This window comes from Nyctereutes procyonoides, unplaced genomic scaffold, assembly GCF_905146905.1.
Source record: "Nyctereutes procyonoides isolate TBG_1078 unplaced genomic scaffold, NYPRO_anot_genome, whole genome shotgun sequence".
Classification (NCBI taxonomy): Eukaryota; Metazoa; Chordata; class Mammalia; order Carnivora; family Canidae; genus Nyctereutes; species Nyctereutes procyonoides.
Window position 1 is genome coordinate 57,943 of NW_026575132.1, and position 72,089 is coordinate 130,031.

The following is a 72,089-nucleotide window of genomic DNA, read 5'->3' on the forward strand; positions in this document are numbered from 1 at the left end:
CTCCTCAGTGCCCATCACCCAGTTACCCCATCCCCCACCTGCCTCCCCTTCTGCAACCCTTTGTTCATTTCCCAGAGTTAGGAGTCTCTCATGGCAAATTTATGAGTGTGAAGTAAAATCACATTTTGGTTTGATTTTCATTCCCCCAGTGACTTAATGGGGTTAAGTTTCTTTTCATGCATTTCCTGGTTGGCCACTTGTTCATCTTCTTGAGAGAAATGTAATTTCATCTTTTGTTCATTTTAAAATTCATTTATTTGTGTTTTTATTATTGGGTTTTTAAAATATATTTTTTAAAGATTTATTTATTTATATGAGAGAGAGAACGAGTGGGATAGAGAGAGAGGGAGAATCTTAAGCAGACACCCTGCAGAATGTGGAGGCAGATGAGGGGCTTGATCTCATAACCCTGAGACCATGACCTGAGCCAAAATCAAGATTGGGGTGCATAACCAACTGAGTCACCCAGTTTGATTCCCTTACTGAGTTTTAAGAGTTCTTTATTTTTAGATCTGTATTAGTTTTCTAGGGCTGCCATAACAAATTACCACAATCTTGATGATTTAAAACAAAAATTTAATCTCTTGCAATTTTGGAAGCTACAAATCTAAAATCAATATATTGATAGGGCTATGCTCCCTCCTAAGGCTCTAGGAAAGAATCCTTCCTTTCCACTTTCAGAATTTAGTGACTCCAGGTGTCCCTTGGCTTATGATTGCATAACTTCATCCTTAACTTCCATCTTCACATAGTCTTTTCCTCTATGTTCTTGTCTTTGCCTCTTTGTCTCTTATTAAGAAAAGTTGTTATTAGATTTAGAGACAACCCAGGTTCTCTAAAACATCATCTCAAAACCCTTATTACATTTGCAAAAATTTCCCAAGTAAGGTTAAATTAACAGTTTTAGGATTGTGATACAGTATATAGATGCATCTTTTTGAGGGCCACCATTTAATGGACTACAAGACCCTCATCACAGAAATAATTTACAACTACGTTTTTAAGAAAATATTTTATTTATTTATTTGACAGAGAGAGAGAGAGAGAGCACAAGCAGGGGGAGAAGGAGAAGCAGATGCCCCACTAAGCAGGAAGCCTGACATGTGACTCGATCCCAGGAACCTGGGATCATGACTCCAGCCAAAGGCAGATGCTTACCTGACTGAGCCACCCACGTGCCCCTACAACTACTTTTATTTTCACTCTCTTGAGTGTATCTTTTTAAAAAATATTTATTTATTCATTCATTCATTCATTCATTTGAGATGCAGAGAGAGAGGCAGAGACATAGGCAGAGGGAGAAGCAGGCTCCCTGCAGGGAGTCCGATGTGGGATTCAATCCGGGGAATGGGATCATGCCCTGAGCCGAAGGCAGATGCTCAACTGCTGAGCCACCCAGGCATCCCTTAAATGTATTTTTTGACACACAAATTACTTTTAGTTTGGATGAAGTCCAGTTTATTTTTTTCTTTTTTTGTGTGTGTGTTTTCAGTATCATTTTAAAGAAACCCTTGTCTACAACAAAGAAACAAATAGCAAATTATAAATACATATATTCTCTGGTAATATATATTTCTAGGATTGTATTATTTTTTTTCCATTCATGGCCTGTAGAAACTGAAATTATGAGGAAGAGAGTGGTTTAAGATGTGTTAGAAGACAGAAACTGCATTATGCAGGGCATCTAGGTCTTGAAAAACATCACATTTTGAATTTAACACTAACAATAATTGATAGCCTTTAGGAGCTTTTGTAGCATGTGCATTTACTGTGTGAAAGACATTGTTAAATGTTTTACAGAAGTTATGCATTTTATTCTTAACATGTTACGAGAATGAGGTGCTGTTTTACAGTAACTGATTTAGAGAAATAATGCTTCTTCTCAAAAATCCTAAAGCCAGTTAATGTGGGGAAACAAAGGCAGAAGAAAATTATTAGATTTCCTTACTACCTATAAAGCCTATTGACAAGTCCTTGAAACAGGCAGACTGACCTTCCTCTAAGGACTCAACTGCCTAGATGTTCATACTTTGCTAAGCCAGAAGCCAATCTTAGCCTGATCTCCAGGATTCTGTAAGTCTACTTTAACATATAAAAATTCCTTTAGAAATTCCCTTTATCTCTAAAACCTCCAAGATTCATACTGGCGATCATCCTCCAAGCATATGATCCACCAATACACATCTGCTGGGTCTCATGACTAAGGTTTTATTAGATGATAATAAATGATCTTTTCCCAACAATACCTAGCCCCTTAAGGTCCTGAAAACCTAGCTTCCAAAATTCCTTAGAGTCTTACACTATCCCTATCTCCCTCCCAACCTGAAAGAATACAATGGGCCACTCCTCAATACCCAGGGCAGCTCTTTCTGCACACAGTCTTTTCTGCACCCTGTGCTTTAATAAAATCACCGCTTTGCACCAAAGACATCTCAAGAATTCTTTCTTGGCCATTGGCTTTGAACCCTAACATATTTTCCTACATCACAGCCACTGACCTCTTTAATAGGTCTGAGTTTCAGGTCCTTCGGGTTCTTCTCTAAGCTTCTAAATTTTACAGTACCAAACTCTCCCCTTTCTTTATTCCTTCAGCCCTGAAGCTGATACTATTTTTCTTCAGTTGCTTTATAAATGATCCTTTAGTCTTTTAAAAAGTTTATTATTTTTAGTTCTTCAATACCTAGCTAACCATCTTTAAATTTTATTTAGAGAATAAGAATGTCTTTCTTTGTCTCCTAATTCATAAATTTGTAACAGAATTGTCCCAGAAAGCAGATCCTTACGGATGGGGTTTGGGTTGGGAATTGACTTGATATTGTTCTTGGGAATGACCGCAGCCTGAGAGTCTTGTCAATGTGAAATGGCATGCTAGTAACCCCATTACCAGCAGGTAGTGGCATCATGAATAATTGTGTTGACTGTATGGAAGTGCCAAGTGAAGCAAATGGCTATTGTAGTTGACCATTTTGTTACTAATGATGATTATAAGGAGTGTGGAGTATAATGGATTCTTCTGAATACTTGTAGAAAGAAATGACAAACTCAGATTTTCAAAAGTTCATTTGAAGTTATAGTCTGAGAGCTAGAAAAAACATTATGGCTTTTGTAGTTAGAGATGTAATCAAACATATTTCTTTTGTAATTACAAATGTAATCTTGCTGAAATCAGCCACAAAATTTAATTTTGTTGTTTGCAGAATTACAATTTAATTTGTGAAGTTAAGACTATTGCTTAGTAAGAAGTGGAAACATATTTAGAATTAAGCATGCATACAGTTGTACAAACTTCTTATTTCCCTTCTTTGTTCATTAAAGTGCAACTTAAAGCAGTAAAGTATTCAAAGCTTACTGGAGGCGATATCAAAGATCAGCCAACCACCTCCTGTAAGTAAAATACATGGTACTACCTTTAAAAAAAAAAAAAGCCTACCTCTTACATTTTTTTCTAAATAACAAGCATATTATTAGCAACCCTATAGGTTATACAGATGAAAAGAAGTTACAGATGGGCTGCTTGCTTTCCAGGAGTTTAGCAACTTTTTCACTTTTGCTTTTGTTCAAGAGGGATTATTCATATTTTAAGAAGCTCTACAGGAGGCAAGAATAACTCAGAGATTTTTCACAAAGGTAGGAATGATGGGATCCCTGGGTGGCGCAGCGGTTTGGCGCCTGCCTTTGGCCCAGGGCGCGATCCTGGAGACCTGGATCTAAATTCTGCAGTCATGAAGTCTCTTGAGTCCTTCATGCTTTTTTCTAGAGCCACCAGTAGCTGTATAATTGTGCTTCTGAATTGGCTTTCTGACACTGAATTGTAATCCAGATTTTATAACTCTGTGGGAGAGAGGACTGTTTCTGATTCTTTCTTTTGAGGTGAGGTTTTCCTTCTAGTCATTTTGCTCAGTGCAGAGTGGCCAAAAAAAAGTTGTATTGGAGGGATCCCTGGGTGGCACAGCGTTTTGGCGCCTGCCTTTGGCCCAGGGCGAGATCCTGGAGACCTGGGATCGAATCCCACGTCGGGCTCCCAGCGCATGGAGCCTGCTTCTCCCTCTGCCTATGTCTCTGCCTCTCTCTCTCTCTCTCTCTCTCTCTCTCTCTGACTATCATAAATAAATAAAGATTAAAAAAAATATTAAAAAAAAAGGTAGGAATGATAACCTTGAGATTAATAAAATTGAAAAATTAGGAAAAGGAGATAAATGAGTTACTGTTTTAGGAGCATTAAAATATACCAAAACATTTTTCATGCTCTTCTAAATTCAGTGTTGATCCACTAAGATTTTTTAAATAACAATTCTCTTAAAACTGTAAAAGTCTCAACATTTATGTTTTTATAGGAGAAACTTAGACTCACAGAAGTGAGTTCCAAGTTCCTTCTACTACCTTAAGAGGACTTCCTTTTCTCTCAAGTTGTAGTTTTATCTTATTTCCGTAGTAATTGAGTTTTAATAATTTCTCACTGGATATATAACCATTCTTTACTTCTATCTCTATGTTAAAAGTTATCTTAGTATATAATACTCAATCCAATATGACAAACTTTATCCTCTTCAATGGCAAGATCCACTTGAGCCAAGATAGCTGGAAGTTGCTACTATCCAGTAGCCATCAAAGAACAGAGATCTTCCAAAGCAGACATGGTGGCGGTATGTGCATCTTTGTTAAGAAGGCCATAGAAGCTCCTCTGGGAATAGGATGGGAGGAGGAAAACTGTATGGCCTTCTTTAAGATCAGAAGTTACACAAGCCAAACTCACCTCCAAGCAGGTGGACATAGGTGATACAGATACATTCAGATATTTTAAGAATTATTTTAAAGAAGACAGTCACAGAGAATGTGAGACAACTTACTAAACACAAATTTTCTCTAAGACCAGATTGCATTCTCCTCTTCTTTTCTGGTGTATGCTTGAGACGACATCCACAGTTGAGTGGAGACAATATCTAGGGAAGCCCTTTCCCTCAGCCTGACATATATTCACTACTAGAAGGAATCCCTTGGGTGAATATGTTTTATTCTGTATTCTGGGAAGAACAAGAATCATGAAAATAATTTCCATTGGACATCTCTTGGGGAAGCCCTAGTCAAGATTAACTTTTGCATATTCTATAAATCAGAACAAGGAGACAAGAAAAATCACATATAAAGCAGCTATGCATTAAACATTAGTGAAGTTTTACATTATTTTTCATTTAACATATAAGTACTGAGGAGAAACTTATGAGGAGCCATTACCTAGGTCCAGCTCATGGGTCAGCTGGTGGTCTTGTCCTCTCTAATGACCTCCCCTTCCAATACTCTGATTATATTTTTAAAAACTATTTCTCCTTCCAACTCTATCATTTTCTGCTTCATATGTTTTATAACTCTATTATCAGGGACATAAATAATTGTTACTATCTTCTGATTGATTTCTTTCTCAATATGAAATGACATACTTACCAGTGATAGTAATCTTTGCTCTGAAATATACTTTGATATTAAAATGACCACTGATGATTTATTTTGATTTATGTTCATAGGCATTTATTATTTCCATCCTTTTATTTTTAAATTTTTATTTAATAATAGATTATTTCTTTTTTTTTTTTCGCATGATTTCACTCATATGTAGAATTTATTTTTTTTTATTTTTTTTCTGCTTTTTTTTTTATAAATTAATTTTTATTGGTGTTCAATTTACCAACATACAGAATAACACCCAGTGCTCATCCCGTCAAGTGTACCCCTCAGTGCCCGCCACCCATTCACCCCCACCCCCCACCCTCCTCCCCCTCCACCACCCCTAGTTCATTTCCCAGAGTTAGAAGTCTTTATGTTTTGTCTCCCTTTCTGATATTTCTCACACATTTCTTCTCCCTTCCCTTATATTCCCTTTCGCTATTATTCATATTCCCCAAATGAATGAGAACATACACTGTTTGTCCTTCTCCGGTTACTGTGGCCAAGTTCAAAAAGGGTGTTGCCTGAGTTCTTCTCTGGGATTTTGATGGAATCTTGTCTCACATTTAGATCTTTCATCCATTTTGAGTTTATCTTTGTGTATGGTGCAAGAGAGTGGTCCAGTTTCATTCTTCTGCATGTGGATGTCCAATTTTCCCAGCACCATTTATTGAAGAGACTGTCTTTCTTCTAGTGGATCGTCTTTCCTCCTTTATCGTATATTAGTTGAGCATAAAGTTCAGGGTCCACTTCTGGGTTCTCTGTTCTGTTCCATTGATCTATAATGTCTGTTTTTGTGCCAGTACCACACCGTCTTGATGAACACAGCTTTGTAGTACAACCTGAAATCTGGCATTGTGATGCCCCCAGATATGGTTTTCTTTTTTTAAAATTCCCCTGGCTGTTTGGGGTCTTTTCTGATTCCACACAAATCTTAAAATAATTTGTTCTAAGTCTCTGAAGAAAGTCCATGGTATTTTGATAGGGATTGCATTATACGTGTAAATTGCCCTGGGTAACATTGACATTTTCACAATATTAATTCTGCCAATCCATGAGCATGGAATATTTTTCCATCTCTTTGTGTCTTCCTCAATTTCTTTCAGAAGTGTTCTGTAGTTTTTAGGGTATATTTTGAGAACCATTTGAATGGTAAATGGTTCTCCAATCTTTTATTTTCAGGTTGTAGGTGTCCTTCTGTCTAAAATGAGTCTCTTGTAGACAGCAAATAGATGGGTCCTGTTTTTTTATCCAGTCTGAAACTCTGCGCCTTTTGATGGGGTCATTAAGCCCATTCACGTTCAGAGTTACTTGAACTTCTTCTTAAAGGGGAGTTTTAAGAGTCCCCCTTAAAATTTCTTGCAGAGCTGGTTTGGAGGTCACATATTCTTTCAGTTCCTGCCTGTCTTGGAAGCTCTTTATCTCTCCTTCCATTTTGAATGAGAGCCTTGCTGGATAAAGTATTCTTGGTTGCATGTTCTTCTCATTTAGGACCCTGAATATATCCTGCCAGCCCTTTCTGGCCTGCCAGGTCTCTGTGGAGAGGTCTGCTGTTACCCTAATATTCCTCCCCATGAAAGTCAGGGACTTCTTGTCTCTTGCTGCTTTAAGGATCTTCTCTTTATCTTTGGAATTTGCAAGCTTCACTATTAGATGTCGAGGTGTTGAACGGTTTTTATTGATTTTAGGGGGGGATCTCTCTATTTCCTGGATCTGAATGCCTGTTTCCCTTCCCAGATTGGGAAAGTTTTCAGCTAGGATTTGTTCAAATACATATTCTGGCCCTCTGTCCCTTTCGGCGCCCTCGGGAACCCCAATTAAACGTAGGTTTTTCTTCCTTAGAGTGTCATTTATTTGCCTTAATCTGTCTTCATGGTTCTTTAATTGTTTATCTCTTTTTTCCTCAGTCTCCCTCTTTGCCATTAACTTGTCTTCTATGTCACTCACTCGTTCTTCCACCTCGTTAACCCTCGTCGTTAGGACTTCTAGTTTGGATTGCATCTCATTCAATTGATTTTTAATTTCTGCCTGATTGGATCTAAATTCTGCAGTCATGAAGTCTCGTGAGGCCTTAATGCTTTTTTCTAGAGCCACCAGTAGCTGTAGAATAGTGCTTCTGAATTGGCTTTCTGACATTGAAGTGTAATCCAGATTTTGTAACTCTGTGGGAGAGAGGGCTGTTTCTGATTCTTTCTTTTGAAGTGAGGTTTTCCTTCTAGTCATTTTGCTCAGTGCAGAGTGGCCAGAAACAAGTTGTATTGGAACACGGGGGAGTATCACTGGTCCGTCCAGCTGGTCTTCTGGGGGAGGGGCCTGCTGTGCTGATTTTCAGGTGTTAGCACTTGGGGGAGCTGCTCTGCCCCTGCCTGCTGCAGGGCTCAGCGGGGGTTGTTTACCCGGTGGGGCCCCAGGAGGAACAGTCGCAGTTGCTATGGCAACTCTGGAAGCCTGGATTCAGCCTCCGCAGGAACTACGGGGCTCGGGGCTCTCGGCTCTCCGTCTGCAGGGCCTGGATGCTCCGGGGCGGGGCCGCTGATCTGCTCAGCTCCGGGCAGGAGCGTCCTTGCTGTCCTGGGCCCTCCCGGCCTCTGCCTGTCCCGGGGGAGGCCGGGTCCTGGGCTGTGTCCCGGCGCCCTGTGCTCCGGGGCCTGCGCTGTGGGATTCGCGCTCCCGCCGCGCAGCTCCCTCCCTGGAGCCGCTCCCGAGCCCCTCCGAGCTGCTCCGGTCGGTCCCCGCCGTGCGCGCTGCAGCCCTTAGGGAGCTCGGAGCACTCTCCTGCGCTCGCAGGTGTCTGTTAGTGTCCCAGGGAGCCTGAGGGCATCCCCGCTCTCCTGGGTCCTGCTCCAACTCCCTGCGAGCCCCTTTCCGCCCGCCCGGGAAGGTTGGTGCAGCTCCTGCTCCTCCGGGACGGGGCTCTCCTGTCCTGGGGACACTCGCCCCGGCCTCAGCCCGGCTCCTCGCAGGGCCCCTCCCCCTTGGAGGCCTTTTGTTTCTTTATTTCTTTTTCCCCGTCTTCCTACCTTGATAGAAGCGCGAACTTTTCTCACTGTAGCATTCCAGCTGGTCTCTCTTTACATCTCAGGCCGAATTCGTAAATTTTCAGGATGGTTTGAAGGTTATCTAGGTAATTTGGTGGGGACAGGTGATTTGGGGACCCTGCTCTTCCGCCATCTTGCCCCTCCCCCCTAATAATAGATTATTTCTATAGAGTAGTTTTAGAGTAGTTTTAGATTTATGACAAAATTGAGTGGAATGTGCAAAGAATTTCCTTATACCTCCTGAGCCCCCACATGCACAAACTCCCTCATGGTCAACATTCGATACCACAGTGATACATTCCTTCCAATCAGTGAACCCACCCTGACACATCACTCTTACTCAAAGCCCATGGTTTACATTGGGGTTCACTTTTGGTGTTGAACATACTTTAGGTTTTGGCAACTGTATAATATATGTATTTACCATTGTAGAATAATACAGAATGGTTTCACTGGCCTGAAGTCATCGGTGCTCTGCCTAATTTACTTTTCCTTCTTTCCTAACCCCTGGCAACTACTAATTTTATGGATTTCACAGTTTTGCCTTTTCTAGAATGGCAGATGGAATCCTACAAAATCTACCCTTTTCACACTGACTTTTTCTTCACTCAGTAATGTGCATTTAAGTGTCTTCCTTTTTTTTTGTAGCTGGATAGTTTATTTCCTCTTAGCACTGAGCAATATATCATTGTCTGGATGTACCACAGTTTATTTACGCATTTACCTTCTGAAGAAGATCTTGGTTGATTCCAAGTTTGGGCAATTATGAGAAACACTGCTGTGAACCTGAGTATGGAGGATTTTGTTCCAATGTATTTGGGTAAATACTAAGCAGCCCAATTGCTGGATTGAATGGAATGAGTTTGTTTAGTTTTAATTTTTTTTAATTTTTTTTAATTTTTTTTAAGTTTTATTTATCTATGATAGTCACAGAGAGAGAGAGAGGCAGAGACACAGGCAGAGGGAGAAGCAGGCTCCATGCACCGGAAGCCCGACTTGGGACTCGATCCCGGGTCTCCAGGATCATGCCCTGGGCCAAAGGCAGACGCCAAACTGCTGCGCCACCCAGGGATCCCAGTTTGTTTAGTTTTGTAGGCAACTGCCGAATTGTCTTCCAAACTGGTTGTACCATTTTGCATTCCCATCAAGATTAGAGTACCTGTTGCTCCATATCCTTGCTAGTGTTTGGTGTCATCAGTGCTTTAGCTTTAATAACACCAATAAGTTTATAGTGGATCTTGTTTTAATTTTTAGCTCCTTGATTATACGTGATGCTGAACATCTTTTTACTTATTTGCCATCTGTATATATTCTTTAGTGAGACTTTTGATCAGATGTTTTGCTGTTATTTTTTATCAGGTTCTTTTCTTTGTTGTTGATTTTAAGGAGATATTTGAGTATACTGGATAGCAGCCCTTTATCAGATATGTCTTTTGCAAATATATTTCCCAGTGTAACTTGTTTTTTCATTCTCTTGGCATTGTCATTTGCAGAGAAAACATTCTCATTTTCCATGCAGCTCAGCTTGTCAGTTATTTCTTTCATGGATTGTGCCTTTGGTGCTGTATTTAAAAGTCATTGCCACACACAAGGTCATCTAGATTTTTTTCCTATGTTATTTTTTAGGAGATTCATATTTTTGTACTTTTCATCTGTGATCCATTTTGAGTTAAATTTTAAGAAAAGTATAAGGTCTATGTAGATTCCTCCCCCCCTCCCCATTTTTGACATGTGGATATCCAGTTGCTCAAGTACCACTTGTTGAAAAGACTTATCTTTGCTCCATTGCATTACCTCTGGTCCTTTCAAATATCAGTTGCCTAAATTTATGTCTTTTCTGGACCTTCTGTTTCATTCCATTGATATTTGTCTTGGTTACTGCAGCTTTATACTAAGTCTGAAGTTGAGTAGTGTCAGTCTTCTGACTTTGTTCTTCTCCTTCATCCTCACATATTTAACCTATTAGTGTCTCTATATTTAAAGTGTGTTTCTCAGTGTAGGGTCCCCAAATCACATGTCCCCACCAAATTACCTAGATCACCTTCAAATCATCCTGAAAAATCTATGAATTTGGCCTGAGATTTAAAGAGAGAACAGCTGGAATGCTACAGTGAGAAGAGTTCGCACTTCTATCAAGGTAGGAAGACCTGGGGTGGGGAGGGTGGTGGTGGTGAAGAATTAAAGAAACAAAAGGCGTCCAAGGGGGAGGGGCCCGCGAGGAGCCGGGCTGAGGCTGGGGCGAGTGTCCCCAGGACAGGAGAGCCCCGTCCCGGAGAAGCAGGAGCTGCACCAACCTTCCCGGGCGGAAAGGCCTCGCAGGGAGTTGGAGCAGGACCTCAGGAGGGCGGGGATGCCCTCGGGCTCCCTGGGACACTAACAGACACCTGTGCCCCGGGAGAGTGCGCCGAGCTCCCTAAGGGCTGCAGCGCGCACAGCAGGACCCGGAGCAGCTCGAGAGGCTCGGGCGGCGACTCCGCGGAGGGGGCTGCGGGGCAGGAGCGCGAATCCAACAGCGCAGGCCCCGGAGCACAGGGCGCCGGGACACAGTCCAGGATCCGGCCTCCTTCGGGACAGGCAGAGGCCGGGAGTTCCCAGGACAGCAAGGACGCTCCTGCCCCGAGCTGAGCAGATCAGCGGCCCCGCCCTGGAGCCTCCAGGCCCTGAAGACCTAGAGCTCTTGAGCTACTGCGGGAGGTGACTCCAGGGCTGCAGAGCTGGCCCCGCCACTGCGGTTGTTCCTCCTGGGGCCTCACGGGGTGAACAACCCCCACTGAGCCCTGCACCAGGCAGGGGGCACAGCAGCTCCCTCAAGTGCTAAAACCTGAAAATCAGCACAACAGGCCCCTCCCCCAGAAGACCAGCTGGACGGACAAGTTCCAGGGGAAGTCAAGGAAATTGAAGTATACAGAATCAGAGGATACTCCCCGTGTTGTTTGTTTGTTTGTTTGGATTTTTGTATTTGTTTTTGTTTTTTGTTTTTTTTTTTCTTTTTTCTTTCTGTTTGCTCCCACTAACCTTTTTTTCCTTTCTTTCTTTTCTTTCTCTTTTTCTTCTCTTTTTATCTTCCTTTTTTCTTTTTTCTTTCCTTCGTTCTCTCCTCTCTTTTTCTCCTTTTCCCAAGACAACTTTTTTTTTGGCCACTCTGCACTGAGCAAAATGACTAGAAGGAAAACCTCACCTCAAAAGAAAGAATCAGAAACAGTCCTCTCTCCCACAGAGTTACAAAATCTGGATTACAATTCAATGTCAGAAAGCCAATTCAGAAGCACAATTATACAGCTACTGATGGCTCTAGAAAAAAGCATAAAGGACTCAAGAGACTTCATGACTGCAGAATTTAGATCTAATCAGGCAGAAATTAAAAATCAATTGAAAGAGATGCAATCCAAACTAGAAGTCCTAAGGATGAAGGTTAATGAGGTGGAAGAACAGGTGAGTGACACAGAAGACAAGTTGATGGCAAAGAGGGAAACTGAGGAAAAAAGAAACAAACAATTAAAAGACCATGAGGATAGATTAAGGGAAATAAACGACAGCCTGAGGAAGAAAAACCTACATTTAATTGGGGTTCCCGAGGGTGCCGAAAGGGACCGAGGGCCAGAATATGTATTGGAACAAATCATACCTGAAAACTTTCCTAATCTGGGAAGGGAAACAGGCATTCAGATCCAGGAAATAGAGAGAACCCCTCCTAAAATCAATAAAAACCATTCAACGCCTCGACATTTAATAGTGAAGCTTGCAAATTCCAAAGATAAAGAGAAGATCCTTAAAGCAGCAAGAGACAAGAAATCCCGGACTTTTATGGTGAGAAGTATTAGGGTAACAGCAGACCTCTCCACAGAGACCTGGCAAGCCAGAAAGGGCTGGCAGGATATATTCAGGATCCTAAATTAGAAGAACATGCAACCAAGAATACTTTATCCAGCAAGGCTCTAATTCAAAATGGAAGGAGAGATAAAGAGCTCCAAGACAGGCAGGAACTGAAAGAATATGTGACCTCCAAACCAGCTCTGCAAGAAATTTTAAGGGGGACTCTTAAAATTCCCCTTTAAGAAGAAGTCCAATGGAACAATCCACAACACAAGAACTGAATAGATATCATGATGACACTAAACTCATATCTTTCAACAGTAACTCTGAATGTGAACGGGCTTAATGACCCGATCAAAAGGCGCAGGGTTTCAGACTGGATAAAAAAGCAGGACCCATCTATTTGCTGTCTACAAGAGACTCATTTTAGACAGAAGGACACCAAAAGGTTGGAGAACCATTTACCATTCAATGGTCCTCAAAAGAAAGCGGGGTAGCCATCCTTATATCAGATAAACTAAAATTTACCCCGAAGACTGTAGTGAGAGATGAAGAGGGACACTCTATCATACTTATAGAAACTATCCAACAAGAGGACTTAACAATTCTCAATATATATGCCCCGAATGTGGGAGCTCCCAAATATATCAATTAATAACCAAAGTTAAGACATACTTAGATAATAATACACTTATACTTGGTGACTTCAATCTAGCGCTTTCTACACTCGATAGGTCTTCTAAACACAACATCTCCAAAGAAACGAGAGCTTGAAATGAAATATGGACCGGATGGATTTCACAGATATCTACAGAACTTTACATCCAAACTCAACTGAATACACATTCTTCTCAAGTGCACATGGAACTTTCTCCAAATAGACCACATCCTGGGTCACAAATCAGGTCTGAACTGATACCAAAAGATTGGGATCATCCCCTGCATATTCTCAGACCATAATGCCTCGAAATTAGAACGAAATCACAACAAAATTTTGGAAGGACTTCAAACACGTGGAGGTTAAGGACCATCCTGCTAAAAGATGAAAGGGTCAACCAGGAAATTGAGGAAGAATTAAAAAGATTCATAGAAACTAATGAGAATGAAGATACAACCGTTCAAATCTTTGGGATGCAGCAAAAGCAGTCCTGAGGGGGAAATACATTGCAATACAAGCATCCATTAAAAAACTGGAAAGACTGCAAATACAAAAGCTAATCTTACACATAAAGGAGCTAGAGAAAAAACAACAAATAGATCCTACACCCAGCAGAAGAAGAGAGTTAAGATTTGAGCAGAACTCAACGAAATCGAGACCAGAAGAACTGTGGAACAGATCAACAAAACCAGGAGTTGGTTCTTTGAAAGAATTAATAAGATAGATGAACCATTAGCCAGCCTTATTAAATAGAAGAGAGAGAAGACTCAAATTAATAAAATCATGAATGAGAAAGGAGAGATCACTACCAACACCAAGGAAATACAAACGATTTAAAAAACCTATTATGAACAGCTATACGCCAATAAATTAGGCAATCTAGAAGAAATGGACGCATTCCTGGAAAGCCACAAACTACCAAAACTGGAACAGGAAGAAATAGAAAACCTGAACAGGCCAATAACCAGGGAGGAAATTGAAGCAGTCATCAAAAACCTCCCAAGACACAAAAGTCCAGGGCCAGATGGCTTCCCAGGAGAATTCTATCAAACGTTTGAAGAAGAAACCATACCTATTCTACTAAAGCTGTTTGGAAAGATAGAAAGAGATGGAGTCCTTCCAAATTCGTTCTATGAGGCCAGCATCACCTTAATTCCAAAACCAAAGACCCCACCAAAAAGGAGAATTACAGACCAATATCCCTGATGAACATGGATGCAAAAATTCTCAACAAGATACTAGCCAATAGGATCCAACAATACATTAAGAAAATTATTCATCATGACCAAGTAGAATTCATCCCCGGGACACAAGGCTCGTTCATCACTCATTAAACAATCAATGTGATTCATCATATCAGCAAGAGAAAAACCAAGAACCATGTGATCCTCTCATTAGATGCAGAGAAAGCGTTTGACAAAATACAGCATCCATTCCTGAACAAAACTCTTCAGAGTGTAGGGATAGAGGGAACATTCCTCAGCATCTTAAAAAGCCATCTACGAAAAGCCCACAGCAAATATCATTCTCAATGGGGAAGCACTGGGATCCTTTCCCCTAAGATCAGGAACAAGACAGGCATGTCCACTCTCACCACTGCTATTCAGCAGAATACTGGAAGTCCTAGCCTCAGCAATCAGACAACAAGAAGACATTAAAGGCATTCAAATTGGCAAAGAAGTAGTCAAACTCTCCCTCTTTGCTGATGACATGATACTCTACATAGAAAACCCAAAAGACTCCACCCCAAGATTGCTAGAACTCATACAGCAATTTGGTAGCGTGGCAGGATACAAAATCAATGCCCAGTAATCAGTGGCATTTCTATACACTAACAATGAGACTGAAGAAAGAGAAATTAAGGAGTCAAACCCATTTATAATTGCACCTAAAAGCATAAGATATCTAGGAATAAACCTCACCAAAGAGGTAAAGGATCTATACCCTAAAAACTATAGAACACATCTGAAAGAAATTGAGGAAGACATGAAGAGATGGAAAAATATTCCATGCTCATGGATTGGCAGAATTAATATTGTGAAAATGTCAATGTTACCCAGGACAATTTACACATTTAATGCAATCCCTATCAAAATACCATGGACTTTCTTCAGAGAGTTAGAACAAATTATTTTAAGATTTGTGTGGAATCAGAAAAGACTCCAAATAGCCAGGGAAATTTTAAAAAAGAAAACCATAGCTGGGGGCATCACAATGCCAGATTTCAGGTTGTACTACAAAGCTGTGGTCATCACGAGTGTGTGGTACTGGCACAAAAACAGACACATAGATCAATGGAACAGAATAGGGAACCCAGAAGTGGACCCTGAACTTTATGGTCAACTAATATTCGATAAAGGAGGAAAGACTATCCACTGGAAGAAAGACAGTCTCTTCAATAAATGGTGCTGGGAAATTGGACATCCACATGCAGAAGAATAAAACTAGACCACTCTCTTGCACCATATGCAAAGATAAATCAAAATGGATGAAAGATCTAAATGTGAGACAAGATTCCATCACAATTCTAGACGAGAATACAGGCAACACCCTTTTTGAACTTGGCCACAGTAACTCCTGCCAGATACATCCACAAAGGCAAAAGAAACAAAAGCAAAAATGAATTATTGGGACTTCATCAAGATAAGAAGCCTTTGCACAGCAAAGGATATGGTCAAGAAAACTAAAAGACAACCTACAGAATGGGAGAAGATATTTGCAAATGACGTATCAGATAAAGGGTTAGTTTCCAAGATCTATAAAGAACTTATGAAACTTAACACCAATGAAACAAACAATCCAATCATTAAATGGGCAAAAGACATGAACAGAAATCTCACAGAGGAAGATATAGATATGGCCAACACACACATGAGAAAATGCTCTGCATCACTTGCCATCAGGGAAATACAAATCAAAACCACAGTGAGATACCACCTCACACCAGTGAGAATGGGGAAAATTAACAAGGCAGGAAACCACAAATGTTGGAGAGGATGTGGAGATAAGGGAACCCTCTTACACCTTTGGTGGGAATGTGAACTGGTGCAGCCACTCTGGAAAACTATGGAGGGTCCTCAAAGAGTTAAAAATAGACCTGCCTTACCACCCAGATATTGCACTGTTGGGGATTTACCCCAAGGATTCAGATGCAATGAAACGCCGGGACACCTGCACCCCGATGTTTCTAGCAGCAATGTCCACAATAGCCAAGCTGTGGAAGGAGCCTCGGTGTGCATCGAAAGATGAGTGGATAAAGAGGATGTGGTTTATGTATACAGTGGAATATTACTCAGCCATTAAAAATGACAAATACCCCCATTTGCTTCAACGTGCATGGAACTGGAGGGTATTATGCTGAGTGAAGTAAATCAATTGGAGAAGGACAAACATTTTATGTTCTCATTTATTTGGGGAATATAAATAATAATGAAAGGGAATATAAGGGAAAGGAGAAAAAGTGTGTGGGAAATATCAGAAAAGGAGACATAACATAAAGACTCCTAACTCTGGGAAACAAACTAGGGGTGGTAGAAGGGCAGGAGGGCGGGGGTTGGGGGTGAATGGGTGACAGGCACTGAGGGGAGCACTTGACGGGATGAGCACTGGGTGTTATTCTGTATGTGGGCAAATTGAACACCAATAAAAAATAAATTTATTATAAAATAGTAACTTCACAAAATCATAAAAAAAGAACTTCACAAACTTAAAAAAATTAAGTGTGTTTCTCTGCTGTTGTATATAGTTCAGTCTGTATCAATGAACAACGTTGGTCGGTAGTTTTTTTATTTTGTGCTGTCTTTCATATCAAGGTTAAATTGCACTCCAGAATGAGTTGTGAACTTTTGCTACTTCTCCATTTTCTGGAAGAGTTTTTGAAGGATTGGTCTTACTTCTTTAAAAATTTGGCAGAATTTATCAGTGAGCCATCAGATCCTGGGTTTTCTTTTGGGAAGTTTAAAAAAATTCTAACAGTATCTCTATTTTACATGTCTTTTTAGATTTTTTTAATAGACTCCATGCACAGAGTGGAGTTGAACACAGGGTGAATTCATGACCCTGAGATTAAGGCCTGAACTGAGATAAAGAGTCAGACATTTAACTGATTGAGTCATGCAGGTGCCTTGGGATTTTCTATGCTTTATTGTGTATTTTCAGGCATTTGTCCATTTCATATAAATGTTATTTGTTGACTATACCTTCTCATAGTGCTCCTTTAAAATAATTTTTATTTTTTTAGGGTCATTACAAATGTTTCCACTGTAACCTTAATTATGCCAAAAATAGACCCTGGACATAGATTTTCTGTGTTGCTCTTCATATAAATTATCCTCCTCAGGCAGGGCTTCCATGCCCCTCTTTCTGCAGTGCTCCACCTGGGCAGATCTCCATACCATGGAGGCAGAGTTGAGAGGGGAGGTGGGAGCCACTAGTTATCAAGACCAGCCTTGGTACTACTGAGATACATTCTCTTAGTCCCACTTCTGGATTTTGTGGGGACAGTGGGGCTGAATCTCCTTATGGGATGCAGCACCTATGTAGCAAAGAAGTTTCATAGCACAAAGTGGGGAGCCCAATGTGGGACTCAATCCCGGGACTCTGGGATCAGGACCTGAGCCAAAGGGAGACACTCAACCACTGAGCCCCCCAGGGGCCCCAGTATTTGTAATATATTAAAATGACAAGGATTTGTATCTAGATCACTGCTGCCCAAAAGAACTTCCTGTGATGATGAAAATGATTTATATCTGTCTTGTCCCATATGGTAGCCACTATTTACATACAGCTATTAAACACCTGAATAAGGCAAATCTGAATGAGTCTTCATTTTTATTTTAATTTTGTTTATTTTCATAATTCAAATTAGCATTTAAAAAAACATATATATGGACACCTGGGTGGCTCAGTGGTTAAGAATCTGCCTTTAGCTCAGGTCGTGATCCTGGAGTCCTGATATCGAGTCCCATCAGGCTCCCTGCAGGGAGCCTGCTTTCCCTCTGCCTGTGTCTCTGCCTTTCTCTCTGTGTGTTTCATGAACAAATAAATAAAATCTTAAAAAAATAGACATATATGTTACTAGCTACTGTATTGAGCAGAGCAGAAGTACAGCAGGCAAATCACCAAAAAAAGCATAGGAAACTTATTTTAAGTGGGCCACGTCTTAGAGTCATTGGTAGAAAAGCTTGAATAGCTAATAGGTATGAGAGGTGCACTAAATTCCCTGATAATCAGAAAAAAAGCATAGTAAAGCAACAAGATATTATTTTATGGAAACAAAAATTTAGAGAGGCAAGTTATGCTAAATTTTGTAGTGGGTACATGAACAATAGGAATTTTGCTCTGTAGTTGGAATTCAATTCATTTTGGAAAGCAGTCTGCAATATTTAGTGAAATAATGTGGGTAAATGTTTTATTATCCATTTTTTTCTCTTCTGGGTATTTATCTTAGAGAAATTCTAAAGCTACATAGAACTGTTGAGCAAATATTAATTATTAAATCATTTATGATAATAGGAAATCATAAGCAGTTTAGCTGTCCATCATTTGGTAAATAGGTAGTAAACTGATTTATTTTCACTATTGAATAATAGCAATTCTTTGAAGTAAAGAGCTCTCTTTATGAAACAATATGAATTGTACTCAGGGAAAAGAAAATAGAATGGCATTTTTGTAAATTAAAGCACATAGATTCATAAGATAACAGCTGCCATTTCATAAAGAAATTGGCATATTTAAAGGGACATAAATACATTTAGAATGAGAGAATTGCAGTCAAGAATTAATTCAGGAAGAAGAGATGAAAATAAATAGACTCTAATGTACAATTAAACTGAGGCATTGTTCTTATCTCAATGCTACAAAAGGGTTACAATAGAAAAGATGGGGGGAAATGACTGATATATGTCATCTGGTGTTCTAAATCTTTTCTTCCCGCATGAAATACAGAAGCAATTAATTAATTAAGTCCTGTCATGAAGAAGAGTGTCTCTCAAATTTTTGGCTAATAATTTCTCTTGAAAATTACAAAGAAGAATGAGCTTATGTATCTGACAAAGTAAATCAGTGATGCCTGCAGTCAAATCAGTCACTCAGTCAAGCAGTGTTTATTAAGTAACTACCTTATGGTGGGCACACACTAAGAATATTCTAGTGAATAAGGGGGAGATAGTCCTTGACTTCGTGATTCCTTTATGTCCTAATGGGAAATATATATAGATGCAAGATTTGATTAAATAATTTATGACATGACAACCACTACAAAACAAAGTTAGGCTGCTCTGGAGTCCTAAAACAGAGAGTTCTACTCAAGTTTAGATGGCTAGGGAAGGCATCTCTCAGAAGATGAGGTTGAAGCCTTCCTGAAAAGTGAAAAGTCTTCAGTGTAGAAAAGATGGTGATAGGCGGAGAAGCTTATACTCAACTTCTAAAGATAAGGTTTCCTTAGTGTATTTGAAACTGTTTTAGACCATAGAAAAAGAAAGAAAGTTATACAATGAACAACTCTAAAACCAACAAAAATAAGAACAACTAGTAAATTAAATTTGGAAAGATGAAAGGTGAAAAAAAAAGCCATATTATTACGAACTGGAGTTGAAACTAAAATATCAAGGAAATGTTGGCAACATTAACTCAATCCACTAGTATAACAGATTAAATGAAGAAAGATACAATTATCTCAAAGTGTGCATAAATTTTTACAAATTAAACAATAATTTATGATTTTAAATAGATTGGAAATTAATTAAATAAACATATCTTAATTTTAAGAGGGTAGAGTCCATAATATTATTTTAGAAATGAACACTATAAATTCAGGGGAAAAAATGCCTTCCCTTCATCATTGTACTGGTGGTTTCATCCAAATACAATACAACCTACCAAAATATCACCAAATATTATAAAATAAAATGTACCAAAATAAAAAGGTATGTTACATTGATGAATTGGAATAATCAAAATCATAAAGTTTTTTATTCTTTCTAAAGTAATCTATAAATTTTTATTTCATTGTTATTCTAAATTTTTTTTGGTAGAACTTGACAACTTATCCTAAAATCATCTGGAAGAGTTAAGTGACAAGAACTGGGATATATTTAAGGTAGAGCAATTGAAAAGGCAGATTCATGATGACTGATAACAACTGTTTCAGATGGTATAGGGTTTCACTGAGAAACAAAATGACCAATGGAAGGATGGACAGAGGCCAGAAACAGACCCAAGCATTCAATGGATTCTTCATATGGCAAAGGTGACATTTCAATCATTAGGGAAAAGCTATTTGGTAGCTGGTCTTTGTATATCTGTTTATATCCATACAATAATAAATTAGACTCCTATCAGATACCAATACAAAATTTAACTTCCAGTTGGATTAAATAACTAAATTTGATAAAAGTTTAAAATTATAAAAAAGAGAACACAGAATATTTTGGGCAATCAATTGTAAAAATGTATTACATAGAGACAAAACCACAAACCTAAAGGGAAAAAAATTAAAGAACTATTTAAAATTTTGTGTATTTATAAACATCACAAAGTGTTAATATAGGAGTGAAGATATTTTCAGTTCATATATATAGTGAAAAGGCAAGCTATAGAATGGAAGAAAATATTTCCAAATTATACATCTGATAAAGAGTTAATATTGAAAAATAAATGAACAAACAAAAAAGCGGAATCAGGTTTAAAAATGCATGGAACAAACCAGTGTTTGCCAGAGCAAAGAGTATTGGAGGGTTGGGCAAGATGGGTGAAGGGAAGTGGGAGATACAGGCCTTCAGGGATGGAATGAGTGAGTCACAGGATGGAAGGCACAGCATGGGGAATATAGTCAATGGTGATAGTGATGTGTGGAGGCAGGTGGCAGGTACACTTGTGGTGAGCACAGCATAATGCATAGCCTTGTTGAATCACTACATTGTATACCTGGAACTAAGGTAACATTGTGTGACAACTATATTCAAATAAAGTAAGCAGAGTTAATATCCAGAATATATAAATAACTTCTACAATTTAATGACAAAAACAGTTTAATGGGCAAAGGATTTGAATAGACATTTATCCACGAAAAACACACTAATATCCCACAAGCATATGAAAAAAATGCTCAACATCCCTCATTATCAGTGAAATGCAAATCAAAATCACAATGAGGTATTGCCTCACACCTGCTAGAGTGGACACTATCAAAACAACAACAACAGCAAAAAAAAAAATCCAGAAAATAACAAGTGCTAACAGATATGTAAGATAGGGAAGAATTGGAAACTTTTGAACTGTTAGTAGGAATGTAAATAGTGCAGCTGCCCTGGAAAAGTATGGAGGTTTCTCAAAAAAATTAAAAATAGAGTTACCATATTATACAACAATCTGGCTCCTGGGTATATATCTAAACAAATGGAAAACAGTATCTTGAGGAAATATTTGCACACTCAAGTTCATTGCAGCATTATTCACAATAGCCAAGAGGAAAAAGCAGCCTAAATATCCATCAATGGGTGAATGGATGAAGAAAATGTGGCATGCACCTACAAGACTACTATTCAGCCTTAAGAAAGAAAAAAAATCCTGTTCCATACTACAATATGGTTAAAGTTTGGAGACATTATGTTAAGTGAAATAAGCCAGTCACAAAATGACAAATACTGCATGGTTCAGTGTTAGAAATCTAAAGGAGTCAAGATGGCGGAAGAGTAGGGTCCCCAAGTCACCTGCCCCTACCAACTTACCTAGATAACTTCAAATCATCCTAAAAAACTTACCGAGTTCTGTCTGAGATTTAAAGAGAGAACAGCTGGAATGCTACAGCGAGAAGAGTTTGCTCGTCTATTAAGGTAGGAAGACAGAAAAAAAAAAAAGAAAGAAAGAAAAAAGCATCCAAGGGGAGGGGCCCCCGTGAGGAGCCGGGCTAAGGCCAGGTGGCAAGAGCCCCCAGGACAGGAAAGCCCAGGCCCGGAGAAGCAGGAACTTTACCAATCTTCCCGTTGGGAAAGGCGCTCACAGGGAGCTCGGGCAGGATCCCAGGAGGGGCAAGGATGTCCACAGGCTCCCAGGGGCACTAACAGAGGAACTGTGCCCCGGGGGAGAGCGAGCCACACACTGCGGGCCAAGCTCCCGAAAGGGCTGGAGCACGCACCTGGCGAGGCTCCGGTGGTGGCTCCGTGTGGAGAGGGCTCTGAGGCCCGGGAGCACGATTCCAGGTGGAGGCCCTGGATCCCAGGGCGCTGAGGGACATAGCCCAAGATCCGACGCTCCCCCCGGAACAGGCAGGGGTTAGGAGGACACAGGACAGCAGGGACGCTTCTGCCGCCCTGCGGCCCTGAGCTGTGCATATCCGCACCCCTGGCCCCCGGAGCATCCAGGCCCCTGAGGACTAAGAGCTGCGATAGTTACTGCGGGAGCTGACTCCAGAGCTGGACAGCTGGCCGCCTGCACTGTTATTGTCCCTCCTGGTGTCACCTTGTACCTGGGACTGAGCAGAGGCCTGACAGGATAAACAGCTCCCACTGAGCCGTACACCTGGAAGGGGGCTGGGCAGCTCCCCGAGGTGCACACAGCTGAGAATCAGCACAGCAAACCTCCTCCCCCAGAAGACCAGCTAGAAGGACAGGGAAAAAGCAAGTTATTGACCAAGCAGCACTGGAAACTTCCAGGGGAAGTCGAGGGATTTACAGTATATAGAATCAGAGGATACTCCCCCTTGTTTTTTTGTTTTCTATTTGTTCCCCCCCCCCTTTTTAAATTCTCTCTTTTTCTCCTTTTTCCAGTACAACTTGTTTTAGGCTACTCTGCACTGAGCAAAATGACTAGAAGGAAAAACTCACCACAAAAGAAATAATCAAAAACAGTCCACTCTGCCACAGAGTTACAAAATTTGGATTACAATTCAATGTCAGAAAGCCAATTCAGAAGCACAAAAATAAAGCTACTGGTGGCTCTGGAAAAAAGCATAAAGGATTCAAGAGACTTGGTGACTGCAGAATTTAGATCTAATCAGGCTGAAATGAAAAATCAATTAAATGAGACGCAATCCAAACTGGAGGTCCTAACGACGAGGGTTAACAAGGTAGAAGAACAAGTGCATGACATAGAAGATAAGTTGATGGCAAGGAGGGAAACTGAGGAAAAAAGATAAAAAAGTTTAAAGATCATGAGGTTAGGTTAAGGGAATTAAATGATAGCCTCAGAAGGAAAAATCTACGTTTAATTGGGGTTCCAGAGGGCGCCGAAAGGGACAGAGGACCAGAAAGTGTATTTGAACAAACCATAGCCGAGAAAATCCCTAACTTGGGAAGAGAAACAGGCATTCAGATACAGGAGATAGAGAGATCCCCCACTAAAATCAATATAAATCGCTCAACACCTCGACATTTAATAGTGAAACTTGGAAACTCCAAAGATAAAGAGAAGATCCTTAAAGCAGCAAGAAACAAGAGATCCCTAACCTTTATGGGGAAAAGTATTAGGATAACATCAGATCTCTCCACAGAGACTCAGCAGGCCAGAAAGGGCTGGCAGGATATATTCAGTGTCCTAAATGAGAAGAACATGCAGCCAAGAATACTTATCCAGCAAGGCTCTCATTCAGAATAGAAGGAGAGATAAAGAGCTTCCAAGAGAGGCAGAAACTGAAATGTGACCACCAAACCAGCTCTGCAAGAAATAGTAAGGGGGACTCTGTAAAAGAAAGAGGATTCCCAAGGAAACAATACACAAAAAACAGGGACTGAATAGGTATTATGATGACACGAAATTCATATCTTTCAATAGTGACTCTGAACGAGAATGTGCTTAATGACCCCATAAAAAGGCGCAGGGTTTCAGACTGGATTAAAAAACAAGACCCATCTATTTCCTGTCTATAAGAGACATATTTTAGACTGAAACATACCTACAGCCTGAAAATATAAGGATGGAGAACTGTTTACCATTCAAATGGTTCTCAAAAGAAAGCAGGGGTAGCCATCCTCATATCAGATAAAGTTTATCCCAAAGACTGTAGTAAGAGATGAAGAGGGACACTATATCATACTTAAAGGATCTATCCAACAAGAGGACCTAAGAATCATGAATATTTATGCCCCGAACGTGGGAGCTGCCAAGTATATCAATTAATAACCAAAGTAAATACATACTTAGATAATAATCTACTTACACTTGGTGACTTGAACACAGTGCTTTCAATAATTGACAGATCTTCTAAGCACAACATCTCCGAAGAAACAAGGGCTTTATGATACACTAGACCAGTGGATTTCACAAATATTCACAGAACTTTACATCCAAACACTACTAAATACACATTCGTCTCAAGTGCACATGGAACTTTCTCCAGAACAGACCACAGACTGGGTCAAATATCAGGTCCTAACCGATACCAAAAGATTGGGATTGCTCCCTGCATATTTTCAGATCATAATGCTTTGAAACTAGAACTAAATCACAAGAAGTTTGGAAGGATTTCAAACACATGGAGCTTAAGGACCATTATGCTAAAAAATGAAAGAGTCAACCCGGAAATTAGGGAAGAATTAAAGAGATTCATGGAAACTAATGAGAATGAATATACAACCGTTCAAAATCTTTGAGATACAGCAAAAGCAGTCCTGAGGGGGAAATACATCGCATACAAGCATCCATCCAACAATTGGAAAGAACTCAAATACAAAAGCTAACCTTGGGCCTAAAGAAGCTGGAGAAAAAACAGAAAATAGATCCTACACCCAGCAGAAAGAGAATTAATAAATATTCGAGAAGAACTCAATGAAATAGAGACCGGAATAACTGTGGAACAAATCAACAAAACCAAGAGTTGGTTCACTGAAAGAATTAAAAGATAGATGAACCATTAGCCAGCCTTATTAAAAAGAAGAGAGAAAAGACTCAAATTAATAAAATCATGAATGAGAGAGGAGAGATCACCATCAATACCAAGGAAATACAAACGATCTTAAAAACTTATTATGAGCAGCTTTACGCCAATAAATTAGGCAATCTAGGAGAAATGGGCTCATTTCTGGAAAACCTCAAACTACCAAAACTTGAACAGGAAGAAATAGAAAACATGAACAGGCCAATAACCAGGGAGGAAATTGAAGCAGTCATCAAAAACCTCCCAAGACACAAAAATCCAGGGCCAGATGGCTTCCCAGGGGAATTCTATCAAACGTTTAGGGAAGAAACAGTACTTATTCTACTAAACCTGCTCCAAAAGATAGAAAGGGATGGAATACTTCCAAACTGGTTCTATGAGGCCAGCATCATCTAAATTCCAAAACCAGACAAAGACTGCACCAAAAAGGAGAATTATAGACCAATATCCCTGATGAACACAGATGCAGAAATTCTCAACAAGGTACTAGCCAATAGGATACACCAATACATTAAGAAGATTATTCACCATGACCAAGTGGGATTTATCCCCAGGATGCAAGGCTGGTTCAACACTCATAAACAATTAATGTGATTGATCATATCAACAAGAGAAAAAACAAGAACCATATGATCCTCTCAAGTGATGCACAGAAAGCATTTGGCAAAATACAGCATCCATTCCTGAACAAAACTCTTCAGAATGTAGGGATAGAGGGAACATTCCTCAGCATCTTAAAAGCCATCCATGAAAAGCCCACAGCAAATATAATTCTCAATGGGGAAACCCTGGGAGCCTTTCCCCTAAGATCAGGAACACGGCAGGGATGTCCACTCTCACCACTGCTGTTCAACATAGTACTAAAAGTCTGAGCCTCCGCAATCAGGCTACAAAAAGAAATAAAAGGCATTCAAATTGGCAAAGAAGAAGTCAAACTCTTCCTCTTCGCTGATGACATGATACTGATATAAAGAAAACCCAAAAGACTCCACCCCAAGATTGCTAGGACTCCTACAGCAATTCAGCAGTGTGGAAGGATACAAGATCAATGCCCAGAAGTCAGTGGCATTTCTATACACTAACAATGAGACTGAAGAAAGAGAAATTAAGGTGTCAATCCCATTTACAATTGCACTCAAAAGCATAAAGTACCTAGGAATAAACCTAACCAAAGAGGCAAAGGACCTATACCCTAAAATCTACAGAACACTTCTGAAAGAAATTGAGGAAGACACAAAGAGATTGAAAAACATTCCATGCTCATGGATTGGCAGAATTAATATTGTGAAAATATCAATGCCTCCCAGGGCAATTTACACATTTAATGCAATCCTTATCAAAATACCATAGACTTTCTTCAGAGAGTTGGAACAAATTATTTTAAGATTTGTGTGGAATCAGAAAAGACCCTAACTATCCAGGGGAATGTTAAAAAAGAAAACCAGAGCTGGGGGCATCACAATGTCAGGTTTCAGGTTGTACTACAAAGCTGTGGTCATCAAAAACAGTGTGGTACTGGCACAAAAACAGATACATAGATCAGTGGAACAGAATAGAGAATCCAGAAGTGGACCCTGAACTTTATGGTCAACTAATATTCGACAAAGCAGGAAAGACTATCCACTGGAAAAAGGACAGTCTCTTCAACAAATGGTGCTGGGAAAATTGGACAGCCACATGCAGAAGAATGAAACTAGACCACTCTCTTGCACCATACACAAAGATAAACTCAAAATGGATGAAAGATCTAAATGTGAGACAAGAATCCATCAAAATCCTAGAGAAGAACACAGGCAACACCCTTTTTGAACTTGGCCACAGTAACTTCTTGCAAGATACATCCATGAAGGCAAGAGAAACAAAAGCAAAAATGAATTATTGGGACGTCATCAAGATAAAAAACTTCTGCACAGCAAAAGAGACAGTCAACAAAACTAAAAGACAACCTACAGAATGGGAGATGATATTTCCAAATGACATATCAGATAAAGGGCTAGTATCCAAGATCTATAAAGAACTTATTAAACTCAACAGCCAAGAAACAAACAGTCCAATCATTAACTGGGCAAAAGACATGAACAGAAATCTCACAGAGGAAGACATAGACATGGCCAACAAGCACATGAGAAAATGCTCCCCATCACTGGCCATCAGGAAAATACAAGTCAAAACCACAATGAGATACCACCTCACACCATTGAGAATGGGGAAAATTAACAAGGCAGGAAACAACAAATGTTGGAGAGGATGTGGAGAAAGGGAACCCTCTTGCACTGTTGATGGGAATGTGAATGGATCAGCCACTCTGGAAAACTGTGTGGAGGTTGTCAAAGAGTTAAAAATAGATCTGCCCTACAACCCAGCAATTGTACTGCTGGGGATTTACCCCAAAGATGCAGATGCAGTGAAATGCTGGGACACCTGCACCCCAATGTTTATAGCAGCAATGTCCACAATAGCCAAACTGTGGAAGGAGCTTCAGTGTCCATCGAAGTTGAATGGATAAAGAAGATGGGGTATATGTATACAATGGAATATTACTCAGCCATTAGACAACGACAAATACCCACTATTTGCTTCATCATGGAGGGTTCTAGAGGGTATTATTGCTGAGTGAAATAAGTCTTTTGGAAAAGAACAAACATTTTATGGTCTCATTTGGGGAATATAAAAAATAGTGAAAGGGAATAAAGGGGAAAGTAAAGTAAATGAGAATGGGAAATGAACAAGGGTTAGTGGAAGAGGAGGTGGGCGGGGGGTTGTGGTGACTGGGTGATGGGCACTGAGGGGGGCACTTGGCGGGATGAGCCCTGGGTGTTATGCTATATGTTGGCAAATTGAACTCCAATAAAAAAAATTTTTTTAAGAATTCTAAAGTAGTCAAACTCTTAGAAACAGAAGGCGGAATGGTGATTGCTAGGAGCTAACAAGAGGTAGAAAGTTGAGTATTTTATAAATAAGGATAGAGTTTTAGTTTTGCAAGATAAAACGTTTTAGAAATATGTTGCAAAACAAGGTGTACATATTTAACACTACTGTAACTTAAAAATGCTTAAAATGTTACATGTTTTCAACCACAATAAAAAATGAACCAGAGCAGCACATATTAAACAGATAAGTCATTAAGACATAAAGTGAGTAAAAAAAATATAATAATAAGTTTATATGGATTCCATTTATGTCAAGTAAAAACATTTAAAAAATTATATGCACAATATGAAAAATGAGGGACATAATTTTTAAAACATACCCAGGAATGGTACCTATGGAGCTCATGATAGTGATGATCATATTACAATAAAATAAATAGGTGTAGGTGATTGCTTAGGGGTCTTTATTATCTCTAACACTCTAGTTTTGTAGTAAAAGAATCAAATAAATGTGGCAAAATGTTAGAAATTTGTTAAAGCTACATGTTATATCAATATCTATGCTTAAATCTGTGATTCAAATAATTCATAAGAAATATATATATATATATATATATATATATATATATATATATATATACACCCAATGATCCTTAGGGGCCTAGTTCCTATCCTCTCAATGTGTCTTTTAAAATAAAATTTTAGTCCAAATATGTTGTTCACATATGGGTAGGAATACATCTTTAAACCACCCTTTAGTTTATAATTAGTATATTACACATATTGCTTAGAAGGCAATGATGAAAAAGTATTGGATAAAAGCCTATAGAAAGGTTCCTGAGAGTTTGGGAGAGAGCAGCGCATTTGAATCTGATATCAAAGAGGCCATACAATGTCTTTTTCTTCTAATATCCATGAACCGTGGATGAAACATTTTAATTTAGTACTATCCTCTATACAACGTGGGCAGCTTGACTACTTCCTGTTTTGTTGTGATGTGGTTGGCATATAGAGATTTGTCCTATGGGGATTCCTTTGTGCATGGGGATTGACATACTTACTAGTAAAGCTCTTACTTACTTGACTCGAGAGATACACAAGAATAGATATGTGAACAAACATGAATGAAGGAATAAGGTAAAATGAGCTGTGTTTCATATATACGTCAAGTGGAATTTCTACTTTTTTCAGGAAAATATATGTTTCTTGTGAGTAGATGATTCTTAGATCTATCTACTCATAGAAATTAGCCAGTGTACCTCATTAAAAAAGTTATAATTCTTACACATATTAGAATCCATAGACATGTGAGTTTATGTGTGAGTGTTTAGGAGACTTCAAGAGTTCATATGGTTTTATACACATTTAGTCAACTAGAGAATTTAACTGAAGATTCCTAATCTGAATTAAAAAATAGATAAATTCCCAAATGATTCCTCTTTATTTATGAAATTTAGTCTTGCACATTTTTCAGTTTCCAACTATAGTTAATAAGCCATTTTTTCTGCTTCATTACATTAAAAAAGTATTAACCCTAAATGAATTGAATGTTAATTAAGATGTTTATTCTTCCAATAAAACCAAAAAATATAGAAATGTAAGGATGGAACATTTGATAATTTCAATATATATTATGAATCTTAAAAAAATCTACAAAGTGAATTAATATCAACTTATTCTCAGGGCAGCCCCGGTGGCTCAGCGGTTTAGCGCCGCCTTCAGTCCAGGGCGTGATCCTGGAGACATAGGATGGAGTCCCACATCGGGCTTTCTGCGTGGAGCCTGCTTCTCCCTCTGCCTGTGTCTCTGCTTCTCTCTTTGTGTCTCTCACGAATAAATAAATAAAGTCTTTAAAAAAAAACCTTATTCTGAATTGAAAAACATGAGTTTTGCACTAAAAAGCTTCATCATCATGATTGTTGCCTAGAAGGTCTGTCTGGATCTGATGTGTTTGGTCCTCAGTCTATTCATGGCTGCTTTCATCTCCTGGTTCCTCAGAGTGTAAATAATGGGGTTCACTAAGGGTGTGATAACTGAATAAAACACAGAAAGAAATCTATCCACTGAAAAGCCACTGAATGGCCAAGCTTAAATGAAGATACATGGCCCAAAGAACTGAGTGACCACAGTAATGTGAACAGACAGTGTGGACAGAGCCTTTGAGAGGGCACTAGAGGATTGCCATCGGATGGTTACCAGAATGACAGTGTAGGAAATGAGCAGGAGCATAAAGCAGGTGAAAGACAACAGGCCACTGTCAGCAATTACTAGCAACTCCAGAACATAGGTCTCAGTGCAGGCAAGTTTTTGAATGAGAGGAAGGACAAAAAATATTGTCCACTATGTTGGGGCCACAGAAGGGCAAGGTGACAGTAAAAATCATCTGGCTCATTGTACGCACAAAGCCAACAGACCAGGATAGAAGCACAGAGCCCACGAGGACCTGGTAGTTTATGATGGGTGTGTAGTGAAGAGGTTTGCATATTGCAATGTACCGATCAACAGCCATGACTATGAGAAGAGTCATTCGGTGCCCCCTAAGAGGTGGAGGTAGAACATCTGAGCCATACAAAGCAATAGTTCTGTTCTCCCTGGGGAGATCTATGACCATCTTAGGGGTTGTGATTGTGGAAATAGACATATCCAGAAAGGAGAGGTTTCCAAAGAGGAAGTACATTGGTGTGGAGTACAGAAGTGAGTCAGAGGTCACAGTGACCATGATGAGAAGGTTTCCTGCCACAATCGCTGCATAGGACAACAAAAATATGAAAAAAAAGAGAAAATCTCAAGTCCCCAAGTGTTGGTCAGTCCTAACAAAACAAACTCAGGTTAATTGAACTATTAATTATATCCATCTTCTTTAGAAGATGTGGTATAGGGCACCCTGGGTGGCTCAGCGGTTTAGCGCTGCCTTCAGCCCAGGGCCTGATCCTGGAGACATAGGATCGAGTCCCACATCGGGCTCTCTGCGTGGAGCCTGCTCTCTCTCTCTCTCTCTCTCATAAATAAATAAAATCTTTAAAAAAAAAGAAGATGTGGTATATGTATACAATGGAATATTACTCAGCCATTAGAAACGACAAATACCCACCATTTGCTTCAACGTGGATGGAACTGGAGGGTATTATGTTGAGTGAAATAAGTCAATCAGAGAAGGACAAACATTATATGGTCTCATTCATTTGGGGAATATAAAAAATAGTGAAAGGGAATAAAGGGGAAAGGAGAAAAAATGAGTGGGAAATATCAGGGAGGGAGACAGAACATGAGAGACTCCTAACTCTAGGAAACAAACTAGGGGTGATGGAAGGGGCGGTGGGAGGGGGGAGGGGGGGTGACTGGGTGATGGGCACTGAGGGGGGCACTTGATGGGATGAGCACTGGATGTTATGCTATATGTTGGCAAATTGAACTTCAATAAAAAATAATTATATCCATCTAGTCTAGTAGGGGTTTTCAGAAAGTTATTAACATGTAGAAAATCTGGAAAAAGTGATAATTTAACTTGTGATAGTATTGAAGATATAGACATATAGAAAGTATTTGATTCCTATGGAAAGAGAAATGATGAACATTTCTGAAAAATACATTTAATTAATTCAAGCAACATTCACATTACCAAATTTATTTTCAGCCATAGAGGAACAAAATATAAGAAATTCATTGTAGAAATTTGTTTTTTTTAAGATTTTATTTATTTATGAGAGACACAGAGAGAGGCAGAGGGAGAAGCAGGTTCCATGCAGAGAGCCCGATGTGGGACTCGATTCTGGGACTCCAGGACCACGCCATGGGCTGATGGCAGGCACTAAACCACTGAGCCATCCAGGGATCCCCCATTGTAGAAATTTGTAAACAGAGTTTACAGGCATAGGTCCATCTCCATAGTGATTTGTTGTTTCTGTCATAGTTTATGAGTCGATGAGTCATGAGTTCAATAGGCTGATGAGTAAAAGAGCCAAATGACCATTAGTCGAATGGTTGAGTTCAAGTAGATAGTATGTAGTTAGGTAACTTTGTGGTGCTAGGGCCCAGTATTAGATTTTTGCATCTTCCCCCTTCCTAACTTAAAATACTCAGGTGCCTGGAAGTTGATATAATTTTCAGCAAATTGCTTCTATGAGCTCTAATGCATTATCACCCCTCTCTTTTATCCTAAATAGGTAAACCAATGATTTCACTTATTCCTGAAGCTTTAATCTGGCTACAACTTGTCATACATTCTTGTTGCCCCCCAAATTATAATAAAACAACCTTCTAAAAAGTTTCTGGAGAAGACCATAAATGTTTCTCAGTGTCTGTGTTTCTGTCTTTCCTTCTCTCTCTCTCTCTCTCTCTCTCCTCCCCTCCCTTATATACTTCCTTACTCCCTTCCTTCTTTTATTCTTTTTCTTTCATTACTTCTTTTATTCTTCTTTCTCACTTCGTCCCCTCATCTTCCTTGTCTTCATCTTTTTTGCCCTCCTCCTCTTCCTTCCTCTGAATAGTGCTGTGTATCTAATTATTGATTTCTGAATAAAACTTGTGACCTCCACTGTTGAGTCTTTTTGCCTGTTTTCCTGAATCTATTATTGCTGGGTTCTCGACTGGAGTTTTCTTTCTGGTCCCTGTACGTTGTGTGCATAGATGATCTCTGAACAAACAATAGACCTTTAACAAGTAGTTTTTATGTTTCCTTGTCTCTTAAATGCTTATTATCCTTGTACCCAGTGCTTTCCTCAGATACAGTTATCACACTGTGCAGACTGACTTGACTCATCTTGGCTCATACATCCTTAACAGTTGTACTCTGTATGTGTTTCCACATGGAGCTCATACTGTTGGCTCACTTTTATCTACATTTCATTTTGATTTAGATCTTTTGGTCTCAGCTTTTTTTCCCTTTCTTTTCTTCTTTTAAAAAGACTGTTGGTGATGTACATCAAACACCCAGATCCAGTCTCATACATATTAATCACAAAAGCACATACTTACACAACATTCTAGTTCTGGAGCACCAAATCAGAATGTGGAAAATCTACTCTCTAAATTTCCTTTTTTTTTTTTTTTGCTTAATAACCTATGAAATATTCAGATGAACGTGAAAGAATCCTAACTCTGGGAAATGAACTAGGGGTGATGGAAGGGGAGGTGGGCGGGGGGTGGAGGTGACTGGGTAACGGGCACTGAAGTGGGCACTTGATGGGATGAGCACTGGTGTTATTCTATATTTTGGCAAATTGAACACCAATAAAAAAATAAATTTATTAAAAAAAGAATCAGGCTAAACAATTTTTAAATTTTTTTATAATTTTTTTTAAAAGACAGTCAAGAATAAGGATTTAAATTCTAGTCCTGGCCTCAACATTTCCTAGAGAAATATACTCTTAATTTTTGAAAAGTGATTTATTTTTCCATAAAAATGAAATGATACCTGTACTACTACCTCACAGATTGCTATGAGACCCCAGGGTAATATATATAGAATATATTTGTATGTTTCATTAAGTACATGTAGGTCCGATGTATGTGCATTCATATAATTCTATCTTTAGCATTATCTAATTTTTTTGATGATTGTAAGATATTCAAATCAGTAAGAACCACAGAAGAATTTTTACTAGGGTAAAAGAAGACTGGGTTGATAAAAACATTTCTATCTATGAAATATAAATGATGTAATTACCTAGTTGTCTTCATTATAAAGATAGAGTATCATCATTGGTGTGTAATTGAATCTACATACTAGTTATGCATGATATGAAATTAAGTCAGTGTTTCCTATTTTCTTGATCTGAAATGTTATTAGATTACATTTTAGACTTGTCACAGCTACTATACTTAGCCCAGGAAAAATGTAATTTTTCTATTGTTTTACAACATTCTAAATTATTTTGTTGTTTTTTTTATCCCACGGAGATTAAACTAAATCAATTTAATATTGCAAAAACATAAACTTGAATTGTAAATCTGACCCCTAAAATCAGGAATGTCAGTGCTATTTATCAATCAGACTGGCTCTTCTTACTGGAAATAGATACATTTGTCCATTTACTAATTATTTTTTACTATTGCCCTCATGATCAGGTAATATGCTTTTCATTCAGCTCTAAGTTTCTATAAAATTCAATTCTGAATTTCTCTTTTATTAAACTGTACAAATGCAGTTTGTTATTAATACTGATATTTAAACCTACCAGTTCTAGCTGAGGAGTAGTCTCTTCAAACACATGCAGACACAGTGAGATCCTGCATATATATTGTTTATCTTTTTTACCCCCATGAATATATGTGACATTCATTTGTACGTAAAAAAAGAAGGACAAGAATCATATACATAATGTGCTGACTGGTGATCAACACCCAAAGGGAATTATTAACATAAACATGCTAGTGTTCCCTAGAGTTCAGAACAAAGACTTACTCTCTCATTATTTAAGTGGATGGTGAATTCACCAAGTGGATCAGCCATGTGAACCTTCTCTATTAAGTGCTTTGACAAACTCAAGTGTTTTGCTTGGAGCATGATGAATGCGTTTGTAGAAAATGAGTATTATAGATAATAGATTTGAAGAGATTTTAATTCTATCAATTTGATTTAATCATTATGAATATTCATGATTAATTTGGTAATTGAATTCATTTATTCAAGTAAAATTAGAATAGTGCCCACACTGAGCAAGACATAAAAGGAAATTCATGGTATGGACCAGTTCTTAACAGAGATAAATCTCTTTTTACCATGTTAAGGGGGGAGAGAGAGTAGAGAGAGCTTGAGTGAGTAAACAAGGGAATCTTTACCTTGGTAATCAATAAATGATTAATGGTAATCAATAAGTAATTACTTAGTGGAATTTTGCAATCAACCATTCTAAAGATACAGAATTTTGCTAGTTCTTTATTAATTATATAGAACTTCATGATGACTCAAAAGTATTAAGAAAGATCTGTAGCAAAAACTTTATAAAACAATGAAGTTAACCAAGTAAAATTCTAAAGGCCAATGACATAACAATATATGAATGCAGATGAGTTCATACGCTACAGAAATTTTTCTGTATTTACTCATATATAACTTTTCCATGTTGCTCCAATTAAAATTCTCTTGAAAAGATTACAAGAAAGTGATGGTAGTAAATATACAATAAATCTGGTGTCACATTCATTTCCTAAGCCCATAGCAGACATTGTTAACAGATTCCTCATACTTTTTGATCCCTCCCAGAAATTAAAAAAAAATTTAGTTCCTTATCCTCATACTTTTTGATCCCTCCCAAATTTTTTTTTAAAAATTTAGTTCCTTATACAGCCACTAACAATTAGAATTACCATGAAAAATAAACCTTTTAAAAATATTTATGGATGAGTTGCTTGGGTGGCACAGTCAAGTGTCTGCCTTCGACTCAGGTCATGACCCCAGGGTCCTAGGATCTAGTCCCTCATTGGGCACCTTGATCAGCAGAGTCTACTTCTCCTTCTCGCTGCCCCTCCCCCTTCCCCCTGCTCTCTTTGTCAAATAAATAATAAATTAATAAACAAATAAATAAAATCAATCTTAAAACAATATTTATGGAGGGGAAATATATGCCACGGTTTAGTGTGGCATTTTAGGAGATGATTACAAGAAGAAGATTCTTAAATATAGAAATCATAAAGATAATAGTAGAACAATATTTGGGTGCTCTGGCTTGATTACCCAAACCAGTTGGTAAGGATGGTACACATAGAATTTTTCAGAAGAAATCTAAACTATTAAGAACACATGGTCTAGGGCCAAACCAAAGTAGAGCAAAGACACTCACAAAGGATGAAGAAGGGAATAAGGAGGGAAAATATGTAAATTTCATATTCAAGGTATATTTCAAAGCTCTTGCACAGCAAAGGAAGCTATCAGCAATACAAAAAGGTAACCTACTGAATGGGGGAAGATATTTGGGAATGATATAGCCAATAAGGGGTCAATATCCAAAATATGCAAAGAATTTAAACAACTCAACACCAAAAAAAAAAACAAACAGTCCAATTAAAATGGGCAGAGGAAGAATCTATACTCTAAAAACTACAGAGCACCTATTAAAGAAATCAGGGAAGGCATAAAGAGATGGAAAAACATTCCATGCTAATGGATTGGAAGAATTAATATTTTAAAAAATGTCAATTACCCAGGGCAATTTACACATTTAATGCAATCCCTATCAAAATACCATGGACTTTCTTCAGAGACTTGGAACAAATCATCTTAAGATTTGTGTGGAATCAGGACAGCCTGGGTGGCTCAGTGGTTTATTGCAACATTCAGCCCAGGGCCTGATCCTGGAGACCCGGGATCAAGTCCCATGTCGGGCTCCCAGCACGGAGCCTGCTTCTTCCCCTGCCTGTGTCTCTCTCTCTCTCTCTCTCTCTCTCTCTCTCTCTCTCATAAATAAAATCTTAAAAAAATGATTTGTGTGGAATCAGAAAAGACCCTAAATAGCCAGGATAATATTGAAAAAGAAAACCACAGCTGGGAGCATCACAATGCCAGATTTCAGGTTGTACTACAAAGCTGTGATCATCAAGACAGTGTGGTACTGGCACAAAAACAGACACATAGATCAATGGAATAGAATAGAGAACACAGAAATGGGCCCTCAACTCTGTGGTCAACTAATATTCGACAAAGCAGGAAAGATTATCCACTGGAAAAAGGACAGTCTCTTCAATAAATGGTGCTGGGAAAATTGGACAGCCACATGCAGAATGAAACTAGACAATTCTCTTGCACCATACACAAAGATAAACTCAAAATGGATGAAAGATCTAAATGGGAGAAAAGAATCCATCAAAATCCTAGAGGATAACACAGGCAATAGCCTTTTTGAACTTGGCCACAGCAACTTCTTGGGGAAACAAAAGCAAAAATGCACTATTGGGACTTAATCAGGATAAAAAGCTTCTGCACAGCAAAAGAAACAGTCAACAGAACTAAAAGACAACCTACAGAATGGGAGATTTGCAAATGACACATCAGATAAAGGACTAGTATCCAAGATCTATAAAGAACTTACTAAACTCAACAGCCAAGAAACAAACTATCCAATCATGAAATGGGCCTAAGACGTGAACAGAAATTTCACCAAAAAAAAAAAAAAAAAAAAAAAACCATACACATGGTCAACAAGCACATGAGAAAATGCTCCACATCACTGGCCATCAGGAAAATACAAATCAAAACCACAATGAGATCCCACCTCACACCAGTGAGAATGGGGAAAATTAACAAGACAGAAAACAACAGTGTATGTTCTCACTCATTTGGGGAATATGAATAATAGTGAAGGGGAATATAAGGGAAGGGAGAAGAAATGTGTGGGAGATATCAGAAAGGGACACAGAACATAAAGACTTCTAACTCTGGGAAATGAACTAGGGGTGGTGGAAGGGGAGGAGGGCGGGGGGTGGGGGTGAATGGGTGACGGGCACGGAGGGGGACACTTGACGGGATGAGCACTGGGTGTTATTCTGTATGTTGGTAAATTGAACACCAATAAAAATTAATTTATAAAAAATAAAAAATAAAAAAAAAAAGACAGAAAACAACAAATGTTGGAGAGGATGTGGAGAAAGGGGAACCCTCCTGCACTGTTGGTGGGAATGTGAACTGGTGCAGCCACTCTGGAAAACTGTGTAGAGGTTCCTCAAGGAGTTAAAAATAGATCTGCCTTATGACCCAGCAATTGCACTGTTGGAGATTTACCCCAAAGATACAGATGCAGTGAAACACCGGGACACCTGCACCCCAATGTTCATAGCAGCAATGTCCACAATAGCCAAACTGTGGAAGGAGCCTCGGTGTCCATCAAAAGATGAATGGATAAAGAAGATGGGCTATATGTATACAATGGAATATTACTCAGCCATTAGAAACGACAAATTCCCACCATTTGCTTCAAAGTGGATGGAACTGGAAGGTATTGTGCTGAGTGAAATAAGTCAATCAGAGAAGGACAATTATCTTATGGTTTCACTTATATGGGGAATATAAGAAATAGTGAAAGGGATTATAGGAGGAAGGAGAAGAACTGAGTGGGAAAAATTAGAGAGAGAGACAAACCATGAGAGATTCCTAACTCTGAGAAACAAAGGGTTGTGGAAGGAGAGGTGGGTGGGGGGATGGGGTGACTGGGTGATGGGCACTGAGGAGGGCACTTGATGGGGTGAGCACTGAGTGTTATACTGTATGTTGGCAAATTGATTTTAAATGAAAAATTAAAATAATAAATAAAATAAAAAACTAAGTACAGTATACTGAAACTCAGAAAAAAAGTGGGCAGAGGACCTGCATAGATATTTTCTAAAGAAACCATGCAGATGGTCAACAGACCCATGCAAAGATGCCCAACATTACTAATCAACAAGGAAATACAAATCAAAACCACAATGACATATTACCTTACACATGTCAGAATGGCTAGAATCAAAAAGAGATGTAACAAGTGTTGTTGGTGAGGACTTAAAAATAAAGGAACTCTTGTATTATGTTGGTGGGAATGTAATTGATGCAGCCACTAAGGAAAACATCTCAAAAAATTAAAAATGCAATTACAATGTGATCCAATAATTCCATTTCTGGGTATTTAATTAAAGAAAATGAAAACACTAATTTAAAAATATGTATCTATCCTTACATTTATTGCAGCATTATTTACAACAGCCAAGATATGGAAGCAACCAAAGTGTCCATTAGTAGATGAATGGATAAGGAAGATATAGTATATATAGACAATGGAATATTATTCAGCCATCAAAGAGAATGAAGTCTTGCCATTTACAATAGCATGGATGGACCTAGAGGGGGTTATGTTAAGTGAAATGAGTCAGAGAGAGACGAATACCATATTATTTCTCATATGTGGATTCTAAAAATATAAAACAAATGACTTTAAAAAACAAACAAAAAGCAAATTAGACATATAAATACAGAGAACAAAATGATGGTTGCCAGAGATAAGGTCAATAGGGGGATGGAAAAATAGGTGAAGGTGAGTGGAAAATGCAGGCATATAGTTAGGGAAAGAACAAGTCACAGGGAATAAGAGGCACAGCATAAGGAGGAGTCAATAATATTGTGATAGTGTTGTATGGTGACGAATGGAGTTACACTTCTGATGAGCATAGGATATGTATGAATTTGTCAAGTCACTATGTTGTACACCTGAAACCTATGTAATACGTGTTTCAATTATACTCAAATAAATTTCATGATAAAAAAACAAAAAACATATTAAAATATTTTAAAAACTGAGAATTTAATTAATTTTTAAAGTACATCAAAAGAGATGATCCCCAAGATGTTCAAGTAATTTTAGGTTTTCTATTTGCTTTTGGAAGTCTTTACATCTTCCACAAACTCATGTATTATTATTATTGTTGTTATTATTTAAATATTACTTAATGTTATTGTATTTAATAAATTCATGCTTACTATCTGAAAGAGCCCACTAACTATTCCCTCTGCTTTTACTTTTGCTACATTATATTCTTTACTTAAGAGGATGGAGATATACCAAACTGTAATATACATGGGATCCCAACCTTCTCATTCTCAAAGCACATTAATGACTTTATATTGAAAATAAAAAGGAATTCACTAGCCTGAAAATGCTGGTATTTTCCTTTCTATAAAATCTAAGCATAGATACTCTCTCTTTTATTCATCAATCTCCTTTATAAAGGTCCGTCTTAAATACTTATGAACTCCTTCTCACTTAACAGTATCTAAGTGCACTGGCCTTTGCCTGGAGTGCTCCTTTCCCTGCTTAAGTGTCTAATTCTAGAGCTTTTTAAATGTGTTGGTATGACTGTCTCCCCTTAAAGTGGCCTTCTGAGACCACCACACAGAACATAGATCCTTCCTGTTGGTTACTCTCTCTGCAACAGGGACCAGGTCTGTATCTCTAGCCATGTACCTGTATTGCTTTGGACAGGGTTTGTACCTACTAATGAAGAATGGGAGAAGGATACTCAACAGTCTTTGCTACATGGTCTAGCCTCATTGCTAACCTCGTCACTGATGATGATGCTATCTCTAAAAATTTTTTTCAGTTTAATGAGCATTTAACTGCTTATCCATTTTCAGACTGTTGCCAGAGGAAAGTTGAATTTTCTTATGTTTTTCTAATAATTCCTAACAAGTATAATGACAGTATCAGTATTTTATGAGTGGTGACATTCTATGATTTTTAAAGTCATGAATCAGACACTTTATCCTTGCATTTCTACAATTTCTCTCTCTTTTTAAATAATTGGATAAATTATTATATAAATAATTATATATATTTGAATTTTATATATATAATTCAAAAAGTAAGATTATTCAAACTGATATGGATATTTAAACAGTTTGAACATCCCTAGATTTTTTTTCTCTAAGAATAATTTATTTGGCTTGCATTGCTGGATTATTTTTTTTAAGATTTTATTTATTTATTCATGAGAGACACACACGGAGAGAGAGAAAGAGAGAGAGAGGCAGAGACACGGGCAGAGGGAGAAGCAGGCTTCATGCAGGGAGTCCAACGTGGACCCGATCCCAGGTCTCCAGGATCAGGCCCTGGACTGAAGGTGGCACTAAACCACTGAGCCACCCAGGCTGCCCGATTGCTGGATTATTATCTTAATTTCCAGTAGTCATTTGTATAGTGTTTCTGATTTTTGTATTTTTTCCAGTTGTAACAAAAATCGGATATGTTCCAGTTTAATTTTCCCCTATCAGCTCTCCCTTCAGTTATCATTTTGGCATTTGTATTTATCACTTATGGATACATTTAAGGTTATTACTGAAAATCATGTGATGTGGTCTGTAGGTAGACTAACAGGTCAGGATAAGTAACCTACCAGTTTGCACTCGGACTTCAGAAGTAACATCAACATGAGATGGATGCTTAATCTTCATCATCCAGTGATTTTATTTCCTGCTCTGAACTTCAGAAGACAGCAGTATATCAATGTGTCCCTTGGTAGGAGGCACAAAGGAGAAAACTCATTTGATTGTTTTAGATTCCACAGAGACTAGTGGTAAAAAAAGTAATTGGGATTGTTAAAATAGACTTTGGACATTATAGAAATGAGACACCGTTTTTCATTCATAAAATTGATAATACTTTAAAAACAATATTCAATACTCAGGTGAGCAGTGGAAATAGAGGACTAGAGTTGAATGATGAGCATTGCATGAGGTTTATTCTTTTTTGTAGTTTGTTTTCTACAGAGAGTTTTGGTAAATGCGATGTTTAGGAAGATATAAATATTCCAGATTATTTTAATTCCAAATTACATTAAGGCTGAAATTTTCACAGTTAAACTCTACTTTCTCTGGAATTTATTGACAAATAATGTGAGATAATTTTTTATCATTGCTATTAAATAACAATAATTCATCCCACTAAATTCTTAGTGAATTTTTTATGCTTTCTTTATAACCTTTTAAATTTGCCAATAGACCCGTCTTTAGGTATGTTCATTATTGTTTTGTTTTCTCTGATAATACTTGAGGAAATACTACATATTTTACTATTCATTATGTTTATAGTATATTTAATATAAGGAAGATCAAGTCTGCCCTCATTTTTTTATTCATTCACTATTTTCTTGGCTAGTTTCATATCCTTTTATTCTAAATTACATTTACTTTCTTTTAAAAAAATATTTTATTTATTTATTCATGAGAGACACAGAGAAAGAGAGGCAGAGACACAGGCAGAGGGAGAAGCAGGCTCCATGGAAGGAGCCTGCCGCGGGTCTTGATCCCAGGGTCCCAGGATCATGCCCTGGGCTGAAGGCAGGCGCCAAACTGCTGAGCCACCCAGGGATCCACGCATTTACTTTCTAAAGTTAAAACAAGTTCTACTGATACTTTGATATCACAGTATAAAATTTACAAGAAATGTAGAAAAATGAACAGAATTACGAAATTGAGTCTTTCATGCAAAAGGTTTTTATGTAACTTGAAATGTTTGCCTACTTATGGCATAATTTTCTCACCTTTATTACCAACATATTTTTAGCACATCTTTTGTTATATGTAATCTTGCCTATTTCCTACTTTGATGCTTTATTTTAATGTGATCTTTTTCTTTATAATTGATTTTATTGCTTTTGTTTCCATTTTTTCCATTTTAAAGTTATAAATGGTATCACTGTGGAAATCTTATTTGTAATTTTTCCCAATTCATTGTCTTTTTTGTTTCAGGTTACTTGTAAAAATCATCTACAAACATTAATAACATTTTTTCTAATACATTTCTTGTACCTCATGCCATTAACTAGAGTTTTAGAGCAATGTTGAATGACAGTGATAATAACAAGCTATTGCAGAACTTGTTAAACTCCCAAACATGACCCTTCCTTCTTTATTGAAAATGAAAGTTCATTTTCTTGGGATCAGGTGTCTGTGCACTTCCATGGAATCTCCAGTCCCATCCACAAAGCTGCATCTCACTATTTGGGGCTAATCACAGTTTTCATTTTCCTCATCAGTGACGAGGTTAGCAATGAGGCTACACCATGTAGCTAAGACTGTTGAGTATCCTTCTCCCATTCTTCATTAGTAACAGACACCTCAATTCATTAAGTGTTATTTGTGCAGCCTTCCCTGCAAGTAATAATGGCCAATAACATAAAAGTAAACAGTATTATCAGGCAGGTACTTCCTTAAAATTCTTTATAAGGGTTGACTCCTGGGGGAGTAATGCTCTTTCCCTCTCCCCAACTCCATATTTACCCAGGCCTAATTGGAAAAGTGTTAGTTTTTATACTAATATTAAATAACATAAATGCTTATAGTTTAATGCTATCAGTTAAACATTGTACAAACAGAAGGATGTTAAGCAATTTCTCAAGTGACAAAATATCTGAGTTGGTAACAGGAAATGTCCAGGGAAACCAAAGGTGAGCATCTACTGGAAGAAACCACCAAATCTAAGCTGGAGGAACAAGAGAAGACAGTCTTACCACAGCCCTAGGGTGTGGTCATATGTTCATTTTCTTCTCCCTGAACAAATTTCCATAAACATAGAGGCTTCATCGAACTCAAACTTGGTATCTCAAGTTATGTAGGTCCAAAATCCAACATTGGTCTCACTGGGATACAGTCAAGTTGTTGGCAGAACTATATTTTTTATTGGAGGCTTTGAGGGAGAAACTTTCCCAGACTCAAGCTGGCTATGAGACAAATTTAGTTCCAGATGGTTGTAGAATAACATTTCCTTACTGATTTTTAGTCAGGGGTTGTTCCTACTTTCTGGGCATTGCCTACATGACTTGGTCATATCTTCTTCCTCTTCAAAGCCAGAAACAGTGCATCAAAGCCTCCTCAAGTCTCATCCTACTTGGCTTCTTTTTCTTTCTATGGATTCATGAAAGATTCAGTGCCTTTAAATACTCATTCGTTAGATTGAGTCCACCCAGATTATCCAGGGTAATCATGCCATCTGAAGGTTTATAAACAACCACATCTTCAAAGTTCATTTTTCCATATAAGACAACATATTCATAAGTTCCCTGACTAGGGTGTGGACTTCTTTGGGAGACCATTATTCTGGTTATAAAAGCTTATATACAAAAGTTGGAAGTGTTGTGGCCCATTTCACTAGGAGAGCTACAGCCATGGAAGTGTTTCTGAGTTCTGGAGGGAGCCACAGAAGAAGTACTACAGATGTTTGGGCTAAGGCAGTGTGTGTGTGTGTGTGTGTGTGTGTATTCTTTGTTTTCCTTTCTTCCCACCCTATGTTAATCTAGTGACACTTATTTGTAAACACCTGGAGGTCAAGTGACTTAGGGTCCTGGAAATGCAGTTTTCATGGATAAGGACTGCTTATAATATGGAGCAAACTTTTAGAAATAAAAAGGATGGATTGGAAGGAAAGTGGGCCTATAATGGCACACATCCTTTATTATGCAGTCTTTCTAGAATACAAATGTGGTGTGGTGAATTTTTATAAACATTTTGTGACAAATTATTTAAAAAGGGCACACATACAGGAGGTTTTGGAGTCTCTGGTGATACTGTGGCACTACTATAGCAACATTGGACTAAGATGCTATGAATTTGTTTTACACTAGAAAATAAAACCTGTCTAATTTAATTATAACACTGTAATCCTGCTTAATTATTAGCAGACCCACAGCTAATAACACAGTTTTAGTCAAGGACATGTGATATACGGTTACTTAAGGAAAGTTAAGTGAATTTTCAATATTCCTAAATAGGTCATAAGAAAAACAACATTTTCCCTTCACAGATTAAGTCACTGTGAAGGATAAAGTATGAGGACAAAAACCTCATTCACTGAAGATGGCAGGGTCCTGCCACATTTGTGAAATTTGTGGGGGTTTATATAGGGAAGTATGCTGAGACATCAGCTTAAAAGTTAAAGTATTGCATCTTGCACCTCAATCACTATACCACTAAGAAGAAAGCATAATGTCTGGTAGTCTTCTCCAAGTTCTAAAGGCAGTATATTCCAGCTTATATATATTGCTCATTTGTTGATTTACCTGAGGATTCTAGTGTTTGTGAACTTAGTTCAGGAAAAGCAGCCTAGTAGATTTAGTACAAAGTGAATGTAGCCTTACTGCTATGGCCATAGGTCCAGGCAATTTCTACAGTATTGAAGTTATCTATGCTGGGAAACAGACCATTTATAAGGTTTTCCATGCCCTCATAGGAGAATCATAATGTATTTTCATAAGATTATATAGCAAGCCTATGCCATGTGCAGCAGAGAATTATGCATGAGTGGAAATCAGCTCCTGTCTTTCCACTATGCCCAAGGAGGAAAGGACCATGTGACCATAGAACTTCAACTGTCTTTTGAGATGGAGCTATTCTTCATGTTCTGTGTTGTTTTATATTAAGACTGACTAGAGGGCTTCCCAATTTTCAAATCATATGCTGCTATCTTGTGATGGCATCCTCTAGGATGTAGTGTACACTCTTATTTATTGACATTATATATAATTTGTTCCCAATAAGAAGAATCTGCAGGCCTTCGTGGAATATTCCCCATATATCTTCATTCCCTGTAAAACATGTGTAGAATTTATGCTTTCTTTTCCACAGCTTCAGGCTCTCTAGTTCTAGTTCTGTGATATGCTTTCACCAGTAATGCAGTAAGATTTCTATTAGCTTTAAGCTCAATCACTTTTCAATTTTCTTTCCCAGAGGCACAGAGGCAAAGAAAGGTGTTACCATCTTATAAAGGATCATTTACCTTGATCACTCGAAAAAGTAGTACTGCTACTCTACAAGGATCATGGAAGATTTTTCTTAAATCCAAATTGAAATGTGCAATTGAACTATTCTACTTCTGATGTGAAAAAAGTGCATTGGATAGTATTACTAACAAAGATGACATTGAAGAAGAAAAGATTAGTTAACATGAAGACATAGCAGTAGCACTATACAAATGAAACAGGAGAATAAAAATAATTTTTATTATATAAATCTCTTTAAAAAATAAATGACTATACATAGCAAAGATAATGGCAATATATTGTTTAATATATTATCTCAATAGATAATCATAGACATTAATATAAAACAATACAAACATCAGGGCCAAGAGAAGGAAGTACACTATTGTAACTTTCTTACATAATATCTGAAAAGATAAAATTTGAAGTTAGACTGTGATACAGGAAAATGTTCAGTATGTATTTGCAACCCTAAAATAAACACTAAGAACCTCAAGAAAAAGATAGCTAAGAAGTCAAGATTATTAATAAGAAAAAAACTAAAAGGTAGAAAGAAGATAAAAGTAACACTCAAGTATCCAATAAAATACATAAAAAAATACAAAACTGAAAAACTCCAGATAATAAAATATAAAGATCATCAATTTTAAGTGAATTGTGTCTATTATCATGATATTGTAAATGAACTAACAACGTATTTAAAGGCAATGATTATTGTATTGGATAGATATATATTACCACCACTAAAAATAAAGACCTATGTAGATGAAAAATAAAAGGATAGTGAAAGAAAAACTGTTAATATATTACTATCTAACCAGATTGTGTTATATCAACTTACTCTTGCATTGTAACAAATTACCACAAACTCAGTGACTTAAAATAGCAAAAATTTATTATCTTATAATTCTTTAAGTTCTCCTTGGGCTACCTCAGAGTTATCAGAGTTGCATTCCTTTCTGGAGACCTTATGAAAAAAATCTCTTTCCTTGTCTTTCACAATTAAACCAAAAGGAAGGGGAAAATGTGAAAAAAATATGAATAAATATAGAACGTTTGACAAGAAAGCAAAATATAATCCAATCATATCAATAATAATCCTATTACAGGTCTATTATATAGAATAATTGTCAAGCATTTCCACATATATATATATAAAACTATACAAACCCAACAAGGCATCATACTATTTTTGTACAGTCAGTACTTAGTATATACTTAATTACATATATCAACATATTTGACAAACTACTACATTCCTTTCTGTCATCTTGAAATGTACCAATTCATAAGATCTTTGTACCCTTGCACTTGTTATCCTCTCTCTAGAATTTTCTGTCCCCATGTAATTCCACGGGTATTTCTTTCAAGTTGTCTGGATATCAGCTAATCACCACTCTAAAAGACCTTGCTTAACAACCAAAAGCAAAGTAACTACCATCTCCTGGTCAAACTCTATCATAAAATTATTTTTATTTGCTTCAGTTCACTATCTCTTTTGGATATCATGGGTTGCTTTTAATATAATAGTTTAATCTATGTTTATCCACTTGACTATAACCCCAAGAGACCTGGAATCTTACCTGCCTTATTTACATAGCTAGAATAGTGCCTGAAAATTGCAAGTACTTAATAAATGTAGTGTTGGGTAAAATGACTGACTGATTCAGTGCATTAATGAATAAATGATTTCATTAATTCCAGCTATATTTTCTCCTTTGTTGCTTGTCCTATCACTCTATTCCATTCAGCAAGCCATGTGATGACTCAATAACCTCTTCATGGAAGCTTTCACTTCTTGGTTGCGAAGCGTATAAATCACAGGGTTCATCAAAGGAAAGATGACTGTGTGAAAAAGAGAAACTACTTTGTCAGCTGGGAAGGCTCTGAAGGGTCGAGTGTAGATGAAGATGGCAGGTCCAAACATGAGAAACACAATGATGATGTGTGTAGTACATGTGGAAAGAGCCTTGTTCTTCCCTTCAGAGGAGTGTCCCTTCACACGGCAGAGGATGACTGCATAGGAGGCCAGAAGTCCCAAGAAGCACAGCAGGGTGAGCAGGCCACTGTTGGAGACCATCAGGAGCTCCACCACAAAGGTGTCTGTGCAGGCCAGCTTGATGACTTGCGGCACATCACAGAAGAAGTTATCCAACTGGTTGGGGCCACAGAACGGCAAGTGGAGAATAAGGGCTACTTGTACAATGGAATGAGCAAATCCCCCAAGCCACAGGGCCAGCAGCAAGGTGTAGCAGACTCTAGGGTTCATGATGGTGGAATAGTGCAAGGGATGACAGATGGCGATGTAGCGGTCAAAGGCCATCACAACAAGAAGGAACATTTCCCCCGCCCCCAGGAAGTGCAAGAAAAAGAGCTGAGTGATGCAACCTCTGTAGGAGATTATTTTCTTCTTGGAGAGGAAGTCCACCAGCATCCTGGGAGCCACAATGAAAGAGTAGGATGCATCCAGGAAAGCCAAGTTTCCCAGAAAGAAGTAGAGGGGGGCTGTGAGGCCAGGGTCTGATCTGATGGTGAGGATGATAAGGAAATTTCCAGGGAGGATGATGAGATAGAAACCTAAGACAAGCACGAATACCAGGAGCTGAACATGTTGAGACTGGGTCAGACCCAAGAGAATGAAGTCTGTCAACACTGTGCTGTTCTCTGTCTCCATCCCTCCTCTGTCTGCAGAATAACAGAGAACAAAATATATCTGTTATGATCACCTTTCCATCTACTCCATAGCTCTTCTCCAGAGAAAAACATTTACCACATCAATCACTTGCCTAGCTGAAAAAAAAATGCATGTCCCAAAACAGGTGACATTTTGAGTTGACCTTTCTACTCTTCCCTTCTAGATCTCCCCCGAAGATGTTGTTCTCATAACCACACTCATTCCCACTTGCCCATGTGCTTCTATATAATTGTACTCCTCTAGGACTCTGGCTATGTTGCTTGAGGTGTAGTCAGAATTTCCTGATTAAAACAAAAGTTAGAGCAGCCCCGGTGGCTCAGTGGTGTAGCTCCGCCTTCAGCCGGGAACAGAATCCTGGAGATCCGGGAGTCCCGCATCAGGTTCTCCGCATGGAGCCTGCTTCTCCCTCTGCCTGTGTCTCTGCCTCTCTCTCTGTGTATCTGTCATGAATAAATAAATAAAATCTTTAAAACAAATAATTAAAACAAAAGTTAATCACTATTGTATTTGTCAGGGTTTTTTTTTTTTTTTTTTTTGAATTGTGTTGGCGCACTGTCTCTAATATTTAGGTTTGTTGCTGGGTTTTGGTCAGTTCTCTTCATTCTCACAGAGCACAGTGCTTTTCCAAGTGCTTCTTTTCTTCGGTTCCTATAAAATCCCCAGTTCCTGGTTGGTAGTTTTATGTCTTGTTTTCTAAATGTGTGTTCCTTACTTGTTCCTATTGCACTGTTCTGCTTCAGTGCCTTTGTGCACCTTTGTTCCAAACTGGTTTAGGGTCTCAAATAAGAACCTTACATTCTGCTAACACAGAGGTATTCCCCTAGGCCCACCCTTGGTTGGCTCCCAATCCTGCATCCACTACACACCCTTTTCAAAAATCCTAATTTTTAAAAAAGATTTTATTTATTTATTCATGAGAGAGACTGAGAGAGAGAAAGAGAGGCAGAGACACAGGTAGAGGGAGAAGCAGGTTCCATGTAGGAAACCTGATGTGGGACTTGATCCTGGGTCTCCAGGATCATGCCCTGGGATGAAGGTGGCACTAAACTGCTGAGCCACGCAAGCTGCCCCAAAAATCCTAATTAACTAATCCAGTTTTATTTGCTTGCCGTGTATCCATTACCTACTCTTTTTCCTCAGATCTCAGAATGATAGCCAAATGATATCCTTCCCACAAATATTTTCAAAAAAACTTATCAGAATATATAAAATATTTTGAATATCTCAGCTAACAAAATCAAAACATGATAGAATTGAAATTGGTCATATAGAATATTTAGTATGACATACTCATTGAATAGATGAGAAAAATAAAGCAATTGCAGTTAAGATTTTTAGTGTTGCAATTACTTCTTTTCTTCATTCTCATTCACAAGTGGTAAGAAAAATAAAGCTGTGTATTCCTCAGTTTAAACTTATTAGGACATTAATAATTATTGTCTATACATTGATATTATTTAGGTAGTTAATCACAATTTTGCTTGCATAAATATTTCCCCTCTTGAGGCTGTAATCTGGTCTAAATAAGAATTCTATTTAGAGATTTATTTAATGGTTATTTTCTAATTTGTATATTACTATAATTGTAGAAATGTATTTTATAAGTAAAGATTCATATATTGTGATTTTTATTCATGTCTGACTGTTGGTGTGAATTATTTAAAAAACGAAAGATTGCTAATTGTAACAATGTGATATATAATGTGATATATAACAAAATTTGTCTGGATTTTGAATTATATGTAATGTTGTTTTTCAAAAGTACTATGAATACAATGGAATACAGTTTGACAATAAAGAGGAATGACAGATTGTGACATGCTACAACATGGAGAAACTAAAAAACATTATGCTATATGACAGGAACCAGGCACAGAGGACCATGTATTGTTCTACTCAATTTTTGAAAATCTGCAAACAAGGTAAATTGATGGAGACAGAAAGTAGAAAACTGGTTGCCTAGGTCTATTGGTGGAATAAAGAGTAGCTGCTAGTATGAATTTTCTCTTTGAGGTGATGAAAATGCTCTAAAATTTATCACGGTGATACTTGCATAACTCTGAAAATACACTTAAAACCATTGAAGTATACACCCTAAATGGTAAATGGTGTGCTATGTTGATTATAGCTCAATACATCTTTTTTAAAAAGATGTGTTTTTTATTGAGGTCGAGAGAGAAAAGGCACAGGGGGTAGGGCCAGAGGGAGAGAGAGAGAATCTTTAAGCAGACTCCCTCAACTGAGCATGGAGGTGGATGCAGGACTCAATTCCAAGAACCCAAGATCACAACCTGAGCTGAACTCAAGAATTGGACATTCAACTGACTGCATCACCCAGGTACCCCTCAATAAATCTTTTTTTTTTTGTTCTTTTTCAAGTGCTATTATAGGTGGAGGGGAAAACTGGAGAAGGAGAAAGTCCTGACTGAAATTTGACAGAAATTTTTGATGGCATTTCTATAAAGAAAATATAAGAAGAGAGGAAAAAAAGAAAAACTAAAGGAATATCAACTTTAAAAAGTCCATAAAGAAATTTATGGGAAATGTAGGCAATATGCTGATGTTTTCAGACACACATCTAAGAAACATCAGAATGTATATTCTAGGTGATTAGTAACATTTCTAACTAGCAGCCAAATATTATGGGAAAGGAATTTATAATACATGGGCACATGTGTGGGATACTTATTCACATATGTATAAACACACGTATAATGAGTATAAGAAACAAAACTAATGGGCAAAGGGGAAAAAAGAAAGAGAAACAGACTCTTAACAAGAGATATCAAACTGGTGGTTACCACAGGGAAGGTGGGAGGGACTGGGTTACATAGGTGATGGGGATTAAGTTCTACACTTACTGTGATGAGCACCGGTAAGTACGACGGGTGTCATATGGAAGTGCTCAGTCACTATCTGTACACCTGGAAGTAAGATTACACTGTATGTTAACTAACTGGAATTAAAAAAAAAACTAAAAACAAAAGAAATGGGGAAAAATTATCTTCGGTGTCCTTGAAATTGCTTAGGAGCTTCCTTCTGTCTTTTACCCACTTAGATACCTATTGACCTCCACATCCATTTCTCACTCTTCCTTTAGAAACCTGCTCTTGGGGATCCCCGGGTGCCGCAGCGGTTTGGCACCTGCCTTTGGCCCAGGGCGCGATCCTGGAGACCCGGGATCGAATCCCACATCGGGCTCCCAGTGCATGGAGCCTGCTTTTCCCTCTGCCTGTGTCTCTGCCTGTCTCTCTCTCTCTCTGTATGTCTATCATAAATAAATAAAAATTAAAAATTGTTAAAAAAAAAAAAAAAGAAAGAAACCTGCTCTTAGGAAAGTAAGTCAGTAGCTCCTTCTGCCGGTTCTTAGGTTTCACTTACAGTTACTTCATGTGTCTTTGAGTTGACCATTCCAAGCCTCAGGGAGCACTCTGAGAGCCACAGTCTCTCACTCTTCCTCTGCTTCTATTTCCCCAGACCCCCCTACCCCATGTTACTAATCAATGGAATTGCAGACCACTTCCCCTCTCTCATATACTTCCTTCTCCTGTTCTCAGTTACATACCTTCTGTTCCTGTGATTTCCAAATTGTGCTCAACAAGAGACTGAGGACAGACATTCATCTGATGAACATTACTCTAGATGAAATGAATTCCTGAGTAAAGAAGCCCTAATAATGACTCTCACAGTGACCAGTGTTTCGCTGTGTTTGGGGAGGGTGAAGCATTGTCACTGTGGGCTGGGACAGAGATCTGAATGTCTTCATCATCCCTGACCTTCCTTGTTATTTCAGCTGATACAAAAACACATCTGGCACTGAAGATGTGCAGGTGGAGAGGGGACTCACATCCTTACCTCCTTCTGAGATGCAGACACCTGGCATCCACAGGCCACACCGAGCATGTCTAGATTCCAGCTGCTCTCAGACTGGCTCCTGGATCCAGGTTTTGGGGACTGAGCACCTTTCTAGCACCTCCTCCTTCATCTCTATCCATTCATTCCCTCTTGCTCCTTTAGAAATGTTTCCTATTTGCCCATTCTCTTCCTGCTAATTCTATTTTGCACACTCATTTGCTATGTTATTCTTTTTACATTTGCCTTAGCTTATTTTATTATTTATTTGTAATTTTTCTCCATCAACCTTTTGCTTTTCCTTCCTCATTGCATTCTGTTCATTCTCTTTCTTTCTCTCATTTGCCCACATTCTTTGAGCCTTAATTCATTTTCACTTTGTTTTGTGCATGTGTTCTACTTCATTATATCCAATGCCTGTGTTTCCATTAATTCTGAGGCAATAGATTGTTTTCTCCAAGGTAGAAGGAGCACAGTACATGCTTCCTAAGTGTTCCATTCCATTGGATTTTTCTACAGTTTATAAAGCTTGGCTGGGTCTTCACTGGACCTTTTTCTTGAACATTATCCTCTTTGAAATTTACTTAGTCTTACCCACTTATTAGTTACCTCACATTCTCTCGAATATTTTGTCTAAATCATGCTGATAAGCATAAATTGATTTATTTTTGTGCTTTAAAGTAAATCTCCTTAAAACTACCCCTGCCAACACAAATCCAATTAATGAATATTTGAAAATGACAGTGTGGTTTTTGGAGTGCCTGGGTGACTTAGTTGATTGAGTGGCAAGCTCTTGATTTTGGCTCAGGTAATGATCTCAGGGATGTGGAATTGAGAGCCTTGCATAGAGCTCAGGGCTCAGCAGGGAATGTGCTTGAGATTCTCTCCCTCTCCCTCTGGCCCCCCCTTGGGTGAGCATTCTTTCTCTCTCTAAAAAAAAATAAATAAATCTTTAAAAAAGAAAAGAAAAAAATGACAGTGTGGTTTCTGCCTCTGTATTCATACCCTTTTTATGATTATTAAAAAACACTCTTACTCATTTCTATGAATTTTGAAAAATGTGGATCAAGCTGAAGAACATCAAAAATACTTAACTGATACTGTAGTTTAGGATTACATAAAAGTTTACTGAAAAACACAAATATTCACCCACACAGCTACTTACCAATTCAATGGGATAGCTAAATTGGATGATGGAAACCTCTATTGTTCTTTAATATTTTGTAGTTTTAGACAGTATCATGAATGTTCCAGGAAGAACTTTCCTTTGGGTATTATTATATATTGTTTATGTTCCTATTTCTGCAATTTGGTAAGCATATAACTTTAGCCAAGTCTTAAGTCCTTTAAAATCTGAATTTTTGATTTATAAGGGACAAGTAATATATACACTCTTTCTACTGCGTAGGGCTGACATGAAGATCAAATGAGATGGTTAGTCGCCACATCACGTCTATACAAACTGAACTAAGAAAGTGCTCAGTGATTAGACAAATTCTAGTAAAAAATGCTAAGTGGACCCTGTATCAGTAGATTTTGTTGTCGCTGTGCTGGAGTTAATCCCAGAGATGGTGACTGCCTAAATCTGAGTCATTTCGAGATTAAAAATTTGTGTTGTTTCAAGGAGGAGTGTAATTGTTTATTTGTATTGTTTTTTAAGGACAACATAAGTAGTAAGCCTGGGGAGGTTATTTTAGATATTTTTATATAATTCAGTTAGGATTTGTGAATCGAGTCTGCCTTGTTTTAAGATCCCTAATTCTGAGCCTCATATTAGGACCATATGCAAGAGAAGAAACTCATGACAGCGGAGTGTGGTAACCAAGAGGTTTGTAAACTTGTGAAATCAGTGACATTTGTCTCTGACTCAGCCTACCTGTTCTACTTGTGATTCCCAATTTTCTTCTTTGTCTTATCTCTGATTTACAATGGAAAAAACCTGGTAATTTGTGTGATACTCAAATGTAAATCCAGGTAGAAAATTTCCCAAAGCTCTGACATTTTCACTTCTTTATAATAGTGCAATTAAAGATTTTCAATCCTTTTAGTATAATACTACACATCAGGAGGACTTGTAGGATGTGTATTTTGAGGGACAAGGTAGAGAAGGCTATATGTCTGAATTTAGATCTTACCTTTTTTTTCTGTTTCTGCAGGATTACTCTATTTTTATGCATTTTAAGGTAGCAGATGTACCAGACAAATAGTATTACTTTCTATTCTTCCTCTCAATTTCTTTTCAATATGAAGGATGACCAAAATTTTCACCTCCTTAGAAATCCACTGCTACTCTCAAACAAGGGGCTATCCACTTCCTTCTGATGAAAAGATTACCTGTTCATTTCTGAATTTTTCCTCAAATATATGTCCTCATGATAGGACATCATAAATTCTGAAATCTGCTCTCTAATTTGTGATGCAATAGGGAATATGCTTTGGGGTTTTAGCTACTTGAAGCATGCAGAGTGCTTCCAATGGGAATTAATAGAATGTCAAGTAGAATTAGAAGAAGAAAAAGATAAGAATATTATAAGGATTAAAAATATTCAAAACGTATGTCAGCTAAGACTCCTACTGGGTCATGTCACTATTTTAAACTTGATACTTTAACAGTGGCAATGAAAATGGAATGGTACACATGTTTTTAAGCATAAAAAGTAGTAAGCCTGAGGAGGTTATTTTATATCTTTTTATATAATTCATATAAATGATAAGAAAGCATTGGTGTTTACTAAGAGGTTAATAGTGAGACTAACTCAGTGCTGAGTATGTTAGTATGTGCATATTTTGGGATTCAAAAAAGTTAGGTAGATAGATTGTATTAGGCTAAAAAAGAATTTTCAGGAATAACTCCCCTCTAATAAGAGAACTTCATGTCTTATACACTAGTTCTTTTGACCTCTCAAAGAATTACTCTATTATGATCTTGGTATTAATTATTATTCACTTTTTTTAATATGTAGTTCCTGTATTCTGCATTAGTAAATGAAGGTCTTTCTCTTTTTCAAATAAAGAATATTACATAAAGAAAAATATTTATGAAAAATCCATTTATTTTAGTTTCTTCGTCATACATTAAGAGACAAGATGGGATAAATCTGAGTCATATTAAAAATAGTAACAAACTTAACTTTTACAAAAGAAATACAATATACAGTCAGGTGTACATCCATTCAAATTTATGTCCAGTTCAGAAAACAGTGTAGTGGGAGATGATGAAAAGTGGAGGAAAGAGGCAAAGAGATGGAGATAATATTATTTGCAGTTTTTTTTCCTATTGCTGCAAATAGCTAATTTCGCTTCTTGAAAGATTAGAAAGCTAGAAATATAAGATAATTGGAAAAAAGAGTAGAGCAGCAGAAAAGAAATGATAAGATACATATGGACAAAATGGAGAAAAGATGAAAGGACAGAGAAACCATGCCTCCAGAGATGCCTATACCACAAACCACATGTGCAGATACCAAAACAGGAGGGTTGGTAGGTAGCTAGAGGAAGGAGGGGAAGAGAAAGGATGAGAGATCTTTAGAAATAGAGAAGTCTTTTTGTTTTTTTGTTTTTTGCTTTTGTTTTTGGTGTTGTCCTTGTTGCTTCATCTAATTACAGACTTTCCCAGGTCTCCCTTCTCAGAATTGACCACAATGCTTAGAAGTAATTAAAAGTAATCTGGTGATTTAACTAGTCTATAGTGGGTCTCTCCTCTCAGCTGAGAAAGCTTTTACATCTTAGGCAGCTTTCTAGTATTTTAGTATTTAGTATTATTTAGTATTTAGTATTTATTTAGTATTATTTTAGTATTTTATTTATTTATTTTAGTATTAAAAGAAAGATATGTGTGTGTGTGTTTTAAGAGGTGTATCTCATGATGCCCCAATTATTTTACTACACAAGGCATCCAGTAGTGATGAAAATACAAGACTAGAATTCAGAATACAAGACTGTAGTCCTGGCTTCACCCATGATGATTACTTTTGGGAAACTGCCACAGATATTTCCCAAGGAGAAACCATGGAAAGGCGTTTTGAGTATCTATCATTTGAAGGCTTGTTGTATGGGTGGGTCAGTAATTCAACAGTGATTATGGTACACAGGATCCTTGGTGTCAAGGATTTAACATTCCAATGGAGGGAGCCAGTCAAAGAGCAAAGAAGATAGGTTTAAATATGTCAAAAATGAAAGAATATAACAGAATTCTCTACATTGGAGAATGAATGGGGACAAGTAGGATGTTCTTTGAGTCAGATGTTGGAACAGTCTATTTTTGTGGAGGTGACATTTAAGCTAAATAACTAGATGTCTAGCCCTGAGGAGGTCTGAGCAAAGGGCCTAACAGGCAATGGGAAGAGCAAGAACAAAGAACATGAAGACAAGGGAGCTGGTGCTTTGAGGAACAAAAAAGGAGACTCTAGTGGTGACTAAGTGATGGGTAAATGGGGGGAAAGTATAAGGTCATGTCTGAGAGGTAGGCAGCAGCTGCACGGGATGTGGCATTTAGTCATTACAATAGGGCTTTGGCAATCTCAAGGCCACTCTGGCCACCATGGGGAACAGATTTGAAGAAGGCAAGTGTTAAAGTAAGGAGAACAGTTTAACGATTTTGCAATACTATGCATGGGAGAGTTTGAGGAAAGCCTAGGGGAGGGTGGAAGAAGGAAGTAGGGAGCAGAAAGAAGAGAACTCAACTTGTATTTCTACGGTAGTCATTTGAACTTGCCGATAGACATGATATCTGAAAAGAGGAATCAAGAATACTCAAGAATTTAGAAGGATTAGCTCTGAATAGAATTGCAATTTAACAACATGGAAATGACTCAGACAGAGGAGTTTAGTAATAGGAAAACACATGCTGTTTTAAATATACATTTAATTTTTGCATAGGAAATATGTTTGCATAATTACACATATTTTTAAAGTAAAAAAATATGTTCTGTGAGGAATCTTCCCATCATAGTCCATATCCATAACCCATGATACAAGTGAGGAAACAACCAATTTTTATGTAAAATTTCAAAATTGTGACTAATATTTATATACATTCCTTTTTTCCTCATTTGAACATAAACTTGAAATGTATCACACAATGTCTTGTACCTTATTTTTCACTTACAGTGAAAAATATCTTAGAGAAGTTTTTGTGTTAATGCTTAATAAGTTTCCTAATTCTTTATATGGCTGCTTATTATTTAGTTCTTAATATACTATTCAGTTCTTTAATTTTTTCTCCTAATGATGAAAATATAAGCTATTTATATTTTTTTTGCTATCCCAATGTGTTTTGTAATAATTAAACCTAAATGTGTCATTCTTTGAATATATCAAGGACAAACTCTCAGAAATAAAATTAGAGGATCAATATTAGTGTACGTATGCAGGTACATGGTACTTTTTTCTATAGTTTACTGAGTTGTAATTTATATACAATAAAATGAACAAACCTTCAGTATACAATTAGATGAGTTTTTGAGCATATATGTACCTTCTGACCATGGTAAAAAATAAAATATAGAATATTTCCAACATATCAAAAAGTTCCCTTGAACTCCTTTTCAGCCAATGACATCCCAGAAATAACCACTTATTTTATTAACATAGATTAGGTTTGTGTGTTTTTGAAAATAACATAAATTGGACCATGGAATATGTATAATTTTGTACCTGGCTTTTTAAATTCAATATATTTCTTTTGAGATTAATCCACATTTATTGCTGATAAGTATTCCATTTTCTAAATATATAACAACTGAAGAGGTCTTTTTTTTCCCCTGAATTTGGGAGAAATATGAATAAAGCTAATTCGAGCATTCCTGTATAAATCTTCCTGGACATCTGTTCTCATTTCTCTTGTGTGCACACTTCTGAGTTGGGTTGCTGGGATATAGGGTCAGGATATTTTTAATACTTGAGAAATGACCCCGCTTTTCTATAGTGGCTATAATATTTTATACCTCTACTGTCAATATATGAGAGAAACAACTGTTTTGTATCTTCACAATAATTTTTATGTTTAGTCTTCTAATTTTAGCAATTCAAGTCAGTGTGTAGTGACATCTCCCTGAAGTTTTGGCCTACATATCCCTGATGTGCAGCTTTTCAAATGTTTGCTACTTGGAGGTCATCTTCTTTGCAGAGTCCTTTTAAGCCTTTCTCTAAGAGGACTCTATTTTGAACTTTCCGTCCTTTTTAGTCCAATTTAGCTCTTGCTTTGCCAGAATACTTCTCTTAAGAGCCTCATGCATACCTTAGGAATCATTTTGTGTATAGTTCATGCTCCAAGAGCCACATCCATAATTCTTTCTGAGACAGGTATTTTTCTGCTTTTAGTGTTTTTAGCTAATGTGGACAAAACTTCTAAGATTCTTGGAGATCCTTTCTTCCAGCCAGGATTCTACTAGGCACTGTCTGTAGTGTTGCTGAAGACTTATCAAAGGGGGGTCAGAGCCACATCATTGATTTATTCTTTAAAGTTATTTCTCGGGCAGCCCAGGTGGCTCAGCAGTTTAGCATTGCCTTCAGCCCAGGGCCTGATCCTGGAGACCTGGGATTGAGTCCTGCGTCGGGCACCCTGCATGGAGCCTGTTTCTCCCTCTGCCTGTGCCTCTGCCTCTCTCTCTCTCTCTCTCTCTCTCTCTCTCTGTCTCTCATGAATAAATAAATAAAATATTTTTTAAAAATAAAGTTATTTCTCTCATGAGGTTTTTTTCTGTTTGTTTTTGTGAGCTGGAGGGACTGTCCTGGGCCTTCCCTATTTTTTCTAAAATCTTTTGAAAACAGATATAAGTATTTCTGCTTAGGATCTCTGTCTTCCTACAAATTATCACACACAGGATTAAAATAATCATCTGGTGCTATAAATATTCTGTCTACATTATTCTTGAGCCATGCCTTTAAGGAAACTTATATTTTCCATACTCCATATTTATTCTGAAGACACTTCACCAAACATGTCACCGTGCTATGCAAGGCGCTTCTGTTTTCAATCCTCCAATGTTTCTGGAGCAATGCATGAGATTGCGACTAGATTGCTACCCACTGGGAACTGTATAGGTTACACCTCTCCAAATCCTAATAATGAAAAACCCCTTTCTCTAGATGGTTTTATTTTCTTATTAATCTTTTTCATGTTTTCAACTTTAGTAAAAAGAGCTATTTAAGTTGAAATTTTAAAAAGGTAACTCAATTTTGAAAAATAAACTATCTCCATTTTTACAAGATGTAATAGCAAACAGTCTATCTTTTATATTCAGGTTAATAAAGAAGGAATGACTAGATAACAATGATATTTTAATATTTTAGGCAAGTCATAGAGGTCTTGATAGTGTATCACAAACTGTGACTTGAAAATCTCTTTTAATTTAATCATAAATTGCTGATATTGAAAGCAGAAGAAATCAATAGCTTACAAAAAAGAAAAAGAGAGAGGGAGAGAAGAAATCCAAAAAGACTTAAAGAGGTGACAGAGAAGATGGGTGAGTTGGTTAGTAAGTTTGGTGTTTCAGTGGCAGGTTTGGTGGCTGTGGTGGAGGCTTTTATAGGAATATTACAGGGGTAGCTTTGAGGTTATTCTCTGATACCTGTTTCCCCTAGGCTACCCTGCCTTATTAAAGCTGTTATTCCAGCCATATCCCCCATGATTCAGGCTTGCTCTCTGCTTTCTAGCATTCCGGAAGATTCCTTTTCTTTCTTCTATTTTAGCTCCTGAATCCATATGCTATTTTGAACTTAGTAATACATCATTACTTTACAGTTAGGTTTGTTTTTGTTACAAATGAAAAATTTTAAGAAAATATCCCTGTGTAATAGCAGTGCACCACTTTCAAAAGTCTTTCTTTTTAGTAACTTTGACCCTAGTTATATGAAATATAGGGTGACTAAGTAGAAGTCAAGCTTGCTTCAATACAATGATGTTAATGTGACAGGACAAAAATGGATGCTATCATTTCATTATTTGTGTATATATATTTTTTCTTCTTTCTCTTGCTCTTTTTTCTTTCCTTTTTATTAGATGATGTCTGATATTTTGGAGAAGTCAATTAGTTTATCATTTCTAGGCCAAGAGGAGTCAATACAAAATTCAGAAACTATAACTCAAAATCAGTCTGCAAGGTCTTAAAACAAAAGCCACATTACTATTGAGGAAAAAAACAGATCACCATAGGAGAAAAGGAAGAATATTTTGCATTCCACATTGTACTTTGGAAGGCAAACTAACTTCTCAATTAAAAATAAAAATGTTTTTGGGGAACTGAATGATTCAGCAGTTGAGCATCTGCCTTTGGATCAGGTCATGATCCCATGGTTCCAGGATCAAGTCCCACATCGGGCTCCCTGCATGGAGCCTGCTTCTCCCTCTGCCTGTGTCACTGCTTCTCTCTGTGTCTCTCGTGAATAAATAAAATCTTTTAAAAATTAAAATTAAAATGTTTTTAGATGAATAGAACCTCTGGGATTCTTCTTATTAGTCTTTCATCTTTATTTATAACAAGACTGTGACAGGAATCTACTTTCCTCAAATTACCTTGTCAAATAAGACTAGAGCTCTATCTAATGAAATGACATAATTTTGATGACTATGTTTTTCAGTTTGAACTGAGATGAACACTGAGTTTTTAGTTTTTTTTTTTTTTTACTTTTGTGAATACAGCTTCTATAACCATTCATGTTCAGTCTGTTGTGCGGACATATGTTTTATGTTGCATACATACTTGGAGTGAAATTGCTAGGTCCTCTAGTAACTGTATGTTTAACATTTTCAGGAACTGCTAAAATTCTCTCCAAAATGTTTGCATCATTATACATTCCACCAGGAATGTACTAGAGCTCTGATTGCTCTGTGTTCTCATCTGTCTTTTTGGTTATTGCCATCCTAGTGGATAAGAAGTGATAGGTTACTGTGATTTTATTTGTATAGCCTAGTGACTAATGATATTGAGCATTTTTGCATGTGCTTATTGCCCCTTTGAATATCTCTGTTGGAGACGTTTCTACTTAGATCCTTTGCCTATTATTTAATTATTTCTCTTTCAATTCTGGAATTGTAAGAGTTATTTATGTATTCTGGATCCATGTCCCTTTTTTTGTTAGACTTTGTGATTTTATTTCTTTTAAATAAATTTATTTTTTATTAGTGTTCAATTTTCCAACATACAGAATAACACCCAGTGCTCATCCCATCAAGTGCCCCCCTCAGTGCCCGTCACCCATTCACCCCCAACCCCCCACCCTCCTCCCCTTCCACCACACTTAGTTCATTTCCCAGAGTTAGGAGTCTTCATGTTCTGTCTCCCTTTCTGATATTTCCTACCCATTTCTTCTTCCTCCCATTCTATTCCCTTTCACTATTAGTTATATTCCCCAAATGAATGAGAAAATATAATGTTTGTCCTTCTCCGATTGACTTACTTCACTCAGCATAATACCTTCCAGTTCCATCCACGTTGAAGCAAATGGTGGGTATTTGTCGTTTCTAATGGCTGAGGAATATTCCATTGTATACATAAAACACATCTTCTTTATCCATCCATCTTCGATGGACACCGAGGCCCCTTCCACAGTTTGGCTATTGTGGACATTGCTGCTAGAAACATCGGGGTGCAGGTGTCCCGGCGTTTCATTGCATCTGTATCTTTGGGGTAAATCCCCAACAGTGCAATGGCTGGGTCAGGGCAGGTCTATTTTTTTTTATTTTTTTTATAAATTAATTTTTATTGGTGTTCAATTTACCAACATACAGAATAACACCCAGTGCTCATCCCGTCAAGGGTCCCCCTCCATGCCCGTCACCCATTCACCCCCACCCCCCGCCCTCCTCCCCTTCCACCACCCCTAGTTCATTTCCCAGAGTTAGAAGTCTTTATGTTCTGTGTCCCTTTCTGATATCTCCCACACATTTCTTCTCCCTTCCCTTATATTCCCCTTCACTATTATTCATATTCCCCAAATGAATGAGAACATACACTGTTTGTCCTTCTCCGATTGACTTACTTCACTCAGCATAATACCCTCCAGTTCCATCCACGTTGAAGCAAATGGTGGATATTTGTCGTTTCTAATGGCTGAGTAATATTCCATTGTATACATAAACCACATCTTCTTTATCCATTCATCTTTCGATGGACACCGAGGCCCCTTCCACAGTTTGGCTATTGTGGACATGGCTGCTAGAAACATCGGGGTGCAGGTGCCCCGGCGTTTCATTGCATCTGAATCTTTGGGGTAAATCCCTAACAGTGCAATTGCTGGGTCGTAGGGCAGGTCTATTTTTAATTCTTTGAGGAACCTCCACACGGTTTTCCAGAGTGGCTGCACCAGTTCACATTCCCACCAACAGTGTAAGAGGGTTCCCTTTTCTCCGCATCCTCTCCAACATTTGTTGTTTATTTTTAACTCTTTGAGGAACCTCCACACAGTTTTCCAGAGTGGCTGCACCAGTTCACATTCCCACCAACAGTGTAAGAGGGTTCCCTTTTCTCCGCATCCTCTCCAACATTTGTGGTTTCCTGCCTTGTTAATGTTCCCCACTCTCACTGGTGTGAGGTGGGATCTCATTGTGGTTTTGATTTGTATTTTCCTGATGGCAAGTGACGCAGAGCATTTCCTCATGTGTGTGTTGGCCATGTCTATGTCTTCCTCTGTGAGGTTTGTGTTCATGTCTTTTGCCCATTTCATGATTGGATTGTTTGTTTCTTTGGTGTTGAGTTTAATAAATTCTTTATAGATCTTGGAAACTAGCCCTTTATCTGATAGGTCATTTGCAAATATCTTCTCCCATTCTGTAGGTTGTCTTTTAGTTTTGTTGACTGTATCCTTTGCTGTGCAAAAGCTTCTTATCTTGATGAGGTCCCAATAGTTCATTTTGCTTTTGTTTCTTTTGCTTTCGTGGATGTATCTTGCAAGAAGTTACTGTGGCCCAGTTCAAAAAGGGTGTTGCCTGTGTTCTCCTCTAGGATTTTGATGGATTCTTGTCTCACATTTAGATCTTTCATCATTTTGAGTTTATCTTTGAGTATGGTGCAGAGAGTCATCTAGTTTCATTCTTCTGTATGTGGCTGTCCAATTTTCCCAGCACCATTTATGAAGAGACTGTCCTTTTTCCAGTGGATAGTCTTACGTGCTTCGTCAAATATTCGTTGACCATAAAGTTGAGGGTCCACTTCTGGATTATCTATTCTGTTCCACTGATATATGTGTCTGTTTTTGTGCCTGTACCATACTGTCTTGATGACCACAGCTTTGTAGTACTTCCTGATCTGACATTGTATTGCCCCCGGCTCTGGTTTCCTTTATCAATATTCCCCAGGCTATTCAGGGTCTTTTCTGATTCCACACAAATCTTAAGATGATTTATTCCAACTCTCTGAAGAAAGTCCATGTATTTTGGATAGGGATTGCATTAAATGTGTAAATTGTCCTGGGTAACATTGACATTTTCACAATATTAATTCTTCCAATCCATGAGCATGGAATATTTTTCCATCTCTTTGTGTCTTCCTCAATTTCTTTCAGAAGTGTTCAGTAGTTTTTAGGGTATAAATCCTTTCCCTCTTTGGTTAGGTTTATTCCTAGATATCTTATGCTTTTGGGTGCAATTGTAAATGGCATTGACTCCTTAATATCTCTTCCTTCAGTCTCATTGTAAGTGTATAGAAATGCCACTGACTTCTGGGCATTGATTTTGTATCCTTCCACACTGCCAAATTGCTGTATGAGTTCTAGCAATCTTGGGGTGGAGTCTTTTGGGTTTTCTATGTACAGTATCATGTCATCTACAAAGAGGAAGAGTTGGACTTCTTCTTGGCCAATTTGCTTACCTTTTATTTGTTTTGTTGCCTGACTGCCGAGGCTAGGACTTCTAGTACTATGTTGAATAGCAGTGGTGAGAGTGGACATCTCTGTCGTGTTCTTGATCTTAGGGGAAAGGCTCCCAGTGCTTCCCCATTGAGAATGATATTTGCTGTGGGCTTTTCGTAGATGGCTTTTAAGATGCTGAGGAATGTTCCATTTATTCCTACACTCTGAAGAGTTTTGACCAGGAATGGATGCTGTATTTTGTCAAATGCTTTCTCTGCGTCTATTGAGAGGATCATATGGTTCTTGTTTTTCTCTTGTTGATATGATCTATCACGTTGATTGCTTTACAAGTGTTGAACCAGCCTTCCATCCCAGGGATAAATCCCACTGGGTCATGGTGAATAATCTTTTTAATGTACTGTTGGATCCTATTGGCTAGTAACTTGTTGAGAATATCTGCATCTGTGTTCATCAGGGATATTGGTCTATAATTCTTTTTGGTGGGGTCTTTGTCTGGTTTTGGAATTAAGGTGATGCTGGCCTCATATAACAAGTTTGTTAGTACTCCATCTCTTTCTATCTTTCAGAACAGCTTTAGTAGTATTGTTTCTTTTTAAACATTTGACATAATTACCCCTGAGAAGCCATTTGGCCCTGAACTTTTGTGTTTTGGGAGGTGTTTGATGACTGCTTCAATATCCTCCCTGGTTATTGGCCTGTTCAGGTTTTCTATTTTTTTCTGTTTCAGTTTTGGTAGTTTGTGGTTTTCCAGATATGCAATTTCTTCTAGATTGCCTAACTTATTGGCATATAGCTGCTCATAATGTTTTTAAAATCCTTTTTATTTACTTGGTATTGGTGGTGATTTCTCCTTTTTCATTCGTGATTTTATTAATTTGAGTCTTTCTCCTTTGTTTTTAATAAGGCTGGCTAATGATTGATCTATCTTATTGATTTTTTTAGATTTATTTATTTATTCAGAGAGAGTGAGAGAGAGAGAGAGGCAGAGACAGGCAGAGGGAGAAGCAGGGTCCATGCAGGAAGCCCGAAGGGGGACTCGATATCCTGGGTCTCCAGGATCACACCCTAGGCTGCAGGCGGCGCTAAACCGCTGCGCCACTGGGGCTGTCCTAACTTACTTATTTTTAACTGTTGTATCTTCATTAGTATCCATGAATCTTTTTAATTCTTCTTTAATTTTCTGGTTGACCCTTTCATCTTTTAGCAGGATGGTCCTTAATCTCCATGTGTTTGAAACCCTTCCAAATATCTTCTTGTGGTTTAGTTCTAGTTTCAAAGAATTATGGTCTGAAAATATGCAGGGGACAATCCCAATCATTTGGTATTGGTTGAGACCTGATTTGTGACCCAGTATGTGGTCTATTCTGGAGAAAGTTCCATGTACACTTGAGAAGAATGTGTATTAAGTTGTGTTTGGATGTAAAGTTCTGTAAATATCTGTGAAATCCATCTGGTCCAGCGTGTCATTTAAAGCTCTGGTTTCTTTGGAGATGTTGTGCTTAGATTATCTGTCATTTGCAGAAAGTGCTGTGTTGAAGTCTCCAAGTATTAGTGTATTATTATCTAAGTATGTCTAAACATTGATTAATTGATTGATATACTTGCCAGCTCCCACATTAGATACATAAATATTCATGATTATTAGGTCCTCCTGTTGCATACATCCTTTAAGTATGATATAGTGTCCCTCTTCATCTCTTACTACTGTCTTTGGGATAAACTTTAATTTATCTGATATGAGGATGGCGACCCCTGCTTTCTTTTGAGGACCATTTGAATGGTGAATGGTTCTCCACCCTTTTATTTTCAGGCTGGAGGTGTCCTTACATCTAAAATTAGTCTCTTGTAGACAACAAATAGATGGGTCTTGCTTTTGTATCCAGTCTGAACCCTGAATCTTTTGATAGTTTCATTAAGCCCATTCACTGTTCAGAGTCACTATTGAAAGATATGTATTTAGTGTCATCATGATACCTATTCAGTCCCTGGTTTTGTGGATTGTTCCCTTGGACTTCCTCTTTCTTTTACAGAATCCCCCTTAATATTCTTGCAGAGCTGGTTTGTGGTCACATATTCTTTCAGTTTCTGCCTATCTTGGAAGTTCTTTATCTCTCCTTCTGTTCTGAATGAGAGCCTTGCTGAATAGAGTATTCTTGGCTGCATGTTCTTCTCATTTAGGACCCTGAATATATCCTGCCAGCCCTTTCTGGCCTGCCAGGTCTCTGTGGAGAGGTCTGCTGTTAATCTAATATTGCTCCCCATAGAAGTTAGGAATCTCTTGTCTCTTGCTGCTTTAAGGATTTTCCCTTTTTTTCTAGAATTTGCAAGTTTCACTATTAAATGTCAAGATGTTGAATGGTTTTTTATTAATTTTAGCGGGGAATCTATCTTTTTCCTGGATCTGAATGCCTGTTTCCCTCCCTAAGTTACTGAAATCCTCAGCTATTATTTGTTCAAATATCTTTCCGGTCCTCTGTCCGGTCCTTTCACTGCCGTCTGGAACCCCAATTAAATGTAGATTTTTCCTTCTGAGGCTGTCGTTTATTTCCCTTAATCTTTCCTCATGGTCTTTTTTTAAAGATTTTATTTATTTATTCATGAGAGACACACACACAGAGGCAGAGATACGGGCAGAGGGAGAAGCATGCAGGGAGCCTGATGTGGGACTCTATCCCGGGACTCCAGGATCATGCCCTGGGCCAAAGGCAGGCGCTAAACCATTGAGCCACTCAGGGATCCCCATCCTCATGGTCTTTAATTGTTTTTCTCTTTTTTCCTCAGCTTCCTTTCTTGCCATCAACTTGTCTTCTATGTCACTCACTAGTTCTTCTACCTTATTAACACTTGTCGTTAGGACCTACAGTTTGGATTGCATCTCATTTAATTGATTTTTAATTTTGGCATGATTAGATCTAAATTCTGCAGTCCTGAAGTCTCTTGAATCCTTTATGCTCTTTTCCTGAGCCACATGTAGCTTTATAATTATGCTTCTGAATTGGTTTTCTGTAATTGTAATCCAAATTCTGTAACTTTGTGGGAAAGGGTACTGTTTCTGATTCTTTCTTTCATGGTGAGTTCTTCTTTCTAGTCATCTTGCTTAGGGCACAGTGGATAAAAATGAGTTGTACTGGAAAAAGGAAGAAAAAAAGGAAAAAATACAAACAAACAAACAAAAAAACAAGGACGGGTATCTCTGTTTCTATTTACTACAATCCCTGGACTTCCCCTGGAGCTTTCCAGCACTGGTCCATCAAGAACTTGCTCTTCCCCTGTCCTTTCAGTTGGTCTCGGGGAAGTTGGTGGGGACAGGTGACTGGGGGACCTTACTCATCCACCATCTTGCCCTGCCCCCGCCCCTTTTTTTTCATTTTCTCACAGAGAGGGTTTCTCTTTTTATGTTTGAAGAATTCACTAATGTGGATTTTCTTTGTGGGAATGATTTTAAGAATAGATTTGATATTTTTAATAGATCTCAGCTTATTGTCTTGAATAGTTGTAGTGTTCAGGAAATTTTATTCAAATTATTTAACTTATTGATATAATGGAATTGGCCAGTATAGTAGGTGGAGGTTCAAGAGGTATTGTGAGATTCACCATATGCCTTTTCTCCCACCGTAGTGATAATAGCACCCCACATAGAGGTCAAACAGAGGCCAACTGCTGATCTGCACCCATTTTAGTAGTATGGTAGGAATGAAGAATAAATACTTGCTGAGTTAAGAGAATGGAATTTCAGGGATCATTTGTGATTTCATTATGAACTGAACAATACTGTCAACATGAGTTAGAATTATTTTTATTATTGAAGTATAATTAACATACAGTGTTATGTTAGTTTCAGGTTTACAATATAATTCTACAATTCTGTGCATTCCTCAGTGCTCATTATTAGATAAGTGTATTCTTATTCCCCTCTGTGTATCACCAAGTCCCCACCCATCTTCCCTCTGGCAACCAAACTATTTGTTTTTTGCATTTAAGAGCCTGGTTTTTCGCCAGGACACCTGCACCCCAATGTTTATAGCAGCAATGTCCACTATAGCCAAAATGTGGAAGGAGCCTTGGTGTCCATCAAAAGATGAATGGATAAAGATGTGGTATATGTATACAATGGAATATTACTCAGCCATTAGAAATGACAAATACCATTTGCTTCAACATGGATGGAACTGGAGGGTATTATGCTGAGTGAAGCAAGTCAATTGGAGAAGGTCAAACATTATATCATCTCATTCATTTGGGGAATATAAAAAATACTGAAAGAAAATAAAGGGGAAAGGAGAGAAAATGAGTGGAAAATACCAGTGAGGGTGACGGAACATGAGAGACTCCTAACTCCGGGAAATGAACAAGGGGTGGTGGAAAGGTATGTGGTTGGGGTGACTGGGTGACAGGCATGAGGGGGGAACTTGGCAGAATGAGCATTGGGTGTTATGCTGTGTTGGCAAATTGAGCTCCAATTAAAAAAAATAGAAAAAAAAGAGCCTGTTTTTTTTTTATCTGTTTTTGCTTCGTTTTTTAAACCCCACATATGAGTGAAATTTGTATTGAATGGTATTTGTCTTTGGCTGAATTACTTCACTTAGCATTGTACTCTCTAGATCCATTCATGTGTTACAAATGGCAAGATCTCATTCTACTTTATGGCTGAGTAATATTTCATTGTATCTATACATACACCCCCACACATTTTCTTTATCTATTCATCTATGTCCATCCATAGGACATATATAGGTCGCTTTCATATCTTGTCTGTTATAAATAATGCTGAAATAAGTGTATGAGTGCATATATATTTTCACATTAGTGTTTTTGTTTTCTTTGAGTAACCAGAAAAGACTCTGAATAGTCCAAGCAATTTTGAGAGAGCATAGCAAAGGTAGACATATCACAATCCTAGATTTCAAGATGTAAAGCTGTAGTAGTTGTCAGGTTTAATCCGATCGGTAGTGAAATGAAACAGAGAGGCCAGGCAAAAGTTGGCCCAAACAGGCTTTCTAATGGGACGTGCTCTTGGGTGAGGTTCCTTGACCTGCATGGGAGGGAGAGAGCAGGGAAGTCACAGGCAGGAGAAGTTGCGCCCAGGGGAGTACAAACGGGCTTTTTAAGGGGGGAGGGGCAAGGGGTTATATGTCTGTACAGGGTGATAGGTATTAGGGATATTATGTGAAATTGGCATGGGGCAATAATTGACCATGCCTTTATATTTGGTCTGGGTAAAGTACGGTTCAGGTTTCCTGCCATAGGTCCAGTCTCCCCCTGATGACATGTCCTCGGATGGTCTGCTGGTGATGGGAAAGTTCTGAGGTGGGGGTAACAAGGTGGGGGGTCCACCACTATTTTGTTGGTGTCTCCCGATCCCCCTTGATCCTGTTGGCCCAAGAATAGTCAAAATAGATAATACTTAAATCAATGGAACAGAGCAAGCTGTTGAGAAATAAACCCACACATTTATGTTCAGTTAATCTAGGACAAAGTAGATAAGAATATACAACAGGGAAAAGACTGTCTCTTCAACAAATGGTACAGGAAAACTGTCGAGCTACATGGAAAAGAATGAAATTGGATTGCTTTCTCACACCATACACAAAAGTAAACTCAGGATGGATTAAAGACCTAAATATGAAACAAACCATAAAAATCCCAGAAGAGAACACAGGGAGTAATTTCTTTGACATTGGCTATAGCATCATTTTTCTATAGAAGATGATGCAAAGGAATGCAAAGGAATCTGTTTCCAATTTTTCCAAAGGCAAGGAAAACAAAAGCAAAATTAAACTATCAGGACTACATCAAAACAAAAAGGTTTTGTACAGTAAAGGAAACTATCAACAAAACAAAAAGGCAAGCTACTCAATGGGAGAAGATATTTGTGAATGATAAAAGTTTACTATCCAAAATATATAAAGAATTTACACAATTCAAAACCAAAATAACCAAATAATCCTGTTAAAAATGAGAAGAAGACCATTTTTTTCCCAAAAATACATGCAGGTGGCCAGCAGACACATGAAAAGATGTTCAAAATTACTGCTTATCAGGGAAATGCAGATTAAAACCACAATGATATATCACCTGACAGCTGTCAGAATGACTAAAATGAAAAGGCAAGAAATAGCACGTGTCGATGAAGAAGTAGAGAAAGCGGAAACCTCACACACTGTTGGTGGGAATGCAGATTGGTGCAGTGACTATAGAGAACAGCATGGAGGTTCCTCAAAAAATTAATAGTAGAATTACCATGTGGCCAAATAATTCCACTACTGGTTAAGAATTTTTGTTTAAAACCTAGGGTGTCATATTTTATTTGAAGAAGAGCATTAGATAATGGATTTCAGATTTAACTGTATGAGTCTTTGGATAGGTTTCTCATAGAGTTACATGTAATGTTGAAATGAAAGCAGACTTTGAAAAGGATAATAAAAAAAGCAATTTAAAAATGCTAGTATGGTAAACAATTTATGTATTTGTTTAAATACACAGAAGCAGTCCAATTTTTAAATATGTCTGTTTCCTTGAGAATTTCTAGAAGGCTTTGTGTTTATACTTAGATACATATTTTCACTTATTTTATAGAATTTATGGTTATGTCTGTTTTTTATATTTTTCTCAGAACACTGATTTTATCTTACTTTTGATCTACTACCACTAATATTGAATAGCTTTTTTAAATTTCCAAGTATCACTTTTTCCACATATCATTGATTAGTGGGACATTTCTAACAGCACTAGAGAGCCTCTCTGTATTAATCTCTAGTTAAAACCAAACTGAATTGTGTCATTATGATTGCCTCAATTTTGCTGAATTTTAACTCTCAAAACCTCCTCTCTTTGTAATACTGTTATTAAAGTATTAAGAATTTAAATATAGACTTCCTGATTCCATAGTCAATATCTGTAGATGAGATCACATGATTTATAGTTGTTGTGAATTTGATTACTTAATTATCTGTTTAATTTTGAGGTATCTGACTTCTCTGACAATAATAGTGGTATATCCTTAGGTGTTTTGATATCTATTTTTTGAGGAAATCTTGCTTCAGTAACATCTCTCAAAGTGTTTCCTACTTCTCAATGAAAAATTTACCAGTTATATTTCCAAGTATGGGAAAAGAAAACAGCTCTGAAGTATCTCTTCCATAACGTTAATCAGACTGATCAAAGAATACATACAAGCCTCCTTTATTTGTCAAACATATTTTTATTGAGTTTCTGTTTTATTTTAGGCATTAAAATGCCTTAAAAAGGAACCTTTTTTTAAAAAGTAAGCTTTGGGAATTTAAAGATAATAAACACAAAATTTCAGTCTTCAATGAGTTTACCTAACATTCTAGGCTCCTGTCTCTGTCACACAAATTAGTTACTGAAATTGCTTCTATAATTCACTTACTTTTTAAAAAGCAGTAAAAATAGGGGCACCTGGGTGGTGCAATCAGTTAAGCCTCTGATGCTTGGTTTTGGCTCAGATGATGATTTCAGGGTCCTGAGATCAAGCCCCACAGCAGATTCTTTGCCCAGTGTGGAGTATTCTTGAGATTTTCTCTCCTACTCCCTCTACCCCTCCTACCCTTGCTCACTTATGCTCTCTGTCTCTCTCAAAATAAATAACAAATATTTTTTAAATTAAAAATTAAAAACTGTAAAAATAAAAATGCATTATTGTCCATTTCTATTTTGTGTCTAGTTAGTTCTTAACTTGAATGTCAATTCAATTTTCCCATCTTTGATTATAAAATTTTAGTAAGGACTACATAAGTTTATGAATTAGTCTTAATATAATTCTGAGGATAACAAATGCCAAAAAGTTTTTTTTATGATAATGGTGATAATAATATAAACTGTGCCCCAGGTGGATAAAGATAAAAATGTCATGGCTCATTTCTATACACTTTCTAGCCTCTTCCCTAAAGTGGTTATGGTAGACCATACTGTTGTTTCATTAAGGCATTTCAACCAGGTTAAATACCACCATCAATATCTTTCTGTCATTGAAAACTCTAATGAATAAATAATAGTAAAGTCCTGTTATGAATCAAGCACCAGACTAAACATATTTGTATGTATTGCCATTTTTAGCTCTCACCAGAGCACTGTGAAGTAGGCATCATTCTATGCATGTTACAGCTAAGGAAATTAGGGCTGCAATAATTTAAATGACTTGCCTAAGATTCACTTGATTTGTAATTCAGAGAGCTAGTTGAACCCACACTATCAGGCAGTTGCTCTCTGAATTGCACTACTAGATGGTAGTGGTGTGATGAAGTGGTGAAGCCAACTAATATATCCTATTGGTTTGTTAAACAGTTATATAAGTTGAATGCACTCTAACTCATCTAATTGATAATCCTCTAAATATTTTGTAACTGTTTGAAACACATATACATTCCTATTCAGGTCTTTGCAGACATCTGGTTAGAATGTGAAAGTTGAAAAAAACAATAAAACCAGGCACAAGGGGATCCCTGGGTGGCTCAGTGGTTTAGTGCCTGCCGTTGGCCCAGGACGCGATCCTGGAGACCAGGGACCGAGTCACGCATCAGGTTCCCAGCATGGAGCCTGCTTCTTCCTCTGCCTGTGTCTCTGCCTCTCTCTCTCTCTCTATGCCTATTATGAATAAATAAATAATTTTTTTAAAAAAACAGGCACAAGGTGGAGAAGAAAATGGTGAGACTTTGGAAAGGTTTGTACTAGTGTGTGACATCAAACAATGAAAAGAATGGATGGAATAAGATTTGATCAGATGAATGAGTAGAATGGAAGAACACAATTAATAGAAAAACAGAAAACAGATGCTTCGAGAAAAAGGAAGAAAAATGCAGAATAATTCAGT

The 72,089-nt window shown here is 37.7% G+C and overlaps 1 protein-coding gene and 1 pseudogene across 1 annotated transcript; both read right to left on the bottom strand.

Annotated features, from left to right (window-relative positions):
- Window positions 1-29,613: 29,613 nt before the first annotated feature.
- On the bottom strand, window positions 29,614-34,141 carry LOC129523060 (olfactory receptor 4L1-like; annotated as a pseudogene).
- A 12,510-nt stretch (window positions 34,142-46,651) lies between these two features.
- On the bottom strand, window positions 46,652-47,578 carry LOC129523028 (olfactory receptor 4N5). Its single transcript, XM_055345658.1, has one exon. It carries the CDS (start codon window positions 47,576-47,578, stop codon window positions 46,652-46,654), a length of 927 nt encoding a protein of 308 aa, XP_055201633.1.
- Window positions 47,579-72,089: the final 24,511 nt, after the last annotated feature.

Coding starts and splice junctions, on each gene's coding strand:
- LOC129523028 (XM_055345658.1), bottom strand. CDS start 47,578: ATGGAGACAGAGAACAGCACAGTGTTGACAGACTTCATTCTCTTGGGT.